General features: G+C 35.7%; 1 protein-coding gene and 2 long non-coding RNA genes across 3 annotated transcripts; 1 reads left to right on the top strand and 2 right to left on the bottom strand.

The window, feature by feature from the left end:
- The first annotated feature begins 20447 nt into the window (after positions 1-20447).
- Positions 20448-22478, top strand: LOC149537096 (xyloglucan-specific galacturonosyltransferase 1-like). The gene has a single exon (XM_089804929.1). It carries the CDS (start codon positions 20725-20727, stop codon positions 22351-22353), a length of 1629 nt encoding a protein of 542 aa, XP_089661055.1. The 5' UTR covers positions 20448-20724; the 3' UTR covers positions 22354-22478.
- A 21414-nt stretch (positions 22479-43892) lies between these two features.
- LOC149537097 (uncharacterized) lies at positions 43893-44449 on the bottom strand. The gene is made up of 3 exons (XR_016356692.1): positions 44359-44449; positions 44193-44258; positions 43893-44106 (listed from the first exon to the last, which is right to left on the bottom strand). It is a non-coding gene; the product is annotated as an uncharacterized LOC149537097 (long non-coding RNA).
- A 220-nt stretch (positions 44450-44669) lies between these two features.
- LOC149537098 (uncharacterized) lies at positions 44670-45016 on the bottom strand. The gene is made up of 2 exons (XR_016357688.1): positions 44858-45016; positions 44670-44762 (listed from the first exon to the last, which is right to left on the bottom strand). It is a non-coding gene; the product is annotated as an uncharacterized LOC149537098 (long non-coding RNA).
- Positions 45017-72089: the final 27073 nt, after the last annotated feature.

Consider the following 72089-nt stretch of genomic DNA (forward strand, 5'->3'; position numbering starts at 1 on the left):
AATAGTGCCAAAAACTTCACAACTTCACATATTATTAATAAATCTGAAAGTGAACATTTTTATAAAAATTTCAGCAACATAACAGCCTACAAAATGAAATTTCTAGATCTGTATAACATTTACACAACAACTCCCAAACGGAGGACAAAAACAATGCTTATCGGGCTCCCGAAAATAACACAAAATAGCTTGGAATCACCAAAAAATACTAATAATATATCACAAAAGTTTAACCATGACCCAATACATATATTTAGCTCTATTTTAACATCTAAAACTTTGAAATATAGCAGAAACCCAAACTGATATGAAATACTCAATCCGAAACACCAAACTCTTACAAAAAACACACCCGAAAATCCACAAATTTGCACTGTTCAGCACAAGGACAAACTCTGCATGATCTTGCACATGCAATGGATTTCAAATCCTATCCTTAGCCTTCCTAGAAACCTACAAACTCCTGTCCTTGGGTCTCCTTCTCGACAGGTTTGGTAGCCTCTGAAGAACAACAAAGCAATGAGCAAAAATCAAGTTCTGGAATGAGCCCAAAATGCCTCCAAGCCCCTTAAAAGAGGGCATAACCCTAACTAAAGTCCAAGAGGGGTTAATAAAATATAATTTAATAATAATTTTTATTTATTAGTCCATTGGTTTCCAAAGATTAGCCCCTTTTTCTGAAACTTCACCTTTTTGGAGCCTGCCTGCCTTAGCAAAGTTTATTATTTTTAATTATTTGAAAAGGGGACATGAAAAGTCCTCCCCTCCCAAATATTGCTTGTCCTCAAGAAATGAAGGTTGGAATTCTCAAGAATATGTGCTCCTTCCCAAGTTGCATCCTCTAGTGGTAATCCTTTCCATTTGACCAAATGCTCTATGACGCTCCTGTTTCTCAATCTTTACTCTCTTGTATCCAAAATCTCTTCTAGTATCAAAACTAATTTTTCTTCATCATCAAGAGGTGTTAATTCTGTAGATACTATGGTTTGCTGGCCTAGAACCTTCTTTAGGAAAGATACATGGAAAATATTATGTATTTTTCTGTTTGGTGGGAGCTCCAACTCATAAGCTACCTCTCCTACCTTCTTGATGATCTTATAAGGCCCATAGAACCTTGGCTTGAGTTTCTCCCCACTCCTCTTCAAGGTGCTTTGCTTATATGGCTACAACCTAACAAATACCAAATCTCCCACCTCAAAAGATCTTTCAATCCTTTTCCTATCAGCATATAACTTTGGTTGGTTTTGTGCATGTTGTAGATTATCCTTGAGGGACCTTATTATGTCTTGGCTTTGCTTGACGAAATCACTTGCTGTAGGTACTCTGCTATCAAAAAGTATTAGATCAACAAAGGAAAGGGCATCATAACCATAAAGGGCACAAAAAGGAGGCATACCAATAGACATGTGATGAGATGTATTGTAACAATACTCCCCTAGGTGTAACCATTTCACCCAAGCATGCTGTTGATTTGAAACATAGTTCCTCAAACATCCCTCTATCCATTTATTAACTATCTCTGTTTGTCCATCTGTTTAAGGGTGATATCTAGTACTGGGAGTGAGTTCAGTTCCTACCAAATGAAAGAGCTCCTTCCAAAAAGAGCTGAGGAATCTACTGTCCCAGTCACTAACAATATTTCTAGGCAAGCCATGTAATCTAAAAATTTCCTTGAAGAACAATTCGACCACTTGTGATGCCTTGAAATCAGATGTGATAGGAAAGAAATGTGCATACTTAGTTTATCTACCACCACATATATGCAATCCTTACCTTGAACCTTGAGCAACCCAGTGATGAAGTCCATGGAAATACTTTCCCATTTTCGTTCAAGAATAGGAAGTGGCTGCAACAACCCTACAGAAAATTTTTTCTCACTCTTGCTTTGTTGGCATACCATACATTCCTTAATGTGTTTAAGGACATCCTCCTTCATACCCTTCCATGAAAACTGCTCTCGAATTTGCCTGTATGTCTTGAAGTATCCCTGATGACCAGCCAACGGTGTGTCATGAAAGGTCCTCAATATCCTTTCCTTAGTTTTTGATCCTGGCACTAAGAAGATCCTGTTCTTGTAATAAATCAATTCATCAACAACCTTGTACCTGTTATCATCCACTAACTTATCCAAAATCTTGGTGGCAAAGGAATCTTTAGCATACTCTAAAATTATGGAGACTTTCCAATCAGTAGAGATAGATGTTAAGGAACACAAAGTGGGCTTTCTTGAGAGAACATCAACAACCACATTATTCTTTCCTTTCATGTATTCAATATCAAAATCATAACCTTGCAATTTACTTACCCATTTTTGTTGATGATCATTCAAATTCCTTTGGTTCAAGAAGAACCTGAGGCTATTATGGTCTGTCTTTACAATGAATCTCCCACATACCAAATATTGTCTAAAATTATGAAGTGCATGCATGATTGCCAACATTTCTTTATCATAGATGGAGTAACCTTTCTCTGATTGATTTAATTTTCTACTCTCAAATGCTATTGGATGTCCCCTTTGAGTTAGGACAGCCCCTATACCTTCTCTAGAAGCATCACATTCAACAGCAAAAGGTAAAGAGAAATATGGAATTGCAAGCACAGGGCATGAACTCATTACCTCCTTAAGCTTATCAAATGTTTTTTGTGCCTCTTCTATCCAAAAAAAAGCTCCTTTCTTTGTCAAATCAGTCAAGGGGGCAGCAAGCTGAGAAAAGCCCTTGGCAAATCTCCTATAGTAGCTACACAACCCGAAGAAACCTCTCAACTATGTAAGATTAGTGGGTGGAGGCCAATCCAAAATTGCCTGGATTTTTTGTTGATCAACCTGTACTCCTTTAGAACTTATAATATGTCCCAAATATAGGATCTCTGTCAAACCAAACTCACATTTATATAGCTTAGAATAGAAGGATTTTTGCTCCAAGATTTTCAAAATAGTGTCTATGTGCTTTAGATGCTCTTCCCATGTTTTACTGTAAATCAAGATATCATCAAAAAATACCAAAACAAATTTTTGAAGATGCTGGCTAAATACCTTATTCATACAAGATTGGAATGTTGCAAGTGCATTAGTGAGGCCAAATGGCATAACAAGAAATTCAAAGTGCCCATAGTGACATTTGAAAGCAATCTTTTCAACATCATCACTCCTCATTCGGATTTGATGGTACCCTGATCTTAAGTCAATTTTTGAGAAGTATACAGCACCATGTAACTCATCGATGAGTTCATCTATGCGTGGTATGGGATACCTATTTTTTATGATCTTCTTGTTTAGAGCCCTGTAGTCTATACACATTCTCATTGTACCATCCTTTTTCTTGACAAGTACCACAGATGATGCAAATGGACTAGAGCTAGGCCTTATGAATCCCATGTCCAGGAGTTCTTTAATAGTTTTTTCAATTTCTTCCTTATAACCTCTTGGATGGCAGTATGGGGTTGTTATAACTGGTTTGGCACCCTATTCTAACTCTATAACATGCTCAAAACCTCTATCTGGTGGTAATCTTGGAGGCAAGTCATTAAAAACTATACTATGCTTATCAAGAATATTTTAAATTTCAAAATGGAAATTACCTTGATTCTTTGGAGAGCTTGTTGGATGGATTATGACTCCTGCTACCCATGCTACTTGTCCTCTTCGAAAAGTCCTCTCCATCCTCTTTGCAGAGACCATCTTAGGTGCTCCATTCAATAAGCCTCTCAATATGACTTCTTTCCCATTGGAATGAAATTTAAACTCCATAGTTTGATGGTTCATGTAATAGCCTCCAATAGAGTGCAACCATTGAACACCCAATACAAGATCTGTCTCCCCAATACCAACCACATAAAAGTCATCACATAACTCATAATCTCCTAAGGTCATCTTGAGTTGTTTCACCACCCGTGTGCAAGGCATAGTGAATCCATCAGCTACAGTAACATTGAATCCCTCAAAATCTTCTGCTTTAATCCCTCTTTTCATGACAAATCCCTCATCAATAAAATTGTGAGTTGCCCCACTATCAAGAAGAACTGTCAACCTTTGCCCTACTAGTACCCCTTGAATTCGAAAGGGATGGTATCTTGGGACTCCTGATAATGCTGCTAAAGTGCCATCCTTGCTGATTTCTTTTTCTTTCTCTTCTTCTACCCCCTCCTTAGTGTCATGAAATTCCTCATGCTCATCTGAATAAGATTCTGAAGCAACTTCAATATAGTGCACTTGACCTTTCCCCAAACGTCTATGTCTTGGAACCCATGGTTCTCTACAAGTAAAACAAAGCTTTTTCCTTCGTAATTCACTCCTAGTCTCTTCATCTACCTTCTTTTTTTCCACATTTATCACATCTTTTGGTGGTAGTGTTGGGAAAGTATTTTTCTAAAAATTTACCTTATGTTGCCAAAGATATGGGGGTTTTTGATTAGTGACTGGTTTCATAGGCACGCAAGTTTCAAATTGCAAGCTTCTTTTGATAGCTTCCTGTAAGGTTGAGGGTGAGAAAGCCTTAACCAAACCCTTAACAGAATCTTCTAAACCATCAAGAAAAAGATAAACAATCCTCTTTTCACTCATATCAGGTACCATAATAGCCACTTTTTGAAACTCTTCTATATACTCATTAACTGATTTGGTTTGCTTCAACTTTGACAATTCTTTAAAGTACTCTTCATCATCCTTGAGGTCAAATCTATCTATCACTCTTTGACTGAAATCATCAAATGTAGTTACCTAATCATGACCTTGAGTAGTCATTCCATGATACCACCAATCATAGGCTGCATCTTCCAAGTGTAGACTTGCAAATTGAACAACATCACTCTCCTTCATGGGGTTAAGTGTGAAGAAAGTATGTAATTTTTGTAGCCATGCTCTAGCTGAAATTTTATTTGTTCCATCAAAAGTAGGTGCTGTAAACTTGCTTATTTTATTTTTGAGCTCTCTTCCACTTATGTCATGCTCTCTCTTGTTCTCTTTCTTGGGCATCAAAGTGTTCATCATATCCACATATTCTCTAAAAGGAACCAAACTGCGAAAGTCATCATCTAAGCCATTGTAAGTAGCTCTTAATGCAGTCAAGTTACCTGTAACCTCTTCCATGAGATTAAGGGCTGGATTCGGTACTGGTGGCTCATCTGTAGGCAAGAAAATAGTTTGGGTTGATTTAGATCCAGTGTGGATTTCAAATTTTTTGGCTCCTCTAATGTGCTCCCTTTCTCATTAATAGATGTAACTCCTTGCAATTTTTCTGTCAATATTCGCAAAGCCTCTCTAGTTTTTGCCAAACTATCCACTGTTTTCTTCTGAGTATTTTGGATGTCTTGGAAGAATTTCTTTTCCATCTCATATGGATCAGCCATAATTTTCCCTTCCTTGGATTTTGTACTTTTACTTTCAACTGGAGGTTTGATCAAAATTTCTTTATTCTTTTCTCGCTGCAAATATCTTTTTTCTCTTTCACTTAGTTGCATGCAAACTTCTACAAACCCTCAGGCTGGCAAGATCATAGCTCTGATACCACTGAAATGTCCCCTTTTTTTGAATTTATATAATATTTCAACCCTCTAATCAGATTTTCAAAATCAAACAACCAATATTACAAAGATCCACCAATTTCTCAATAAACCCCAAATTGAGTATGTCCGAAAACTGCCAAAAACTTCACAACTTCACATAATATTAATAAATCTGAAAGTGGACATTTTTATAGAAATTTAAGCAGCATAACAGCCTACAAAATGAAATTTCCAAATCTATATAACATTTACACAACAGCTCCCAAACGGAGGACAAAAATAATGCTTATTGGCCTCCCGAAAATAACACAAAATAGCTCAAAATCACCACAAAACACTAATAATCTGTCACAGAAGTTTAACCATGACCCAATAAATATATTCAGCTATATTTTAACATCTAAAACTCTGAAATATAGCAGCAACCCAAACTGATATGAAATACTCAATCGGAAACACCAAACTCTTACAAAAAACACACCCGAAAACTCACAAGTCTGCACTATTCAGCACAAGGGCAAATCTGCATGAGCTTGCACATGGAATGGATTTAAACTCCCATCCTTAGCCTTCTTGAAAACCTACAAACTCCCACCCTTGGGTCTCCTTCTCCACAGGGTTGACAGCCTCTGAAGAACAACAAAGCAATGAGCAAAAATCAAGTTCTAGAATGAGCCCAAAATGCCTCCAAACCCCTTAAAAGAGGGCGCAACCCTAACTAACGTCCAAGAGGGGTTAATAAAATATAATTTAATAATAATTTTTATTTATTAATCCATTGGTTTCCAAAGATTAGCCCCTTTTGCCGAAACTTCACCTTTTTGGAGCCTACCTTCCTTAGCAAAGTTTATTATTTTTAATTATTTGAAAAGGGGACATGACACTCATGAGGTACAAACAATAGAGAAATTTGTTATAGGGATATAGGAAATAGAAGATATATTAGGAGTTCATCTATCTAATTCTATCAAAGCTTTGAGGAAACTTTCAAATTTTTTCTTCTACCTTCCATTCCACTATGGATGCTTTAGGTCCTAGATTTACCATGCCCACTTTTGAGCTATTTTGTGATCGATTGACTAGAGAGAAGTCCAAGCATTCACACAATAGTATACTATCATAGGTTCAAAGACATAGATATTGGTTACTTAGACATTTATAGGGAAGCTAAAGTAGAAATTGAAGCCAAAGATAAATTCAATAGGCATTGAGAGTTCCTCCAAGCCTACTCCTAAATCAGATGCTCAGAAATCCACTTTGAAGGGTAAATATTATAAGTCTAGTGAGTCTTCCTCTAATACTAAAAAGTTTACAAGTGATCCTTGTAGTTTCTGTGGCAAGGACGAACATCTAATTTCTAGGTGTTAGAAATGTCTTGAGGGCTTAGAGGAGGCCATGCAATATTATAGTATTGCTTATTCTAAGCCACCACCTCCACCTTGAGGGAAATGACATGCTCTTTCTACACGAGAATTATCTTCTATAATTACTTGGATTCTTGATCGAGGTGCTTCTCACCATATGACACACTCACCTATTTTGGTTACCTCACTTTCTTAGAGTGTTACTAGAAAAATTGTAGTTGGTGAACCCACACAACTTTCATTTTCAAGTTCAAGAACTATCTCTTTAGAGGCTGGTTCACTACATGATGTTCTCTTGGTTCTGGCCATTTCTACAAACCTTATGTCTATCTTTTAGATTTTTCATTCTAGCTTTGGTAAGATATTTTAGTTCTCACCACATGATGTGGTTATTTGAGACCTCCATGATCCTAACTTGGTTGTTGCTATTGGGAGTGTTGATCTATAGTCTCACTTATATTAGTTTGATGGCTTTGATTCTACATGTGTTTCTCATATTGCTCATGCAAACATAGTGAGAGATCTTTGGCATGAGCATTTTGGATATTTTAATTATAGATATCTAAAATAAATGACTACACATGAGCTAGTGATTGGGATACCTTAGATCTCTTGTATTGACAATGTTTTTCAAGGTTGTGCACTTGGAAAACATCAGAAAGATCCATTTCCAACAAGTAGCTCCATACATGCTAAGGCACCATTAGAGTTGATACACAATGATCTTATGCCATTCCCCACTCCATCTTTTTTAGGTGCTCAATATGTGCTTACCTTCATAGATGACTTCTCTAAACACACATGGGTCTACTTTTTGAAGTAAAGTTTGATGTCTTTGATTCATTTTGAAACTTTAAGATAGTTGTGAAGAAGCAATTTGGTCTTTCTGTCAGGTGTACATGCAATAAGAATGGCAAGGAATATGTGAATTAGTCTTTCAAAGATTTTTTTCACTAAGCATGGTTTACAATGTTAGTTCACAGTTCCCATACCCCTCAACAGAATGGTTGGGTTGTAGAGAGAAAGAATAAGACATTATGGGAGATGACCAATTGTATGTTATAGTCTTCTATGAGTTCTTCATTTTGGGTTGAGGTTATGAATTGTGCCAACTATATTTAGAATCTGATGCCTCACAAGGCATTGTTACAATTGACTTAAGAGGAGGCTTGGACTCATGTCAAGCTCGATGCTTCTACATTTTTCATTTTTGGTAGTGAGGCTTGGGCATTTATTCTAGATGCTTAGTGAAAAGCCATGGAGAGGAAGATCTAGCCACTCATCTTTTTTGGCTACTATGAGGATGCGAAGGCATACAAGTTGTTTGATCCTAATTCCAGAGATGTCTTGTTTTGGTGAGACATCCAATTTGATGAGCTTTATCCTCATATGGATCCTCCATTACTAGATTCTCCCTCACTAACCAGTACTTCATCTACTCCTCCATAGTATTATACATCCTTTAAGGAAAATATTTATATTGATCCTCCTCACCACCTCCACTAATTGTTCAGTGAGTTCCCAAGTGGACTCATGACATTGTTGATGTAGTAGGACCTATGATAGGTGATCCTTTAGATTCTTGTTGCACTCATGCTCAACTTCTAGTACTAGACTATTGAATCATGTCATTTTAGATGATCCACAGAGTTTTTCATAGGCAACAGGAGATTTAGAGTGGGATAGGGCTATGGATGAGGAGTTTCTTCTTTGATGAAGAACCACACATGAGATCTTTGTCCTCTTCTAAAATGAAGAAAGTTGGTTCGATGTCTATGAGTGTACCATACCAAATATATTGTAGATGGTTCTATTGACAAGTATAAGGAACGTCTTGTTGCAAAGGGCTTTTCATGGGTTGAAGGAATTGATTACTATGAGACCTTTGCTTCCATTTCCAAGATGAACTCTATTCTCCTTATACTCTCTCTTGCAGCTTCATAGGGATGGAGACTTTTTCAAATGGATGTAAAGAGTGCCTTTTTGCATGAAGACCTACATGAGGAGATCTATATGGAGCAACCTCATTTTTTTTGCATGACTCTTCTTTGGTATATAGGCTTCAGAGGTCTTTATATGGTCTTAAACAAGCTCCTCAGGGTTGGTATGAGAAGATGGATTCCCTCTTGCTTGCTTTATAGTTCACTAGGTGTCATTCCAATCCTATAATATACATTCAACATCATGGGGTTGACTTATTGATACTTTACTCTATGTAGATGATCTCATCATTATACGTAGCTCATCTTGCATGATATAGAGTGTTCAGTGAGCTTTGAGAGAGCAATTTGAGATGACAAACCTTGGACTTTTGCACTATTTTTTGGGCCTACAAGTTGTTCAGTCTTCAAATGAGATAGCCATACTCTAGTAGAAGTATGCTCTTGATATGCTTTAGAGATTCAACATGATTGATTGCAAGCTTGCTCCCACACCTTTTTAGTCAGGTGTAGTTTTATCTACCACTTTCACTACTCCTATAGTGGATTCCACTTTATACAAAAAACTTGTTGGTAGTTTGTTGTACCTGACACACATACGCACATCCTGATATTTCCTATGTGGTTGAACTTGTCTCTAGATTCTCACATGATCCACATGAGTGTTATTGAAAATATTCCATACATATCTTGAGACACATTCATGGTGCTACATGTTATGGAATTTACTACATATCAAGGGATCCTCTCATTATTGGTTATACAGACTCGATCGGGCTAGTGATATTGATGATCACAAGTCTACTTCTAGATTTTTTTTCTCTTGGTTTTGGTCCTATCACATGGTCTCGCAAGAAGTAGCATGCTCATGCATTATCATCTATAGAGGCAGAGTATAGGGTAGTTGTGCTAGCTAGTCATGAGGCTTTATGGCTTTGATAGTTGATGAAAGAGTTTGGATTTCCTCCCAATAGTCTCACCTTTCTTTGGTGTGACAATCAGAGTGCTATACACATTTCTCACAACCTAGTTGAGCATCAGAGGACCAAGCGCATTGATCTTCACATGTATTTCATCATGGATCTAATTCAGGATGGCTCTCTGAGCTTGGAGTACATTCCCATTGCTGAGTAGGTTGTCGAAATATTCACTAAACTTTTTGCGTCCCCGTGGTATCTTCAACTGCATTCTATGCTTGGGGTGAAGGAAGTTGTCCTTAGGGGGTTTCAGTGATGAGTCCTTCCTTCTTTCTTTTCTTGCTATCTCTTTTTGGAGTAAGGTTTTTGCCATGTGGTTTTCCCCATTTCTTTGTTTCATAGAGATTTGGTTGTGACTGGGTACCTCATCAGGCCTTTTTGCCAGGACCCAATTTTTCTTTTAACATTGTAGTTTCCTTTCTTTTTCATGCATTGTTTGTAGCTACATTTTTGCTCATCGTAAGGTGGGGTGTTAGAGTAAAGTGTTAATTTAATTTAATTTATTAAATTACCTTTGCTCCCTTCCTAAGATTTCCCTTAATGCACTTGCATTTCTATTTAATAATTAAATGTCTTTTGCCTCTTAGGCTTTCCATTTTAGGTTTTAAAATCTCCTTCTATAAGGATTGATCAATTGTAAATTTCATTCATTCTTTTAGTTTGATAATAAAATTTTCCATACTCTCAAAGCAAAAACCTTGCCTCTTCTTTGTCTTTTCTTCTCTGTGACAGGTTCTTGCATGCAGGTGTTCTTCAAGTTTTGTGGATTTGTATTTGCTCAAATCCTTCAAAAAACCTTAACTTGAACCAAAAATTTATCATTAACCCTAACCCTGACCCTAACCCTAACCCAAGCCCAACCTTAATGCTAAATAAGATCATAACCCATACTCACCCAATCCTAACTCTAAGCATAACATAAAGAAAAAATCTTATCCTAATCCTAACCCCAAATTTTCAGCTATAAAAAAATCTAACCCTATAAAATAAACCTTCAATCCAACTATTATTGTAACAATAAACTCTAAACCTAATCAAAATATTTAAACAACTTATTTCCAAATCTAACCCTATAAAGTAAACCTTCAACCCAACTATTATTGTAACAATAAACTCTAAACCTAATCAAAATATTTAAACAACTTATTTCCTAATTAAATATTACAAATAATAAACTAAAATTACATTATTTTTATATAATAATTTAATTTGAAATATAAATTCAATTTATTTATCTATTTCATTATATATTTATATACTTGTGCATATAAGTAACTTTTGTAGAAATAGAAAAACTTTGTTAAATAAATTTACTTAGATCTCTAAACAAAATATACCTAACATTTGCAATTTATCTCATAATTAGTAATAAACATAATAAGTAACTATTTTTCTAACACAAGACCTCCTAATTAAGAGGCTCACAATTTATCGTTGTGTTGTAGTCTCTTGCCTAAGGTACACAAAATGCTATAAAATTAGATGTTAAAAAACATTAAGTTCTTAAATAACTTTAAAATTTATCATGAACTTTTATTTAACCAAGCTTCAACATATATCAATAAATGAATAAATTCATATAGTCTCGCAACCAATTTTTTTAAAAAATATTTGTAAATATATTTTAATATAAACTTTTATAATGATTAGAATATGCCTATAATTGAGAGAAAGTTGTAGAAGAAAGCAGGATATCATTTTATTAGATTGAGGAAAAGACTGAAAAAATTGGTATTAGTTATAAAAGGTCTAGTCCGTTATTTTGATTTTTGTGTGGACTAATCAAAAGAAAAAGATATAAACGGTGGTCATGCTTTCTATCATCTTGCATCCTACATTAACCATTTTAAACCATAGATGAAATTTTGAAGTTTGAGAATTTCAATATAGACACCATTTGACATAATTAGATAATAAAGAGCAATAAAAAAATATAAGTAAAAAAACATAATTAGATATGTATCTTCCTTTTTTCTTTGTATATCTATGAGTACTTGCAGTAGACATAATAGTCTTGTGATAAATTTTGGATTTGTTAACTAGTGATTAAAAATAATTATTTAATCTATTTAGGGGGAATTCTCTATAGGGGGGCAAGTTAGCTTCATTTTTGTGAAAGCAAAGCTCCTAAGATAGGTGGCATCTCTCCAAGAGGTTTGAATGGTAGAGGGGCATAGGCCCATAGGTGCAGTCAAGAATCGACATCGATGAAAAATTAGTTAGTTGGTGCATTTGTGCTTATCCCTCTCCCAAAAGACTAGTTAGAAAAGAAGAAATCTTGCTAGGGTTTGTCTCTTGATTGAAGGAATTGTTTCTGCAAGATCGAACAAAGATCAACCACATCCAAACAAAGTGTTAGTGTCCCTAGGGGTAAGGAGTGGAGAACTCTTAGGATTGAAAGCTACATAAGGAGAATTGTGCATATAATTAAATCTTGTAGAAATAATTCATTTTTTGTTAAATAAATTTACTTAGATTTATAAACAAAATATACCTAACATTTGCAATTTATGTCATAATTAGTAATAAACATAATAAGTAAATATTGTTCTAACTCAAGACCTACGATTAAGAGGCTCACAATTTATTGTTGTGTTATAGGCTCTTGCCTAAGGTACACAAAATATTATAAAATTAAACATAAAAACAATTAAGTTCTTAAATAATTTTAGAATTTATCATGAACTTTGGTTTAACCAAACTTGAACATGTATCAATAAATGAAAAAATTCATACAGTCTCCCATCCAATTTTAAAGACAAATATTTGCAAATATATTTAAATATAAACATTTATAATAATTAGAATATGCCTATAACTGAGTAGAGAAAGTTGGCAGGTATTATAGAAGAAAGCGGGAGTTCATTTTATTAGATTGAGGAAATTGTCGAAAAAGCTGATAGTAGTTACAAAAGGTTTGGTCCATTATTTTTGATGAATAGACCTTTTTCATTAATTAAAATATTAAAGATACATATTCACAAAAAGGGGCTGGAGGATACTGGATCACCTTGTGAGTTCAAATGGCCCAAGGCCGAAAATAACCATTCATTAAAAAACATATATAAGCAAAAACAAGAAACTTCAAGTTGCAAGAGTAGTACCAGCCGAAGGATGGTCTTTATCATCAAAACTCTAGAAATCTTTGGGGTTAGTGGTTGGCTTGGGAGGAGCCCAACCATCAACAACAATTGTGTCTTTATTAGCCTCTTTTTCTTCTTTAGCCCTAGGAGGAGAAATGGCAAGATCCAGCCAAGGGAAATGCTACTTGTGGTCATGGTGAGAAGACGACCAACCTGCATCAGCGACAGTAGGGGGATCCACTGGGGACCAGCCCAAGCCCAACCTTCGAGGAGGCAAGGTTGAGCGTTGACAAAAATGAAATCCACCACTGGAAGAGTGGTGACAAGGCTGCAACTTGGGGGTCTACGAGCGGTAAGCAGAATTGCTCTGACCTCACCAGTGACCATGAGAAGGAGTGCGATCATCGAAAAAAGTATCCAGAGGTACTCGAGCAACTATACAACGAGCATTTCCCCAGTGAGAAAGTAGCTCCTACAAGTGAGCCACTTCTAGCATGACCTTATAAGTTTATACTTGAAACTACAACATGGCATTATTACATGTATATGTGCTTTAGAGTACATTGCAACATGAATATCAAGAAAGCTGTTAGAGAATAAAACATCATTATGATCTTTCTAGACTGTAAACAATATCTCCATTTTGAAAGCATGCCAAATCTGGGCATATCTAAAAGGGAGTTTGGAAGCATCACCCAGACAACCATATACCAACTGAAGGCTTTTAGATGAAAACATATGAAAAAATCATAAATCCAGAGCTAGTAATTCTGAACTCTTTTGTAGAACCAAAAAATATGTAGAAAGCTTTCAGGTTGGTCACAAAAAGGGCATCTAGGATCTGGGACTCCCAAATGTGAAAGTCAAGGGCCCAAAGGCAAACCTTGAAAGAGGAGACACTAGGCAAAGTGAGCAATCTTTGTCTTTGTGATGGTATGCCAGCTAGTGGCAAATTTAGGACTCCAAGTCTTATCCGAAGAATATAAATGCCAGCGCTGGTTGAGAGTGTCAACCATCAAAAGATGGGGGACTAGCCACGTATACCCTAGCCTAGGCTTATAATTGGTCATTGGAGTGGTAGGGTACCACTTCCAATCTTTTCACCATGGGCGTGATGAGTGAATTCCAAGCTTGTGCAACAAATTGAGAGGAACCACAAAAATTAGAAGATCAATTATCTGTCAATCTAGATGGATACGCTTATACTGGACCTGCAAAATCTCCCATGAGTGAAGGTTCATAGTAACTCTAGAGAATAAATCTCTAGGAGTTCTAATACCCTTGCGAAATGATCACAAAGCACTGGCTCCTTGAATCTTGGCAAAAGACACATTGTGTGTGGCAAACAAGGTTGACCACTAAAGGTTTGGTTTATTCATTGAGAGCCCATCTTTGAATCCATTACCAACCTAGTGAAGCCAAGGTTTGAGAGCTTCCTAGGATTTCCAAATACTCTTAGCAACAAAAGTGGCCTAAATTTGAATAGGTTTAGAGGTCACAAGAAGGGTTTGAAGACCAATCTCCTTCCAAGTTGGATGGTTAACTGGAAAGCCTGAAGAAATGTAGTGATGTAGCAAATTTTTTGAGGATTCATCCCTTGAGAGAGCCCATATGACCCACTTGGCATAGAGGGCTATCCCTTGCTTGCAAGTGGAGACTAATCCAAGGCCACCAAAATCTTTGGGCAAGCAACAAAAGTCTTAGGTAACTATGTGAAAGTCATGATGTACAACATCATAGGCCCAAAGAAAGTCCCTAAGAAGATGTTCAAGCTTAAGGTATGAGGCTTTAGAGGGATCTTAACAAAAATAATAGTACACATGAGTAGTAGCAAGAACTTTGGAGTAGATTTGAAATTTTCCCGCAAGAGAGAGGGACTTAGTAATCCAATAGTCCAACTTCTTCTCAATTCGAGCAAGCACAACATTCCATAGCTCCACAAGAGATTCTTGAAAAGAAAATAGAATGCCCAAAAATCTAAAGATTTCACCATGTTGGACTCATTTCCATCCATACTATTGCAACTAGTGAGGCCCAGGAAGAAAAGACTAGCAGTAGCAGAGGGTTTTGTGCCATTGGATACTAGATCCTAAAGCAAGGAAAAAAGTATCCAAACATTGCAAAGCATTGGAAATATTCTCCTCATCCTCATTCAAAGTGAGGAAAGAATCATCTACAAAATAACCATTGACCAGCTAAGTGATCGACTCTAGTAAAGAAATATCATGCACCAATCCTCAGGAAATGGCATTGGCTAGCAGGTAGCCAAAGCTCTCGGCTACCAAAACATAGAGAGAAGGTGCAAGAGGACAACCTTGTTGGATAGATCTAAAGAGCCCAAAGGCTTTAGACTGATGACCATTAATGGTGATGCAAGTAAAGGCATCCCTAAAAAGCATCTGCACTGACTGAAAAAATACTAGGCCGAAGCCTAGAGCTTAAAGCATAGCTAAAATAAAGGGCCATTCAATTTGGTCATATGCTTTGGTGAAATCAATCTTAAAGAATAGGGCCTATTTTTTGGAATGTTTGGCCCACTCCATCTATTCCTAGACAACAATAATGTTGTCCAAGATATAACAAGACTTAATAAAACCAGTTTGTTTAGGTTGAACAATTTGAGGGAGTAAATGCCAAATTTTAAGAGAGAGAGCCTTGACAATGATTTTGTAGGAGACATTCAACAAAGTAATGGGCTGCCAATTACAAATTCCTTTAGGATTGCCAGCTTTAGGTATGAATTTAATATTCCTTTTGTTAATAATATTGCCCAATGACTTTGTGATATATGCTTCATGATAAAAATGAAGCAAATAGGGGCCAATGTCATCCCAAAGTACTTTGTAGAACTCACAGGGGAAGCCATCACATCTAGGGGCTTTTTCATTAGCCATGGAAATGATAGCTTCCTTTAGATTTGTAAGTGTTAGCTTTTTCTCACAAAAGGCATACTGCTTTGGGGCAAGCCTATTAGGAGTAACATAAAGGCAAGCTTGTAGTGCTTGATCATGCATAATAGAGGGTCCTTGAGTTAAGAAAACCTACTGATAATGACACACAAAAGCCTAGAGAATATTTAGTAGGTCAGTGAAAACCTTTTGATCTTCTTGAATGCGTTTAATACTCACTAAAGAATGTTGAGCCCTCAAATCATTAAAAAATTCCTTGGAAGCCTGATCATTGACCTCCAACTAGTGGAGATGGGCCTTGATTTGAGCTCCCCTAGCAACATAATTATCTTCAACCTATTTTTGGTTTCTAAGGTGGCAAGCCAAACTTGGAGATCCATATCAAACGAATTCATGGCAAGAGCCTCAGAGGTCATACACAAATTGAGAGTAGTGACATCATAAGATCTCTTGTGGTACATAGCTAGCTGTCTACCATAAATGCAAAGAAACCTCGCAATATGAAGGATAGTGTCATTCCACCAATTTATCCATCCAACATGTGTGTAGGGCCGAGGTTCAAGATTCCAGACACATAATTTGAGCAACAGTTGGCGAATGAGCCACCAGCAAAGAGGTGTTGAGGTGAAATTCAATTTTACTTAAGCGAGGCTGAGCTGTCCGCCAAGTGATATAAAAGAGAATGGGGGAGTGGTCTAACAACGTCACATTAGGAAGGGGAGTGACAGGCAAGGCATGATTTTGAGAAAAGGAAAAAAAGGATTGCACAGAAATCATAGCCCTGTCAAGTCCCTTTAAAACTCTGTCTGACCCAACACAAAAATTGGACCAAGTGGGCCAAATCCCATATGGGTGGCAACGAGTAACATTAGGATCATAAAGGCCTAATTTGTTCCACATGTAAAGTCAGGCCTCCTGTTCGCCAGCCTCCCGCTTAAATGGCAGAAGGCCTTCTTTGTTAGAGGCCAACTCAACCATGTTGAAGTCCCCATAAAAAAACCCATGTCGCAGGTGGAAAATGATCCACCAACCAACACCACAGATGTGAACACTTAACAACATCATTGGGAGCATAAATGTTGACAATACCAAAGAATGATTTTGAAAAGACAACAGGATCCATCTCACTCTGTGAAAAGGATCAAAACCATGAGAAACAACATATGAAATTAAACAAGGGGAAAGAAGAGTAACAACAACCCCTCTACGAGCTTCATGCTGAGAAGCAAAAATGACATTATCCAGCCAAATAACACAAGCTGAGGAGAGAAGAAATCTAGCAACTTTAAATTCTTGAAGACAAAGAATATCAAGATCAAACTGATGCTTGGTATCACAAACAAAATATTTTCTAGGGAGGTCTATTAGCCCCCACACATTCCATGAAAGGCAATTCATGGTAAACCAACTTGCATATCATCCTCATCCCTTAGAGAGGAAAAATTGTTATGTCAAAAAGAGGGAGACTCAAAAGAGGGGTCATCAATAGCTATGACCCTCCGAAGTTTCTCCCCATTATCAAAAAACTCCTCACATCCATCTAGGTTGCAAGGTCGACGTAACTTTTTATAGGCAATCATCGACGCCATTTGTGGCATGCAAGTCCAAAGAGGATGTAGATCTGGGGTAAGAACCTTCGCTCTCCCTTGGCCCCTAGGGTTTCAAATAAGAGGCAGAGGGAGTAATGGAATAGAAGATTCAATTGGTATCTGGCTTGAGCTAGGTTTACCATGATCCATAGGAAAATAACATTCCTTAGCTGCTACCAAACCCTTCCCTTTTTTCACCATCATATTCCATTCATCTTTTTTGGCGGCAGAAGCAGACTTTGTTTTTGGAGCTGAGGGATGATTACATTCCAACATGGGAAAACCCCTAATCTTATGCTCAACTGACTAGCATCGATAGTAGGTATTCAGAAGGTTGAGGTATAACACCTTCTAAGTAAAGGTGGTACCACCTATCTGGATATCCACCGAATCTTTGAGGTCCCTATATAGGTCGACCTCAGCACAAACCCTACGCTAGGGACGAGCATTGAAAAACTTGTCTAGTTCAAGGCACACAAATTTGTCAACGGTTTGCGCAATAGTGGGTAAAAAAGACTAGTAAGGAATGGAAAGCCCATGAAACTCCACCTAGATAGGCACCTTAAGCTTTCAATCATTAGAAACAAAAAATTCATGTGACTAGCATTGAAAAACCAAGAGGAATGACCTAACAGTTCAAGGCCCTCGCACAAAAACATGTTTAGCTTGGCTTGCATTGCCAAAGAAATAAAGAAAAAAGCCTTTGGTAAGGTTTTGAATGCCTTCAAGGAAAACACCCTAAGGTGTCCAAACCTTAGAAACTCATTCTTGCAGCATGCTTTCAAAAGGAGTACGACCCACAAAATACCCAATAAGGGTTTGTTGCTCTAACCATGTTCATGCACTATCAAATTCCTTAACATTCAAAATAATATCAGGAGAGGAATTACCTCATGAAACACCTTGGGAACAAACTTGTGCGAACATTTGGTCAGCAGAGCCATTATCTCTAGTAGCAATAGCAACTCCAATACCACCATCAATTGTTGGGTCAGAGAAGGCCGAACTCATTATAAATGAAACCTTATTCCCACAGTAAATGCACTATGACAAGTAGTGGAAACCAACAAGGATTTAGACAGAGATCATACAAACCCTAGCATAGCTCATCAATTTTTCATCATTATTTTGAAACTTTGGTCCATTATTTTGATTTTTGTGTGGACTAATAAAAAGAAAAAGATATAAATGGTGGTGATGCTTTCTATCATCTTGCAACCTACATTAACCATTTTAAATCATAGATGTAATTTTGAAGTTTGAGAATTTCAATATAGATACCCTTCGACGTAATTTTATAATGAAGAACAATAAAGAATTATAAGTAATATATATATATATATATATATATATATAGACACACACACACACACACACACACTTTTTGATCATAGTAATTAAACAAACAAATATGTCATATTGCATTTTTTTTTAATAAATAAATTATAACATTTATATTATAATTATATTAATTTCCTTATTTATTTTTTACTACTATAAATAATAGTTAATGTCAAATATTATATTGTTAATTTTTATTTTTTAAATTTTAATACCTAATATATGTCAAATATATATAATTACAGTTAAAAAGACCAACAAATAAATTTACATAAAAAGAAAAATTAGAAATTCTATTATTTCTAATTGAAAGTTAAACTATATATTCAACCTAGTTTAACTTAACACCAAGTTTAAATATAATTATAATTTATGTATACTCTTATCTTATATTTCTAATTAGCACTAAGTCTAAACATTATTTACTTTAAATTTTGAAAAATTATACACTATTTCAATTACAACAAAAAGTATTTGTTGTATTTGTGGTAAGCCATTGTATTCACTCTTTTCTATAATTCAATTAATTTGCACCAAAATATTTCTAAGGTTTTGTAATTTATTTGTGAATGTCATATATTTTAAAAGTTAATTTTCACAATGTGATTGTTGTTTTGATTTTGTGTTATAGGACCTTTCTTTTTGGAAGCTAGTTGCATGATTCATTTTGGACAAAATTTTAAGAATATGTTGATAGTAAATAATTAATTTTTTTAAAGAAAATTATTTATTTATTCTTGACAAATTCAATATACCTTTTTTTTGGGAAGCTAGTTGCATGATTCATTTTCTTGTTGCATGATTCATTTTCTTGGACAAAATTTTAGGAATATGTCAATAGTAAATAATTAATTTTTTAATGAAAATTATTTATTTATTTTAAACAAATACAATAATATCATTTTACATTTAATAACTCATTTAATCTCTTTATTATTTGATTAAGAGACAAGCTCCACTTTCATTGTAAAATTGTTGTATGCTATGATAATCACTAGGTGAGACTTTTTAAAATTAAACTATTATCTTAATGTACCTATCACACATCAACATGCAACTACCATTGATTCAATGGGCCCGTTTGGTTGATGGAATAGGAATAGAAAAATTGGAATATGATTTTTATTTTTTTGTTTGGTTCGTCACTTGGAATACGGAATAGGAATACATATTCCCATTTTGCCTCTAAAATGTGCTTATACCCATTCCCAAAAAATCGCTGTTATTAAAATAGCCATTCCTATTCCCAATATTACATGCTTATTCTCCGTTGGCCTAATTGGCTTAGTGGTGGAGAACTTGTACTCTTGAAAGAGAGGTCACAAGTTCAAATTCCACTTGGGGGTAGGGTATGTACGCCTCGTTTGTCAAAACTATGGCATAGTGTCCTGGACTATAAAACCCACTTACTCTTTTTTTTTTATTCTGCCAAGGAGTGCTCTTACCCTAACTCTCTCTCTCCTCGATTCCCAAAATTTGTCGCTCAAAGTTCCATTTCTGATCATCCGTGGCGCATGAAATTTTCATTTATGATCATCCGTTAAAGTAACTTGCGCGAACTCCACAACAATAGACAAAAACGGAATACTCAGATTTTATCTGTGTACGTGTGCGGCAATAAAACCATTGGTCATTAAAAATCCCGGGTCCCTCGATCACGACGTCTTAACGGGGGCAGTTGCAGTTCGGTTCTATATAACTCCGGGGAAGCCGTTGGAATTTCAAGTTGAAAACCAGTTGGCCTCTCTTTAAACTTAGTAAACTCGATCCTGTGAATTTGAAATATTTTTCGAATATCCACAGAGCATGCTTGGTGCGGTTCGAACTCGGGACCAGAAGAGAAACAGTGCAGTAGTTTTTTGGGATTGCGGTTTGGTGATGATCTAAGGTGGCGGTATTATTTTTCCTCCAATTTTAAAAGTGGGAAAAGAGTTTGAATGGAATGATTCGGGGATAGGAGCACAATTTCACGCTGTAAAATTGTTTTTGTCAATTTCATACCGGGCAAACAATATTTTCATGGAATTACAGACTGGGGGAAGAAAATGGAGGTATTTGATGGGCAGATCTGGGGAAGCTCGGAGATTTTTTGGGGAAGAAAAAAGAGTATTTGTGAAGATTATGGGAAAGATAATGCACCGTCTACTGTTATATCCTCCACTGTTGTTTATGCTGCTTCTTGTATTCATTCTGGCCTTTTCCACTGTTTTGCCTGTTTCTGTCCTGAAAGTCTGCATTTCATGGCGTCTTTATACCACCGCTTCATTTTCTCAAGAAAATCAGAGTTTTAGTCCCCCAAAGCAGTTCAAATCTGATGGAGTTTCCAGAATGGCAGCGAACCAGAGTTGTAATCTAAAATGTGATATAAATTCTGATATTGCCATGGATGTAGTGAAAATGCAAGTGCACGAAATCAGGTCCTCGGCAATGCCCATGTCGATTGCTAGGCGGAGTTCTTGCAGAGGAAGGCACATTTATGTCTATGATCTGCCATTGAAATTCAATTTAGGGCTCTTGAACCAGTGCGAGACTCTGATTCCATGGCTGAATCTTTGTTCTTATTTCAGCAATCAGGGCATGGGGAAACCCATCGAATCCTTTTTCCCCAATTGGTATCAGACACATCAGTATGCTCTGGAAATCATTTTCCATTCGAGGATCTTGAACCACCCCTGCCTGGTTTCAAATCCAGGGGACGCAAATCTGTTCTACATTCCCTACTATGGCGCCCTGGATGTGATGAGATGGCATTTCAGGGAAAATGTCTCCGCAAATACGAGGGATCAATTGGGTCTGGAGCTTCTTTCATGGCTCGAGGACCAACAATGGTGGACGAGGAAACAGGGGAGAGACCATGTTTTAGTTTTGGGGAAAATCTCATGGGATTTCAGAAGATTAAAGGAAGAAAGCCCATGGGGCAGCAAACTCTTGGAGCTGCCGCCATTGGAGGCACCCACGAAGCTCCTGATCGAGCGGCAGCCATGGCAGATGAACGAAATCGCCGTTCCGCACCCAACATTTTTTCACCCAAAATCTGATCAAGACATTCGGCAATGGCAGAACCTGATCACGAAATCTGCCAGGCCTAATCTCATAAGCTTTGCTGGTGCACCAAGGCCCAATATGCCCGAAAGCATTCGTTCGATTCTCATCAATCAATGTTTACAAAGATCTGATCTTTGCAAATTGGTCGATTGCAATTCGGGGGTTTGCATTCGGCCTGAAGCCACGGTGAATCTGTTCATGGCCTCTGAATTCTGCCTTCAGCCGGGCGGCGACAGTCCTACTCGCAAATCAGTATTCGATTCTCTTGTTGCCGGTTGCATCCCCGTTTTGTTCGATCCCTTCACTGCTTATTATCAATATCCATGGCATTTGCCTGCAAATGCAAGTTCGTATTCGGTTTTTATAACCAGCGAGAGGGTTAGAGAAGGAAAAGTCGACATTGTAGAGGTTTTGCAGAAAATCTCGGAGGAAGAGAGGAAGGAGATGAGGAACAACATTATTTTTAACATAATGCCGGGGCTTGTTTATGGGGACCCAAATTCAAAATTTGATGAATTCCACGACGCTTTCGCCATTTCTGTAAATAATCTCTTGTGGAAGATCGGAGATAGATCTGTTTTGCTCCGGGATGGAAATACGTGAGGATCGTAATGTTTGCCGCTTCTTTCTTTCGTTTGCCAACTTACAATGGACACTCCATGGAAAAGTGTAACAAAGTAATTTTAACGTCCTCCAATGACTTGTAAATAATGTAATGTTTTCAAAGATTATTCAAATAAAAATATGATTTAACTCACTTTATTGTTTTTAAATTTTCTTTATAAATGTAAAAGTTATTGTGTAGCGTTATTAAATATTTTTTACCGTTATTGAGTTCAAGACAATTTTATATATTGAGAATAAAATAAAATAATTATCACTCTGTAGGTTTTTTTTGTAGCGCTATTAATTAGTTTTAGATGATAATTTATTAATATATGGAAAATTAAATAAATAAATAAAATTTATTTAGTTTATTAAAAGAATTTAATTTTAATTTTAATTTAATTTATGCATATTAAATTATAGCTATCATTTATTTTATTTGACTATCTAAAATTCAAAATGAAAAAGTAATCAAAAATGTTTAAAAAAAAAAAAAAGATTGTTTGTCATTAATAATGAATAAACTAATAAACTAAGTTCAAGTATACTAGTTAGACATAGTTGGATTGGTCAAGGTCAATCTTAACAATTGTAGTTTTCATTAATCTATCACAATCATAATATATTAAACTTTAAACTTCCAAGAGTTTTGAGATATGGCTATCAAGATTTAGAATAAATGGAACACTTAAGCACTCATTTATATAGTGTAATACCAAACAAACTCAACTCAGACTACAAAAATAATCAATCAATTTTGGAAAGCTCTTTAGTTGTGTTCATCCAGGGTTGTCACGAATGTCAAATAAAATGATATTGCACTAATTAAAAAGAACTAAAAGAAAGAGTAATAGCAATACTAATAATAATAAAGCTCAAACAAACTCAAGGAATATGCAAGAACATTTCTATAATTTAATATTATCAAACAAACTCAACCAATATTTTTATAGTTTAATATGATCAAACAAAATCATAGAATATTTCTGTACAAACTCAACCAATATTACTATAGTTTAATATAATCAAACAAAATCAGGGAATATTTCTATAGTTTAATATGTTCGAACAAATTCAACTTCAACTATATCATAAAGATCTCAATACCAAGCTAAAAATCAACAAATCAAAAGAAATCTCAACCATTCAATTTTGGAAAACTCTTTACGAATTAATCATTTGATTATCAAAATATAAGAAAATTTAAAAAAATTAATATCAAATAAACTCAACTTCAAATATATCATAAAGATCTTAATATCAAACAAACAAAACAACCAATCAATTGTAAGAAGCTCTTAACTAACTAACTCAATAATCATCAATTTTTAACAAATATCAAATGTCTATACATTGTATAGATCTAAAGTACAAATTAAACTAAGCAACTAAGCTTACTCATTGTAAAGCACAATTTAACTATACTAATTATTCTAGTCTAAATCATTAGACACCGCCTTTTAAAAAATCATTGCATTTTACTTTCAATAGTCTCTTTCAAACTTAAAAATGTTATCCTTAAAGTCCTAAAGTTAATATGCTATTATGTTTGACTTCGAATAATCTTTTGATCTAAAACTATTATCTTTATTTACCGAATGTTATACTATCTATTAAACTTACGTGAGCGTTCGATAATTTGTTTTGGTGTTGAAGTGAGCCGTTGGAATTCTAAAAGCGGAAAGCCGCGTTCTTAGCTATTAATTGTGCAAAATAACGTTTGCCGATCTTCCTGTTAATTGTCGTAAAAATTAACTCTACTCAGAACAAAATCGTCCAATAATATCACACTTGTTTTATAAAGATTGAACGGTTTTTGAGAACGTGCATAAGATTTCATTGTAATCGTTTTCACCGGTCCGCGATTCCTGGGCAATTATAATTATTATTATTGTTTATACTTGCCGCCAATGAATTGCAGACTGTTAAATATTTTCTGTTTATCCTGTTAACGCGTATACCACACACTTGTATTTATTTTTCCTCGAGACATTTTCTGTATTGAAATTTTAATCTGGTTCTCCACTTTGCACTCAAATCTCTCAAATTTATTGAATTACTAAATAACGAACGAACGAACGAACGATGATGGCATTCAATATGAAAGTGATCTTGCAAGTGTGAATCTGCTATCACTAGTCACTCTAGTTTTCATTTCATTACTCTATTTTTGTGTAGAAATTAGTTTTGGATGTTAATGGGTTTACATGTGATCTAGTGATTCTTGACGTAATATGCAATTCAAATTAATTAAATTAGATAAAAGATAAGACGGGGTTCTAGGAGAGGTTTGGGTTCTATTTTTGTGGAGGCTAATAGTTTTATTTGGAAAATTTTCTTTAAAAAATGGTTGTTTCCAATCACAAAATATACAAAAAAAAATAATGAACTTCTGTAAAACATTTGAATTTAATATAAGATAATAAAAGAAAATTGAAAATTTTAATGTATTGGTCCTTTGTTTTAAATCAAATCTTTTAAATAATACTAGATTTATAAATATAACTTTCTTGAATATAATTTATTATTTTATAAAAATAATGGTAGAATATGATATTGTAACAATTTTGCTATCAATTATTAATATGATTAATAATATTTATCAAAATTATATTTAATTAAAATAAATATTTTATCTTTCAAACTACATTAATAATATACTCTAAAAATTCAAAAATATGAATTTCAACTTTAAAAAAAAAAAAAAAACAATCAAGTGTTGTCATTAGGGAAATTAATTCACAAATCACAAATAAGGCATGCAATAACACATTGCCTAAGGTGAGTATAATAAGGATTAATTACATCATAATATAAATATTTATATAATTTCAATTATAATATAAATAAAACTATGCAAACAATTGTGTTAGATAACTGAGGGAGGAGGGTGAATTAGTAATCCTCGGGCCCTTTTAAACAATTCGCTAACTCTGTTAATTATTGTTAGTTGAATAGCTATTATTTTTGACCTCGAAATAGCAGAAGTATTTATAGGTAGCTTGGACAGCTGTTCGTCCTTATCTATGTATAGCAGCATTAGTTATGGGTAGTTTGGACAGCTATTTGTCCACTTGCCAAGAATTAGTAAATGGTTATTGCAAGGATAATTATTTACTAATTTTAGTGATTCCCTTTTGGACACCTTGGCTGTCGAGTTGTCTTAATCTCAGCCATTGGTTTGATTTAATCTCAGTCATTGGTTTACCAACATGAGTAGTATAAAAAGGGGTCATTGGGTCATTTGGAGAATAAGTTTTGGAGAAGCATTTTGCAGTGATAGCAAATTGTCTTGCAGTGTTAGCATGGGGATAGCAGTGGGGAATATCAGCGGGAGAAATTAGGAGGTTGTCAGAGTTCTACCAGTGAGAGGCAAGGAATTTTGTATCTCTTGATTTGCTAAAGTTTAATAGAATTCCTCATCTGTAGAACTAGTTTTCCCTTAGGGGTTTTTTCAAGGACAATTTGTTTGAAAATATTGTGTTCATTGTGTTGTTCATTTCTTTCTGTATTTTATAAGTGAAGTTGCAATTGTGTTATTTTTCAATATTAGCTGGGAATTTGTTTTCAGTAGTTCAATAATCATTTACGATAGGAGATTAATAATCAGTGACTGCAATAGTTGATTTTTCACATGGTATCAGAGCATTGTTAAGGGTAGAAGAGTTTTGCCCTAGGAAATAAATTTTGATCTCTTTAGATTTATTATTGCTTTAAACCCTTGAGATGGCTTCAGCTGGTTTGAGAGATCAGGATAGATTGGATGGTGCCTCAAATTTTGGTGTCTGGAAGGCTAGAATTTCTTTATTGTTGAAAGAGAATGGTATCAAGGATTATGCTACCAGTGTTGTACCTGTACCAACAGATGCAACACAACTTGCAACATATAGGAAGGATGATGCCAAGGCGAGGAGGATAATCCTTGATGGTGTCAAGGATCATATTGTTCCACATATCTCGGAGCCAGATACAACGAAGAAGATGTGGGATGCCATTCTGAATCTATACCAGAATGCTACCACCAACAGGAAGTTGATTCTCAGAGAGAAGCTAAAGAATACCTGGATGAATCAGGGAGAAGACATCACAAGTTACCTCACCAGGCTCAGACTTGTCAAGGATGAGTTAGCAGCTATTGAAGATAGCCCTAGTGATGACGAACTAGTGAGAATAGCCCTAAATGGGTTTACTAAACAATGGAGTGTCTTTGTTCAAGTTGTCAGTGGATGAGATACTTTACCGAGTTGGGATGGACTATGGACTAATTTCACTCAGGAGGAGTTTAGACTAAGTCTTGTCAATGGGGCCAACAAGAGTCAGAAAAATGAGGTGGAACAAGAGAACGTTGCCCTAGCAGGTAAAGGGAAAGCAAAGAAGGGATTTAGCAAAGGATCAAATTCACAAAGTGAGAAGAAGAAGGACCTTTCTAAGGTCAAATGCTTTGGATGTCACGAGTTTGGCCACTATGTCAGTGATTTCCCAGAGAGGAAGAAGGGTAAGAAGTAGGTGGCAGCTTCAGCAAGTGCAAAAGAACTCTCCAGTAGAATGGAAGATGAGTTTGCACTCATAGCTTGTATGGTTAGCTCAACCTCACAGTGTGTTTGGTATATAGATAGTGGGGCGTCATTTCATATGACAGGAGTTAGAGAGTACTTCTCCAGTTACAAGGAGGAGGACACCAACATCCAGATTTCTATGAGAAACTTGTCCAAACTCAACCCTGTTGGGAAAGGGACTGTTCAGTTTCAGAGGAAGAATGGAAAGATAATTCCACTTCATGATGTGTTATATGTGTCAGGCTTAGGTATGAATTTGATTTCTGTATTTGTTCTTTAGGATAGGGGGTATAATGTACTCTTTAGAGGGACAAATGTGTTGATTAAGCACAAGGATTGGAAATCACCCATAACTATTGGAGTTAGGAGTGGTCGCTTTTATAGATTGCAGTTTGATACTCCTAAGGAACTTATGAGCAACAGTTATCCTAGAGATCTTGGAGAGCTATGGCATAGGAGGATGGGCCATATTCATCATGGAGCACTTAGATTGCTTCATGAGACTGTGACAGGTGTTCCAGAGGTGAGCACAGAGCATGACGATGTATGTAAGGGATGTGTGTTGGGAAAGTTTGCGAAAGCATCTTTTCCAAGGAGTGACACTAGATCTAAGGGTGTTCTTGATCTAGTACATTCAGATGTTTGTGGACCGATGTCGACGAAATCTCTCAGAGGATATGAGTACTATGTTACTTTTATTGATGATTTCTCTAGAAAGACCTGGATATACTTCTTGAAGACTAAGGATTAGGTTTTCAGTCGATTCCAAGAGTTCAAGGCTCTTGTGGAGAACTCGACAGGAAAGAAGATAAAGGTTCTTCGATCTGACAATTGAGGCGAGTACAAAGGAAATGTCTTCCAGGAGCTCTGCACTAGAGAAGGAATCAAGAGAGAATGGACTGTTCCTTACAATCCACAGAAAAATGGAGTTGCTAAGAGGAAGAACCATTCTATATCGGAGGCAGCAAGAGCTATGCTACATGACCAGGACATGCCCCATTACTTATGGGCAGAGGTGTGTAATACAACAGTCTACATCTAAAATAGAGTTCCACACAAGGTGCTGGGGAAGATGACACCAGAGGAGGCTTTCACAGGGAAGAAGCTAGATGTTAGTCACTTTAGGATATTCGGGAGTTTGGCATATTGCCATATTCCTAGAGATACATGTACAAAGTTAGATCAGATTGCAGAGAAGGGGTACTTTGTTGGGTACAGTGAGACCTCAAAGGCATACAGGATTTTCATTTCGGGGACTAAAAGAATTATTGTCAGATGGGATGTCAAGCTCATGGAGGACAAGGCATTCAGGAGATCCAAAGATTTGCCAGCAGATGATCAGAGTGAGCAGCCAACAGAAGCTCCAAGACCAAGTCAAGAGCAACAAAGCTCAAGTACAGTTACCAGTACGAGTGTAGACTCAGTTAGTGAAGATTCACAGAGTATGGAGCAACAGGTGCAACAGGAAATGCATCTAGAAGACTTAAAGGTTGACATTTCATCCTCTACAATTGGCAGCAGGACCCATGTGGTTCCAGATACACAAAGAGATACTCAGGAGTTTGTGGGAGCTCCTAGGAAGAGTACTAGATAGTGAAGACAACTAGCCAAGTTCAATGACTATGTGGCATTAGTTAGTCAGTTGGTAGATAGTGAGCCTTCTAGCTATCAGGAAGCTGCAGAACATTAGGTATGGCGAGATGCTATGGTTGAGGAATATTCTTCAATAATGCAGAATGATGTGTGGGAGGTAGTACCTAGACCAACAGATAGAGCTGTAGTTGGATCACGCTGGATCTATAAGATAAAGCACGGTGCAGATGGTAGCATCAAGAAATACAAGGCAAGGTTTCTGGCAAAGGGTTTCTCTCAGAAGGAGGGAATAGACTATGAGGAGACATTTGCCCCTGTTGCCAGGTATACTTCTATATGAGCTATAATCTCACTTGCAGCACAGATGGGATGGCAAATCCATCAAATGGATGTCAAGACAACATTCCTTAACGGTGAGTTGAAGGAGGAGGTATACATAGAATAACCAGAAGGCTTTGTAGCACACAACAAAGAGACCCACGTGTGCAGATTGAAGAAAGCATTGTACGGACTCAAGCAGGCTCCTAGAGCATGGTATGAGCACATTGATACATACTTGCAGAAAATGGGCTTTGTGAAGAGTGAAGCAGATACTAACCTCTACTACTTGATGGTTGGGGGTGAGATTCTCATTCTTGTTCTTTATGTAGATGACCTATTTCTTACAGGTTCACTAGGGCTCATAGTGGATTGCAAGAGGAACCTTGCAGAAGAGTTCGAGATGAAGGATTTAGGACTTATGCACTACTTTCTAGGCATGGAAGTGTGGCAGATAGATGGGGAGATTTTCCTTGGTCAAGCGAAATATTGCATTGAAATCTTGAAGAAATTTAGGATGGAGGATTGCAAAGCCATGTCTACACCCATGATCATGAATTGGAGGAAGGTAGATACAACTAAGGAGAAGGATGTAGATCCCACTTTATATAGACAGTTGATTGGTTCGCTTATGTATTTGGTCAACACTAGACCAGATATAGCATTTGCAGTAAACTCTCTTAGTTAGTTCATGGTTGAACCAAAGAGAATGCATTGGATAGTGGCTAAGCATGTGCTATGGTACTTGCATGGTACAGTCGAGTATGGGATCAGATATGTTTGAGGTGAAGGTATCAAGTTGATAGGCTATACTGACGTAGATTGGGCAGGAAGTACAATAGACAAAAGGAGCACTTCAGGGTGTTGTTTCAGCTTGGGATCAGGAGTTGTATCTTGGTTTAGCAGGAAGCAGAAGTCTATGGCTCTAAGTTCAGTAGAAGCATAATACATAGCAGCTAGCATGGCGACATGCAAAGCTATATGGCTTCAGAAGTTGTTAGTAGCCTTGTTTGGTCAGAAGGTTGAGACTACTGTGATACATTATGACAATCAGAGTTGCATCAAGTTGTCTGAGAATTCAGTGTTTCATGATAGGTCTAAACATATAGACATCAGATATCACTTCATCGGAGATTGTGTACAAAGGGGAGTTGTTTAGCTATAGTACATACCTACAGATGAGCAGGTAGCAGACATTCTGACTAAGGCATTGGGGGAGGCAAAATTTATCTTCTTTAGAGATAAGTTAGGTGTCATGCAGAACAGCTTCCTTGCTAAGAGGGAGTGTTAATTATTGTTAGTTGGATAGCTGTTATTTCTGACCCAGAAATAGCAGAAGTATTTATGGGTAGCTTGGACAGTTGTTTGTCCTTATCTATGTATAGCAACATTAGTTATGGGTAGTTTGGACAGCTATTTGTCCACTTGCCAAGAATTAGTAAATGGTTATTGCAAGGATAATTATTTACTAATTTTAGTGATTCCCTTTTGGACACCTTGCAACCAATTCTATTATTGGCTGTCAAGTTGTCTTAATCTCAGCCGTTGGTTTGATTTAATCTCGGTCGTTGGTTTACCAATAGGAGTAGTATAAAAAGGGGTCATTGGGTCATTTGGAGAATAAGTTTTGGAGAAGCATTTTGAAGTGATAGAAAATTGTCTTGCAATGTTAGCAAGGGTGCAGTGTTAGCATGGGGATAGCAGTGGGGAATATCAGCGGGAGAAATTAGGAGGTTGTCAGAGTTCTACTAGTGAGAGGCAAGGAATTTTGTATCTCTTGATTTGCTGAAGTTTAATATAATTCCTCATCTGTAGAACTGGTTTTCCCTTAGGGATTTTTCTAGGGGTCAATTTGTCCAAAAATATTGTGTTCATTGTGTTATTCATTTCTTTTCGTATTTTATAAGTGAAGTTGCAGTTGTGTTATTTTTCGATATTAGCCGGGAATTTGTTTTCAGCAGTTTAATAATCATTTACGACAAGAGATTAATAATCAGCGACTGCAATAGTTTATTTTTCACAAACTCAACTCAACTTGGTAAACACAATAACCTTATTCAACTTTATAGTATCATTTCATTAACCAAATTATAAAAATAATGACAATTTTAATATGTAAAAGAAAATAACAAGTAAAACATTCATGTACATATTAACACCATATGCAATTTTTAACGTATGAACTTGATTAGGGTAAAAGCCACCTAGGACTAGTCACCCAATAATATTTCACTCTTCTTATGTGAGCTCGATTAAGAGCCAACCCCATCAAAGGTTACAAGCACACTTGTTAGGTGTGATCTTGTTACAGAATTTTCACCAAAGATCATTTGAAATTTGTTACCCTTGAATGAGTGGCCTCTTTAAAGGACTTATAAACACTCAATGGAATGTCACCTTAGAAAAGGATTTGCAAATAAAGATTGTTAAGTTCACTCGGTTAAGGGATTTTCTACTACAATGATTAGCGAGTAACAATGAAATGATCTGATAAATATGCATCTTACTTTTCGTATTCACATCTCCACTCCTCTCATACATTTCTCACTCACTCTCCATCAAATCAACTCTTCACTCCACTTCAACTTCACACTTCAGATATGCTCAATGTGATCTCCTTAAACAACTTTGCACCGACTTGATTGGAAAATTGACCACTAATGTTTTCCTTATTGTCTATTCCTTCTATAGACAATTTTATTTTGCTTCATCCCATTCCTTATGGCTTATCATCTTCCAACTTAGATACATTGAATCTAGACATGTTTTAACATTGAACTTTGCACTTGTCCTTGGATCACAAAACATGCTTGAAATCTTCAACATTAGATCTTGACTTAATAATTTTAGTCATTGATCTTTCTAAATGACTTCATCCTTATCTTAGAATCTTCTAGAATAGTCTAGATCTTTGCTTGATGTTGTCCTTTATTCAATGTTCCATAAATTGTTCTACTTTATTGAGCTCTTTTCTTCCTTCATTGAATACATCCATCACTCAGTTAATACTATGCTTGGTTAAAACTAAACTTGATTGGTTAACCCTTATGCTCGATCAATACTATTCTGACTTAACCCTTATCTGTCTCTTCATTTACCAACCATTATCTCTAACTTGGTGTAACTTACTGATTCTTTATCTTTTCACTTTACATCTTCAATTCTTCCTTTACCAACCAAACTAACTTACTTGTACTTCATCTCAACACTTCATGGAACCATGTAAAGTAATCAAGCCTGTAGTGCCTGCCCCTAGGTCGCATTTCAATTATTCTTGCCAAACTCTTTTAGGCCAGTTTTATACTTGATATTTAGTAGCATTACTTTCAGATTTTTAGATAATATTTCAGACTTAGTTGATTATATGATGAGATTACTTGGTACCCTATATTTCATGCATGTATGATGATTATTCAACGTTTTCAGTTATTGATGATGATTAGTTAGATGGTTTATTATCACATGTGCTTTCTTATGGATACTTACCCCATACTGCATGTGTATGGTGTGTGTGTTTGTTTTCTTTATGTATGGTGTTTCTGATGTGGTTAAGGAAGGGAGTCGTAGTCACCTACTAGTCGAGATCTATACGATGCACCACTTCCTGCCATTGTCTATTTAGCTTAGAATATTGTGTTTCTACATGTGTGGATTTTATGCAGGTTGCAGGTACCAAGTATCGACTTCCCTGAATTGCTAGGATGAGCGTACCCTATCGCATTATCTCAATGGTAAGAGAGGGGATATAAACTCTTAAGTCCAAATCCTAAACCCTTTAGCCATTTGTCCTAATTGATAATTAGGACAAGTATTTGAGTTAAGTGCCCTCCGAATGCATCAAATGATGTAATTTTGTGGTTATAACCCTTTGTTGATTTAGTATGTGTTTTGCTATGTTGGGTTTTCGTATGTTGTCTTTATGAGTCTTTGGTGTATTTTTCTATTAATTAAGTTTAATTAAAAGATTAATTAATGATTTAATTTAATAGAAGATTATTATGATATTTTAATATTTAATTATATTTAATTAATTGAGAAATTAATTAAATAAAGAATTGAATTTGGAGATTAAAGTTCAAGGATAAATTTAGAACATGATAATATTTATTTACTTTACTAATAATATATTTAGAGTTCATTTTTAAACGAATGCTAAATAGTATTGTTATTTAAGTTAATTAAATATTTTATCAATTAAGTTTCTAAAATAAATTAAAAGTTGAAAGATATTAAATTATTAAAGTTTCTAGATCACATGATGCAAGCATGAGTTGAAAATAAAAGAAATTAATTAAAAGATAAAATAAGTGGAAATAATAATGTTATTTTAATTTCATAAAGTGTGCATGGGTTCAAAAGTAATAAAGATTAAAATAGAACTCAAGAGGAAAACTAAATTAAGTTATTTAATAATTCATTTAATGTGCATTAAAAGATAAAGCAAAGATTAATACAAGTTAATTTTAGAGTTAACTCAGTTGAGCAAGGAGTCCTCTCAGGTGAATGCACAATAAATGCCCCGATTTGAGGAGAAAACTCCTTATCACAACTTGGGGGGTTCATTTTTGAGGAGTGCGAATTTGGGAAAGAATTTTGGAGATAGGAATTTTGGGAGACATCTTTTGGCAGCAAATTTCAAAAGGAGAATTTTAGGAAAGTTAGAGGAAAGTTATTGAGAGGAGCGAATTCTCTCACAGTTTTTTGGAGTTTTCAAATTAGCATCAGGATCAAGTAGGGTCTTGTGATCACTGATTAATTACACATTTTTTGCTACTTCTTGTCTTCTTCGTGCTAGATTCTCTGTGATGAAAGTTTAAACATTTCAATATTGGAATTTATTAGATGCTTGTCAATTAACTTCTGTATAAATAGGATATATTCGAGAAGGGGTTGAATTTTAAAATGAAAATTCTAGATTAAAAGAAAATTTGGATGGTTAGTAGTTTTCCTTCTATAGAACAATGTGAAGATCAAATTCAAATATATATATATATATATATATATATATATATATATATATATATACTTATGAAAAAAGAAAAGAAAAGAAAAAGTATTTAATTAATTTTATGTAATTATAAAATTTATAACATAATAAATTTTATAAAATAAATAAAGTATATCTTTAAGAAATTTCTTAATAAATAATATCATGTAATAAGATTCTTATTAAAATAAATAAATTTTTAAAAAAGTGAATAGGGGAGGGGTGGCTTAACCACCCTCTACCCCTTTACCATACATAAGTATAGTAGGCGGCTGCTGTACGTAGTTGTACCTGTTGACGCAGGACGATTGCGACAGCAGTCTTGCCCTACGTACTATGCAGGCAACCGTTATTAACCGCTTGTTATATGTTTAAAATAAATTTTAAATGTGATGTTTAATATGAATGCAAATCAATTTTTATGACAAGTTTTAAATTTGTTAATAATTTTTAATAATATTAATTTTTAAATTTTTATTATTATTTTAATTAAGAATATTTATTAAAAAGGTTTGAATAATATAATTAATTATTATTTAATAATAATTTTAATAAGATTTTTAATAATCTTTAATTATTATTTGAATAATAGATATTAATAAAGTTATTATTATTATTTATTAATTTAAATAATAATTTATTTATATGTATTGTTGATCTTTAATTAACAAAGTTGTTAGTAATGTTATTAATTATTAATAATTAATAATCGTTGAGTTGGTACTTAGTTAATTTAATTAAAAATTAGTTGAATTAAAATTGATTAATGATGTATATAGTTAAATGAAAATTGTAAATTTATTTTAATATATATTTTTAAAACTACTTATTTATTTTGATAAGTAACTTGTCTTTTAGAGCATTTTAGAAAATTGATTTAAAATCGAACTAGGGTAATAGTTTGATTCTAATCAAACATAGGAATAGGAAAGAGATATATTGTAAATCATAAGTACCTAAATTATACACTGGAAACAAGAATAGAAACCCTTACATTTGAATTAACAATATATTATCAAGAATAAACCAAATTGTGAGACCATTATGTTTTCTTTATATTATCTATGTTTGGGGTTTTGGGTTGTCCTAGTGTTGACTAGTCTAGGACGTTTACCAGAGGCTTGGGAGTTATGTGAATGTGATACTATGATGATTTGTTCTCGATCTTTCTAAACCCAACCATGGTGATGTGTTGATATGCTCTATGATGGATGTGTTTACTGGTTGTTATTGCTTTCTAGCTTCTTGAGAGGACTGAGGTGTTTTAAGTGATTTGTTCTTGATGATGTCATGTTGTGACATGTTTGACTTGACCATTTTGGAGTCTTCGATCAGTATTGTGATTTATTTTGGGATACTTCCTGGTTGCTCGTTGAGAACCATTGGATATTGTGACTTATCAATGATGCCTTCAGTTGCTGAAAGAGAACTATTGTGATTATTATGATTATCAATTGATGCTTTCCAGTTTCTCGTGGAGAACTGATGTGATTATTGTGGCCTATCTTTTAGATGCTTTCTAGTCGCTTGTATAGGATTGAGGTATTTCATGAGCCTAGGGTAGGTTATCTATGTGTAGTGTCAGGAAGTGGCTTGCAATGAGGGACGAGAGACCCGAAGTGGCTCTGGGGATGACTCATTGTAAGTTGTTTGTTTTAATACGTGAAAACATCTCACCTAAATACTGACTTAAATGAACCTAATAAGATAACTATATGTTCTCTCCCATGCCTTGAGTGCTAGTACAGACTAGGGTGGGGTAGAGAGAACTCTTGGTTGCGACCTTGCATTCCATAGTATGCCTCGTCAATATGAGAGGATACTAGTGGCCGTAGGATTACTGGGGACCCAAGATTCCTGAGGGATTTCTCGGGTAACTTTCAATGTGATTCATGTGATGACACTTTTCCACTTGCATAGTAGGTTTCCTACGTGTCTTTATGTGCCTCTGGGTCTAGATGTCTATCTATGTTGGAACCTTTGAGTTAGTATACTTTTAGAATTTTCCAAACTTAGAGAGTACTTGTGTTTTGTGTTTTGATATCCTGTTTGGGATTTGAGACTATCTCCTTAGCGTGGTGGGAGTGGACCATTTAGGTTCCACGTGGTTGGGTGGTAGTGCTTTTTACTCTCACCATTGAGATCCATCTGTGGTCACCATGGCTGGAGCATTCTTGTTGGCATTTACCTTCATTCTATTTCTAGATTATTATGATGGATGTTTTATCATTATGGATGTATGGATGTGGGTAAGTGCACCAAGTTGTGGTGCCAAAAGGGGGGTATAAGTGGACACCTTTTTCCTGAAATCAGCAAATTCTAGACTTCAACAAGAATTTGAAGATAGTTACGCTCAAAATTTTAAGATATGACAAAAACAAAAGTCGTAGTCCTTTGAATCTAGCTTCTAAACTACTAATTTTTTTTCAAAATGGTTTAGTTTTAGGTCCTCAAAAAAGGGGGCCACAAAAAGTGGTACTATTTATTCCAAATAAACATAACATAGTACAAAGTGTGGCCCCCATAAAATTTTAACTTTTTTTTTTGAAATTCTTTAATCGCTCCGGTCAAAAGTTACCTAACACTATGTAGTTTATCCCAGATTTTTCGAGTAATTTTATAATGTGTATTTTTTTTTAATGAATTTTTTAATTAGACCCATCCCAAAAACATGAAATATCTATGTGCTCCCCCTAGAAATGATTGAAAACTAATCTAAAATCAAAACTTCTTTTTTTCAAAGTGTGTAGAATGGAGTCTAGTTTCTAAAAAACTAAGTTGTTACAAAATTCGATGAATGAGCTAAAATCTATAGCCCAATTAGTACATGGTGGTTTTTGACAAAAAAAGAACATACATTCAAAAGAAATTATAGATGAAAGACTTAAAATAGTTCAAATTAAAAATAAATTATATGGTTAGATAGCTAACACAAAGACCTATAATGTTATGTAACCTGATCTTATCAATACCCAACCATGAGGAATCTTGAAGGGGAGCACACAAGAAAAATCAATCATTTTTTGTATGTTTGCTAGAAAACACGTCTCAGACCTGTTTATAAACTCCAAACCTTTGGGTTGGATCTCCAAGGCAAAACCAAGCCTTAGGCTTGGTTTTAATGCAAATCTTTGAATAGCGCGTGTGCCCTATAGCGCGCACACGCTATTAAAATGCTTTTGAATTCGAAGTAGTGTGCACGCGCTATAGTGCGCACGCACTATTGAGACCTAAATTACAAACCAAAACCAAGAGAGAGCTAGGGGGGGTGGGGCGAGGGAATGGCTATTTGTGTGTGTGAGAGAGATAGAGAGAAAGTAGGGGATGGGAGAGGGGAGAGAGGAAGTGAGAAAGAGTAGGGGTGGCAAAGAGAGTATAGGATGGGAGATAGAGGAAATGTGAGAGAGTAGGGGTGGCAAAGAGAATACAGGATGCAAGAGAGAGGAAGTGTGAGAGAGAGTACGGGATGGGGGAGAGAGATTGAAAGTAGGGGATGGTAGAGAGAGGAAGTGTGAGAGAGAGTACAAGTTGGGAGAGAGAGATTGAGAGTAGGGGATGGGGGAGAGAGAGAGTAGGTGGTGGGAGACGGAGTGGGAGAGGAAGAGCGAGAGAGAGGAGGATGGGAGTGCATGTGTGTGAAAGAGAGAGAGTAGGGAATGGGAGAGGGGGAAGATAGAGTAGGGGATGGAAGAGAGAGTAGGCGATGGGAGAGGGAGTGGGAGAGGGAGAGAGAGAGGGGGGATGGAAATGTGTGTAAGAGAGAAAGAGAGAGAGTGTGAAAATGTGAGAGAGGGTAGGGGGTAGCAGAGAGAGAGTAGAGAGGGAGAGAGTGAGAGTGAGAGAGAGAGTGAGAGTAGGCAGTGGGAGAGGGAGAGCGAGTGAGAGAAAAAGTAGAGGATGGGAGAGGAGAGAGGGGGGATGTGTGTGTGTGAAAGAGAGAGAGAGTAGGGAATGAGAGACGGGAGAGAGAGATAGAGAGAGTAGGGGATGGGATAGAAAGAGAGTAGGAAATGGCAGAGGGAGTGGGAGAGGGAGAGAGAGGGTGGATGGAAGAGAAAGAGATTAGGCAATGGCAGAGGGAGTGGGAGAGGGAGAGAGAGGGGGGATGGAAGTGTGTGTAAGAGAGAAAGTAGGGGATGGGAGAGAGTGTGAGAGTGTGAGAGAGAGTAGGGGTGGTAGAGAGAGAGAGTGAGAGTAGGGGATGGGAGAGAGAGGGAGAGAGTGAGAGAGAGAGAGATAGTAGGCGATGGGAGAGGGAGTGAGAGGGAGAGAGAGAGAGGGGGAATGGAAGTGTGTAAGAGAGATAGAGTTGGGGATGGGAGAGAGTAGGCAATGGGAGAGGGAGTGTGAGAGAGAGAGAGGTGGGGGGGGGGAATGGGAATGTGTATAAGAGAGATAGAGTAGGGGATGGGAGAGAGTGTGAGAGTTTGAGAGAGAGTAGGGGGTGGTAGAGAGAGCTTGTACAGGATGGGGGTGAGAGAGAGAGAGAGTAGGGGATGGGAGAGAGTGTGAGAGAGAGTAGGGGATGGAAGAGAGAGAGTGAGAGTAGGGGATGGGAGAGAGAAAGTAAAGAGGGAAAGAGAGTACTTGAGAGAGAGAGATAGTAGGTGGTGCAAGAGGGAGTGGGAGAGGGAGAGAGAGGGGGCATGGGAGTGTGTGTGACAAATCTAGAGAGTAGGGGATGGGAGAGGAGAGAGAGAGAGGGGGGATGGGAGTGTGTGTCTATGAAAGAGAGAGAGTAGGGGATGGGAGAGGGGAGAGAGAGAATAGGGGATGGGGGAGAGAAAGTAGGCAGTGGGAGAGGGAGTGGGAGAGGGAGAGGGAGAGAGGGGGAATGGGAATGTGTGTAAGAGAGACAGAGTAGGGGATGGGAGAGAGTGTGAGAGTTTGAGAGAGATTAGGTGGTGGCGGAGAGAGGTCGTACGGGATGGGAGAGAGAGAGAGTGAGATTAGGGGATGGGAGTGTGAGAGAGAGTAGGGGATGGGAGAGAGAGAGAGAGTGAGAGTAAGGGATGGGATGGGAGAGAGAGAGAGAGAGTAGAGAGGGAGAGATAGAACTTGAGAGAGAGAGAGATCTAGTAGGCAGTAGGAGAGGGAGAGGGAGAGAGAGTAGAGAGGGAGAGAGAGAACTTGAGAGAGAGAGATCTAGTAGGCAGTAGGAGAGGGAGAGGGAGAGAGATAGGGGGGATGGGAGTGTGCGTGACAGATGTAGAGAGTAGGGGATGGGAGAGAAGAGAGTGGGGGGATAAGAGTGTGTGTGTCTGTGAAAGAGAGAGAGTAGGGGATGGGAGAGAGTGCGAGAGTGTGAGAGAGAGTAGGGGGTGGTAGAGAGAGAGTACGGGATGGGAGAGACAGAGTGAAAGGATGGGAGAGAGTGTGAGAGAGAGTAGGGGATGGGAGAGAGTGTGAGAGAGAGTTGGGAATGGGAGAGAGAGAGTAAGAGTAGGGGATGGGAGAGAGAGAGTAGAGAGGGAGAGAGAGATAGTAGGTGACCTGGGAGAGGGAGTGGGAGAGGAGGAGAGAGAGGGATGAGAGTGCGTGTGAGAGATCTAGAGAGTAAGGGATGGGAGATGGGAGAGAGAAAGGGGGGTGGGAGTGTGTATCTGCAAAAGAGAGAGTTTAGGGGATGGGAGAAGGGAGAGAGAGAGAGTAGCAGATGGGAGAGAGGGGCGAAAATGGGAGTGTGTGTAAGAGAGAGTAGGGCATGGGAGAGAGTGTGAGAGAGAGTAGGAGGTGGCAGAGAGAGAGAATGGGATGGGAGAGAGAGAGAGAGAGAGAGAGAGAGAGAGAGTAGGGGATGGGAGAGAGTGTGAGAGAGAGAGTAGGGGATGGGAGAGAGTGTGAGAGAGAGAGTAGGGGATGGGAGAGAGTGTGAGAGAGAGAGTAGGGGATGGGAGAGAGTGTGAGAGAGTAGGGAGAGGGAGATAGAGAGAGGGGGATGGGAGTGCGTGTGACAAATCTAGAGAGTAGGGGATGGGAGAGAAGAGAGAGGGGGGATGGGAGTGTGTGTGTGTGTGTGTGTGAAAGAGAGAGAGTAGGGGATAGGAGAGAGTGTGAGAGTGTGAGAGAGAGTAGGGGGTGGCAAAGAGAGAGTACGAGATGGGAGAGACAAAGTGAAAGGATGGGAAAGAGTGTGAGAGAGAGTAGGAGGTGGCAGAGAGAGAGAGTAGGGGATGAGAGAGACAGAGTGAAAGGATGAGAGAGAGTGTCAGAGAGAGTAGGGGATGGGAGAGAGTGTGAGAGAGAGTTGGGGATTGGAGAGAGAGAGAGAGAGAGAGAGAGAGAGAGAGAGAGTAAGAGTAGGGGATGGGAGAGAGAGAGAGAGTAGAGAGGGAGAGAGAGAACTTGAGAGAGAGATAGTAGGTGGTGGGAGAGGGAGTGGGAGAGGAGGAGAGAGAGGGATGGGAGTGTGTGTGAGCGATCTAGAGAGTAAGGGATGGGAGAGGGGAGAGAGAGAGGGGGATGGGAGTGTGTATCTGCAAAAGAGAGAGTTTAGGGGATGGGAGAGGGGAGAGAGAGAGTAGCCCAAGAGAGAGAGAGAGAGAGTAGTGGATGGGAGAGAGGGGCGGATGGGAGTGTGTGTAATAGAGAGTAGGGGATGGGAGAGAGTGTGAGAGAGAGTAGGAGGTGGCAGCGAGAGAGAATGGGATGGGGGAGAGAGAGAGAGTGAGAGTAGGGGATGGGAGAGAGTGTGAGAGAGAGAGAGTAGGGGATGGGAGAGAGTGTGAGAGAGTAGGGAGAGGGAGATAGAGAGAGGGGGATAGGAGTGCGTGTGACAAATCTAGAGAGTAGGGGATGAGAGAGAAGAGAGGGGGGGATGGGAGTGTGTGTGTGTGTGTGTGTGTGTGTGTGTGTGTATGTCTATGAAAGAGAGAGAGTAGGGGATGGGAGAGAGTGTGAGAGTGTGAGAGAGAGTAGGGGGTGGCAAAGAGAGAGTACGAGATGGGAGAGACAGAGTGAAAGGATGGGAAAGAGTGTGAGAGAGAGTAGGAGGTGGCAGAGAGAGAGAGTACGAGATGAGAGAGACAGAGTGAAAGGATGAGAGAGAGTGTGAGAGAGAGTTGGGGATGGGAGAGAGTGTGAGAGAGAGTTGGGGATTGGAGAGAGAGAGTAAGAGTAGGGGATGGGAGAGAGAGAGTAGAGAGGGAGAGAGAGAACTTGAGAGAGAGAGAGAGATAGTAGGTGGTGGGAGAGGGGAGAGAGAGAGAGAGAGTAGCGGATGGGAGAGAGGGGCGGATGGGAGTGTGTGTAAGAGAGAGTAGGGGATGGGAGAGAGTGTGAGAGAGAGTAGGAGGTGGCAGAGAGAGAGAATGTGATGGGAGAGAGTGTGTGAGAGAGTAGGGGATGGGAGAGAGAGAGAGTAGAGAGTAGGGGATGGGAGAGGAGAGAGAGGGGGATGGGAGTGTGTATCTGTAAAAGAGAGATTTTAGGGGATGGGAGAGAGAGAGTAGCAGATGTGAGAGTGAGAGAGAGAGTAGGGGGATGGGGGAGAGAGAGAGAGAGAGAGTAAGAAGTGGGAGAGGGAGTATGGGAGTGTGTGTGAGAGATCTAAAGAGTAGGGGATGGGAGAGGAGAGAGGGTGAGAGAGATAGAGAGAGTAGGCTGTGGGAGAGGGAGAGAGTAAAGGATGGGAGAGGGGAGAGAGAGAGAATGTAGGGGATGGGAGAGGGGAGAGAGAGTAGGAAGGGAGAGAGAGTGCAGGAGATTTTCTAATAGTGCAGGAGCTTATCATTTGCATGTTGAATATGACAATGAACACATCTCTTAGCCAACTGATTTGGTGACTTTCTTAGCTATTCCTCCTATTGAGAAGGAACTTGTTGATAATAAAATTAATGAAAGTTTGTCAATGGATGCCCCTTTTCTAGAATTTGATTCTTTTATATTTGAAGCTTCTAATATCATTCCAACCATTGATGTTAATCCAAGAAACTTGATAGATCAACACAAGCAAGAAGGGATTGATGGAGAGAAGATAAAAGATATTCCTCACCCTAACAGACAGATAGAATATGAGGCTTTATCATTTGATTATACACCACATCAAGAAGAAAGGTTGCTACTAGAAGCATTGGAGGATCATGAAGACATTCAAAAGAAATATGAAGAAGGTTTATACATTTTTATGCCATCCCATAATAGGATTAATGGAATTATTCCAAGTGGAATACGGATGAAGTGCTTAGTACTTATTTGGTGTTGGAGATATTTATCTTTGAAGAAGAACTTGGAAGTGTATTCATTGTAGATGAAATTTTAGTGAGCCTATATTTAGACTACAAAGATAACACTCTAAACATGTCTTTCCCCAACCATTCTCTTGTCAAAGGCATAACTAATTTTTTTGAGATGGTGGATCTTGGTGTTGGCAATACGAACTAGCTCATTCCAAATGATGCCAAAATGTTGCAACCATAAGTTTATAATGCAAAATGGCTCTTTGGGCTTGGTATATTTTTGAAGAAACTTAAGCAATGTGTTGTTATTGAGTCTTTTCTTATGATTGCCAATAATGATATATCTTGCATATAAAGTTACAGCTCCCTCAAAGGATATTCAATGAATAACATTCATGGTATGCCTTTAATCGGAAGGCATAGAAGGCAAGCTATCATCTATCCATAGACATGAGGTAGATGAGAGAATTTACAAATAAGAAAATACAAACTAAGAACTCAAAGATTCTAAATTAAATATTCACAATCAGCAAATCAAGGGGAAAGATCAAAATGATTTATTTTAGATTGTGTGATACGCGAAACTCAAAGTTTTCCTTATATGCAAAAACACAATTTACTCTATGAAGTTTATCAGAGATAACCAAACTGGTAGAAAGAACAACACATCTCAAATGAATATATTTAAATACAAAGATTTGAAATATATGCATCTCCTCTCTGATAAAAGATAACAATTCACAAACTATCGTTCTTATTCACGAAGAAAGCCCAATCTAAAAATGAAAAAAATGTTTATAATTTTCCCTCTACCATTATTACAAAACTAAAAAAAGAATCCCTCTTCCTCTTTTTTTGTATCTACTGAAGATTTGTGGGTTTGGAAACCTTAGAAACATATTGGTTGAAGTTGTTTAAGGTGTGTAGAGGTGGAGGAAACAATTGGTGAAGGTAAATCCAAGTTTGGAGTCTTTGGTGGCATTGTGTGCATTTGGAAACACCATTTTGGAAAATATTAGAGATCCTTCACGCTGCCCCTGTTTCCAACAATGTAAGAATAATAAAAACTATTTATTAAACTTTTATTTTTACCTTAATCTAGTTACTATAGAATAATAACAATGCATTCCAATCAACTGGTGATTATGTTACAATCATTAATGTATGAAAACACAGAAAACTATCAGTGATTATGTTACATTTATGATATTTAAAATGACTTTTTTTGCAAATAATTCATCTTTTCTCTACTATCTCTGACATTTTTTAATTGATGATAAATAATGGTGGTTATGTATTGAAGCTTACCAAATGGAGAGCGTCTCAAGCTACTGATTTCTTTCATGGAGTTCCTAATAAATCTCAAGGTTCGCATTTAGGTGACCAATTGCCTGGAGGTCCACGAATATTGCCTGATAAAGTTTATTGCCAAGAGGTCCTAATCGATCTTGACTGATAAAGTTTATTGCTAATCAATATTGTATCAAAAATTTAAACTAATTAGGTATTGAATTAAACTTGATAAACAAATGATAGAGAAGGAAAACTTTAAGCATGAACAAGATCATAAATCATATGACGATGACATATTGCAAATGATTAACTTATGCTTAAACAGTGATAAATTTTATTATTACTCAATATTCTATCAAAGTTTCGAACATATTAGGTATTGAATTTAATGTCATACATAAACATATCTAATTTAATGTCATACATGCACATATCTAATTTAATGTCATACATGAACATATCTTATTTAATGTCATACATGAACAAACATATAATATAAAATGATAACCAATAATGTCATGTACATTAACAAACACATAATATATTATGATAACCAATAATGTCGCATATGAACAAACATATCATATATTAACCAATAATGTCATACATCAAATATAAAATGTCATATACATCAAATGTGTATCGAATATGTCCACTGATTCCTATATATATATGTCTAGATCAACTATATCTTTTCCTTCCCACAAGGGGAAGGAAACAAATCTCTCGACGTCTTCTGTCGTCGTGTCGAGGGAGATGGTGGAGATGATAGGGTCCTCCTGACACGCTCGCTCATCCTCTTGTTGAGGCTCTTCTCCAACTCGAGCTGATAGAAAAAAAGTAGATATGAATCAGTATTTATTATACATTGAAATCAAATATATGTACACACAAAATCAATTATTTTCTTACCCCCATCAAATAGTCACTCTGTACGTCCACCTCGAAGGCTCGTGGACGATCAGGCGTGACGAGACCCTACAATAATTCAATAAATATAATCACTTATAAATAACATTAGAAATTTTGAGACTAACTATTATAAACAACAACTAAAACGGAGAAAATTCTTTCATACCTCAGTCAATGGCTGTGAGCTAGCCATAGCTGCGGCCACTCCATGATCAACAGACTGTCGGAGATGAGGAGGTGTGTTCGACGTCATGAGCTGCATGTCATACAATACACGTTACATGTAACATGAAACATGAAACAAATATAATCAAATGAATTAAATTAACATGAAACAACTGTACCTGTACGAAGCTCGTACGATGTCTATGCTCTGAGTCCATACTAAAGGTTGAGGGTCCTGTGGAGAATTGATGCACATGCATAATTTTTTTTGTCAATCCTTAATATGATAACTTAATAAATATATGTATTAATTTAAATGATTAAATTGATACATACCTTTGGACTCGTGGAGGGGACAAAAAATGGGGCCGGAGCATCGCTGCTAGGCTCGGCAACACTCTGACCCTGAATTTTGAACAATGTCAATAGATACTAATTAATTAATCATTCACTATACATATGAAATGTGATCAAATTAGTAAATTATAATTGTAATTTACCTGTGTGTCAATGCCAAATGTTTCGTTCAAGAACTGATCAGTGACGAGCCCATCATCTGCAGCATCTCCAGCATGAGTGCCAAATGTGCATAGGGATCCGCATGAAGTGCACATGTGACCACGACACACAGAAGGCTCCCCCTCAACTAATGGGCCCATGGAATGGATGAGGGTTTGCATCAAAGCATTAATGGTCCCTAGAGTGCTGGCCTCTACATGTTCCTTCACAACTGAAGGAATAGTCACATGCTCACGCTGTGGCTTGACCACAGGTGCCCTAACTACATTAGGGTCACGACGTGCTCCCAGCCTCTCGAATGATGACCCCCCACCTCTACCCTGGGAGTCTAATAGATCAAAATAATTGGGGATCTCCCCAAGGAAAAACTCACAATACAATTTCTTCAAAAAATACATTGGGACCTCGTGATTGTTGCAAGGAGGGGCATCAAAAACCATCCACCATCTATCCCAAAAATGATTTCTCATAGCATCATGTATACACCAATGGATGGGGAACCGTTTAGTACCCTCTCTAACAGTATTTTGCTCATCGGGTTTTCTAAATAATGCACATATTGAACCTTTTGGTATTTCTTTTTTTTTAACATCTTCATATGACAATTTATTTGCATAAAATCTTTTTTGTTCTTCCCTCTTAACCCGCCAAACATCTAACTGACTAGTAACTGAGGCTATCTGGGTCTTAATGGATTTGAGGGATGATGCCAATTGAGCCCTCATTGGATTGGTTTTTCCAGCTTGTTTCAACCGACCAATGAGTCCTTCTAATTCAATTTTGCCTATCTCAATTTCATTTAATATATTTTCTTGTGTGCCTGGTGGAGGTCTTGGAATTGGTTCGGGTTGTGGAATTTGTTGTTCTTCAGGAGGGTTTTGTGGATTTTGGTTTTGAGGGTTTTGTGGATTTGTTGGTTGATTATGGACATTTCTTGATAAAGAATCAATTGAAATTCAAATGAATAAACAAATCTAAATAAAAATTGTAAAAACCCTATAAAAAAATATGAAAAACATATAAAATAATGCAAAGTCAAGTTTAGATTACATACGGCGTCGGTGTCAGCATGCTGGTGATCTTGGATTTTGTCGGTGAGGAGGCATATTGGCAAGGGATGTTGAAAATGAATTGTTTTCCAACTTGCATGCGCGCTGCCCTTATAAACAGTAAAAATCACTGTTAATATGATGGGTCGTGGGTGTGCAGCCCATCATTTATAAAAAAAATTTGCTTTTTAATAGCGTGTACGCGATATTGTGCATACGCGCTATAGTGCGTACACACAATAGCGCGTGCGCGCTATTGAAAAATGAAAAAAAAAAGGCTTGTCACCTTTTTGGCACCACAACTCGGTGCATATGCCCATGTATCATGTATGGTGAATGATTTCATTTATTTTATTGTACTTTTTATCATGGATTTGAGGATGATGTATCTTTATTTCTACATATGTATATTCTTTTAAGCCTTTCATAACCTGTGACATGTACAATGGATGATTGAGCATTCTGAATTAATTTTCCAAATGGCATTCAGAACAAATGTATATTATATGGACATTGGACTTTCTAATTATTCTTTCATGTGGATGTGGTAGTTGTTAGAATTAGTTTTAGATTAAATTTAAATGTGACTCAACGTCTTGAGATCCTTAAGGAATGTAACCTGTTATGTATGTTTGTTGATGATTACATGTTATTGCTTCCGCTACTATGTGTTTGATGTGTATGTTATACTTTCTTACTTTAAAGAAAAAATTTTTTTTTAGCAAACTTAGTAAAACTTTAGGTTAATTCTTTTGGATCCCTTGGCGGGGCGTTACAAAGCCAAAATTAATATGTCATAGATCAATTCATTAGTTGCACAATTAGCTTCACATACTTAACATCTATTCTTCTTTCTTTGTCTTCCACTTATCTATTCAATACCACATCCTTTAGATGATTACACCTTACATGAGTTAGTACTATAGACCAACTCGACATCAATGTGAACATAACAACTGATCTAACTCTTCTACATACACTTTGTAGCTTAGTTCTAACCTTGTTTCTCATCAACATCACTTATATCTAACAATATCACTTTTTTTTCATCAGAATTAGTTGTGTCCAAAAATCTCCCCCTTTGTCATTGATGAAAACACATTGTGAAATATACCATCCAATACAAAACTTCATCATCTCCTCAACAATACATTAAATTCATCATTAAGTCTCCTTTGATTATGCTTCCTTCTTCTTTGCTCATCTTTTCTTCTCTACTCAACATCAAGTTCATATTATGCTCTTTTCTTCTATAACTTATATCTTCTTTGACAATAATATACTTCGTTCATCATATTCTCCCTAAGGGTATCCATCATCTTACTTCATTGTATTCTCCCCCCTTTGTTCTTTCTCATCTCGCCCTAACTCAATCTCTCCTTAACACCAAGCTCTCCCTCTTTGACAACAATACCAAAGGTAAAAATAAGCTTTAGTTAGAAACTTATGTTCCATGTAGTTATACCATGCATGTATCAATCGCATATGTTCCATTACATCATATTTATATATTTAGGACTACCTAAAGAGTGAATTCCTGTATCAACTCATAGATGGATATTTTGATAATGTGTAAATTGATGCAATCCCACATCTTCCTTTAGTGCATATTAGATAGGGGAAGGAATCCTATTTTACCCCTTATATATTCAAAGATATCCTTATTTAATGGCTTAGTAAATATAGCTACTATTTTCTCCTTTGACTTCACATACTTTGGTCTTACTTGTTTCTCCTGAAATTTCTCTCTCAAATAGTGATACTTGATAGACATATGTTTTATTTTTCATAAATCACCATATTCTTTGAAATGTTTATAGAACTTGTGTTGTCACAAAATATTGTTACAAAATTAGTCACTTCCTCTTACATTCCTTCTAGTAATTATTTGATCCACACAATATTAGAACAATCGATTGTAGTAGCTACATATTCTACCTCGACATTGGATTGTGAAATACAACTTTGTTTGTTGCTTATCCAAGTCACAAGTCTTTATCCTAAAAATAAAACTCCACCACTTGTACTATTTATGTCATCTACATTGCCTACCCAATTGGCATTACTAACTCTCATCTCAAAATCTCCATCTTTCTTATACCATAAACCATAGTCCTCTATCCCTTTCAAATATCTTAAGGTTATCTTCAAAATAATCATATGTGTTTCCTTAAGATTAGAATAAAATATTGCAATAATACCTAAAACTTGAGTAATATCTAGTCTTTTATGAACAACATAGTGTAGCTTACCAATCCTAGATCTGTAAAGTGTTTCATTTATCTTAGTAGTATCATCCTCCTTTGATAGTTTCCACCCTGTGATCATCGGTGTTCCAACTAGTCTTGAATCTTCCATACTAAATGTTTTCAATATCTCCTTGATATACTTGGATTGATGGTGCAGGAGCACCTAGGCTAACTCCTAGTCCTAGTTTCACATTTTGATTTTTTGCTTCTACTAACCTTATCCAATTTAGTTGATTGTGTTTGGACCTGAAATGGTCATGTGTGTTTTCTCCTAGGTGGATTTGATTAGGCTAAATCCATTCTAGTTATTTTTTAGTCGTTTTGTTTACCTTGTGTTTTGGTTGTTATGAAGATTAGGGGTATGGGTCTTACACCCTAGAAGTCTAAGGAAGGTATTTTTTTGAAATAGTTGTGGCCTCTATGATGTTTTTACATCCTTTTACATAGGTTGGAGGTCATACATTGTCATTTGGCACAAAGATGGAAAAAATTTCAAAAAGATGTAAATTGTTGGCAAAGTTGTCAATTGGGTGAAATTAATCAAAATCATGTGAGTTGATGCTTTGAGGGCTAAATCATGCCTAGACATCATAAATAGACCATACTAAACCTAATTGGAAGTTTCCAAAGGTTGGATGTCAAAATTGCTAAGAATTGCAAAAGTTGTTAGCAACTTTGAAAAGTTGCTTGACAAGATTTTGACAAAATATTCCATGTCTGGGTGAATAAGGTTGATAGTTAGGATAAATAATTGAAACCTCTAGAGGAACCTATAAAATCATGGAGACCCATTCCAAGGGTTGGAGTTTGTAAGGACTGAATTTTGAAACTAAAAACTAATATAATATTATTCTAGAATTGATAGTTTAGGGGTTTTTAATTACACGAGCACTTTAATGAATCAGTGGACTTCTATTTTCATTTTATCTTTGTAGTTCATGCTCTTACAATACTTTTTTTTAATATTTCAAGTTGGTAGGAATACTTTTATTCACATTTTGAAAATCATTTGCAATTAGACAATCTGTTGTTCTATTTTGAATTTTTTTGAAAAATGGTTCCCTCATAAATCCTTACCATGGAATCATCATGGTCCTAAAGGAAATAGAAGTGGATTCTTTGTATAGTGTACATACAAAAGGAGAGGCTTGGACAAACTGGTTTGCCATATTTCAACTGATGCCCTAGGAAAACTTTCATTGCATGGCTAGACAATCACAGTGCTTGCAAGAGGATTTTGATGGATTGAATGTATCAAAATGTTCAATATGAGAGTTGTAGGAGGAGGTATGTATGAAGTAAATATATGTAGAAGGATAAGTTTCTAAGACAAGTTTTTTTATGAAATTAATTAGACCCTAGTGGATGTTAATTGGAAATGCTTGAAACCCTTAGTTTTAGGCATAAAAAATAGCAAAGGGGTGTACGGATGGGTTGAAGCTATGAAACCCACAAAATATTGAAGTGTTACCAAAAGGTATCCATATCTGAGGTTATTTTACAACTTTGTTAAGGGAAATTTGGAGTTGTAGCCAAAAATATAACTTTGCAGGTCTAATTCTTCTATGTCTAATTAGAACAATTTTGTCAAAGGAATCGATAAGGAGATCTATGAAATTTGAAACTAGAAGGATAGGGGTAGTCTAAAAACCATCAAGTTGCATCCCTCACTCCATATTGAAGGTAAAATGACCAAGTTTGATGAAACTGTGAGTTTAAAGGACAAGGGAAGATGTCTCTAGGAAGGAAGCAAGTTGTAAAAACCTTGGTGTAGCTAGGTAGGGAAGTGAAGAGGATAATGTAGGAATCCTCTTGAGGTTAGGGTGACTAAGGAGAACCCTAATAGAATAGGAGAGAAAGCTAGGCAAGTCTTTAGTGAAGAAAAGGGCTAGTAAGCAATCTAGTTTACATTAGATTGGTATCAAAGCCACCAAAGATATGGGGCTAGTGGCATGTCTTTATTTATTGAAGAGTCAATAGGGTAGATTGACATGGTGACCAATGAATAACTTTCAAAGGAGATAAAGGAGAAAAAAGAAAGGAATAGGCTCCTAGAGGAAGAATTAGAGGAGATGAAGATAAAATTGGAGGAAGTTGTTGAGGTAGCCAAGGAGAAAGATCAAGAAGGAGAAACTGGTGATAAAGGTAAGGGAAAGGTTGATGAGGAAACCATCATTCCTAAACCAAACCCTCCATTGAATGAGGATCCATTCCTAAAATCCATCAAGGCATTGGGCAGAAAGGCCCTAGAAGGATTCCCTTTGTTTAGTGGGAATATGAGCCTTAAAATTGTGATGGAAAAACACTTTGAGTGTGAGGGGGTCACTGAAGCACAAAAGGTCAAGGTAGAAAAATCTAGGCTAAGAGGATTAGTACGAACTTGGTGGAAGTATCTCCAAGAAGAGAGGGAGAATATGGGAAAGAATTCAATTGCAAATTGGAAAGCCATGGTGACAAAGGTAAAAGAAAAATACCTACCAAAAGACTATGAAATTCAAATACACAAGGAAAAGAAAAGCTTAAAGAAAAAAGATATGGATGTGGCAACATATACTAAGGAATTTTAGAAGTTATGTTTGAGATCAAGGACTCAAGAAGAAGAACCTATTAAGGTGGCTAGGTAGCTAGGTGGATTTCGGTGGAACATACAAGAGGAAATCAACCTATGGACACCTACAATAGTCCATGTATGTTTCCAATTGGCACTAAAAAAAGAAGAACTCTAGAACCAACTTTAGAGGCAGAGGTAGAGGTAGAGATGGTAGAAATAAAAGAGGTTATGGTGGTAGAGGTTTAGAATCAAGAAGCCAAGGGGAAACTAAGTGGACTGAACAACAAGAAGGGAATTCCAGTAGAGGAAGTTTCAGTAGTGGAAGAAGATCTAACATTGGTGGAAGAGGAAGAAGTAGTAACCAGGTAGAGGATCCTACGTTTCAACTATGAAATGCTACAATTGCAACTAGTTGGGATACCTTGCATATAGTTGCACTGAGAAAAGTTCTACTTTCTAAGGGAGTGCAAAAAGAGGCAATTATGTGAAAGAAGAGTCTAGTAACAACAATAAACCATCTAAAGTACCCTTAGAATCAGAAGAAGGGGAAACTTTAATGATAAGGAGGACATTTATTAAGAAGCCCATAATGGAAGAACCAAACGAAAGAAGAGAACTATTTATGGTGAAGTGAAAGATGATAGGAAAAGTTGGTAAGGTCATTATAGACTTAGGTTCTATAGATAACATCATATAAGAGGAGGTAGCTAGCAAACTGAATATTAAAATAATTCCACATAGCAATCCCTATAACATTACATCGCTCAACAAGGGGCAACATGTTCTTGTAAGTGAAAAAGCATGGGTTGAATTCTCAATAGGAAGGTATAAGGAGAAGGTATTATGTGACATTCTACCTATGGATGCATGTCACCTTCTACTAGGAAGGCCATGGAAATTTGATAGACAAGAAATACATGATGAAGCCAAACGTGTATATTCCCTCAAGAAAGATGGTGTGATATTCAAGATATAATCCTTAATAGAAGAAGGAGAGGTGAAATCTCCAAGTCCTAATGTCATCATGGTGGGTGAAAAGGATTTCTAGAAGACCTTGGAGGAAGGAGGAGGAGTAGGGTTTGCACTAGTGTTGAAACCTAAACAAGAAGTTGCTGACAAGGAAGGAAACAAAACAAAGTTACCTAAGGAAGTGCAAGCAATTCTTGAAGAGTACAAGGACATTGTTAGTAATGGACAACCTACTACCCTACCTCCTAACAGACCTATTAGCCATCAAATTGACTTTATTCTAGTAGCCACCCTTCCTAACAAAGCTTCCTATAAAATGACCCCTCAACAAAATGAGGAAATTGCCAAGAAAATCGAAGAACTCTTAGACCAAGGCCTAATTAGGAAAAGTATAAGCCCAAGGCTGTGATGTGCCTACTATTTTAGCACCTAAAAGGGGGGGAGCTTGGATATGTTGTACTTGTTCAAGAGCCATTAATAGGATCACCATTAGGTATACATTCCCAATACCTAGAATTGAAGACCTAAAGGACTGTTTAGAGGAAGAAAGGTACTTTACCAAGATATATCTCTAGAGTGGCTATCACCAAATTAGGATAAGGGAAGGGGATGAATGGAAAACAAGATTCAAGACCACAAAAGGTATGTATGAATGGCTTGTAATGTCATTGGCTTATCAAATGCTCCATCTACTTTTATGAGGCCTATGAATGAGTTATTCAAGGATTACATTGGTAATTTTGTTGTTGTATATTTAGATGGCATATTGATTTTTAGTTAGCTAAAGAGAAGCATGTTAAACATTTTCAAATTATTTTCAAGAAATCACACGAAGAAAAGATAATGATAAATTTGGAGAAGTGTGACTTCATGAAGTAGGAGTTAGTATACCTTAGGTTTGTTTTGTCTCAAGGGAACCTCAAGATGTATCATAGTAAGGTGGATGTCATCCTCAATTGGCCTACTCCCAAAGTTACAATAGAGGTAAGAAGTTTTCATGGTTTGGCCTAGTATTATAAGAAGTTTATTATACATTTCAATTTTATTTGTGCTCCTATGTTAGACACCATCAAAGGTGGAATGAAGACAAGGTTTCATTAGACTCCTCAAGAAAACAATTCTTTCCTGCATGTAATTATATTAGAATAATTTATGAAGGATTAATTGGAGAAGTGAGTTAAAGTTTTATTAGTTTCTGATTCATGCCTCCCTTCTTAGTAACATAGCATACCACTCAAGATGAGGATAGCTACTAAACCCATTCTTGTGCTACCTAGTCTTGACAAACTCTTCACAATGGAGTGTGATGCTAGCAATGTGGCAATTGGGGTAGTCCTAAGCTAAGAAGGGAGGCTAGTGGCTTTTCATAGTGAGAAGCTAAATGATTCCAAGAGGAAGTACTCTTCATATGACTTAGAGTTGTATGCTCTAGTCCAAGCTTTGGGGAAGTGGAGGAATTACTTGCTTCCAAAAGAGTTTGTGGTAGGGTAAAAGCACATAAATGTGTCACCCTTTGGGATATCCTAGAGGCTTTCGACTGTAAGGGTTTTAGTCGTAACAATATCAACTGTACATGTGTGGCACTTTCTCATGCCTATGTGGGTGCCAGGGTTATGGTTGAAACCCTTATTGCCAAAAATGTTATGACTGAAGGCATACAAGACATTACAAATAGGCCAAAAATTGGTTTGCATTGTTGCGGATTCTAAATTTTGAAGACTAGATTAGGGTGTTTTGGCCATAAATGTTAGGTGGTTTCTTTTTGTTTTTTGTTTTGGTTTTGTCCAGTTGTTTTTAGTTATTACATTTTAGTATTAGTTAAATTAATTATATTTTAAGAATTTTAGTAATTAAATTAATTATATTTTAAGTATTTTAGTAATTAAATTAATTGTATTTTAAGCATTTCAGTAATTAAGTTAATTGTATTTTAACTGTTTAAGTAGTTAGTTATTTAGATTAGTTAATTTTTTTATATAGTTAGTGTTGGAAATATTCTTAAAGACTAGGTTACTAAGAGGGGAGGGGTAAATTAGTAACCTCTAAAACTTTAATTCAATTAATCCAATATGAAAATACTGATCTAATTGCATGCATGAGAAACTAAAAAATATGAAAGCATTCATAACACTTTGACATAAAGATTTGGTGACCCGAAAACCTTCCAAATAGAAAGTAAAATTGGGGTGGGGATGATACCCACAAGCTTTAGTACTATAGTATAAAGTTGGCCTATTAAGGCTTACATTGATCACTTCTGATGATTTTCCCTATTAGGAGCAATAATAACTGCTAGGTCCACCTTGTGAAAGGATTTACAAACATACAAGGAAGTATGCACTCGGTAAAGAGATTTGCATAAGACTGTTAGGTCTACCTTGTTAAAGGATTTGACTAATCAACTTGTTAGGATGAAGTAGTAGCTGATATGTAATCTACAACTTGGTTTGTTGAATGAGATTTCTCTAAGTGTACAAATCACCTTGCTTTGATAGATGAATCTTTGTTGCTCCTTATACTACTGTAGCCTTTGTAATTCACACTTCTGCTCTTCTATTATGATCACATTGATACCACACACATATTCACACATTGGATGTGATACAATACATTAGATATATACCAATCCAATTATAAAATTACAAATTTGGCCACAATACAAGTTTACATAAATATTACAAAGTCAACTCAAATGTAGACACTTGGGTTCTGAAGACTAACTCGGTGAGGTTCTAATACTCAACATCCACTGTCAATGCTCGATATTGTCATGCACTCAGTAGATGTAGAAGCTCAGTCCATACTGATCACTTCCAAGTAGTCTTGAACTCAGTTTGCACCGATGACTCAATAAATACTGTGAAACTCATCATATAAACTGAATCACATGTTTACCACTACATAGCTTGGTAAACACTATCAAATTGATCTTCGTATAAACTAAGTCACTTGGTTAACACTAAGTAGCTCAGTTAATACTAGACTCACATCACATTAACTATGAACTAGGTAAGAATTACACAACTTGGTTTGTAGTAGTAAACTTGGAATACACTAAGATGCTCAGTTTACACTGATGATCTTCACAATAACTATAACTACTCAACATACATTGGAATTTGTCCAAAGGACTCAGTAGCAACTATAGAACTTGATAACAATTGAAATGCTTGGTTAATGCTATTAACTATACAATAAGCTCAGTAGATACTTACAATCTAAATAAGTGTATGTCACTAATAACAAACTTGACTGATATGTCAATAGTTAGATTATATGTTAGATAGAGAACTATATAGTATTTTTAAAATTAAATATCTACTTAATCATAAATGTAGATTTTACATCAAACATAGAAAGCTCAAGTTGAGACCTAGGTAACTAAATTAATTACATTTGAGAAAACATTAACATAGTACAAACCTATATAGATAACTAACATGTAGTGAAACATTGGGTAGAACTAAACTATAATAACTTCTAGTTGTTCAAACTTGAAAACTTAAAATTTAACCAATTTCAAACTTAGAAAACTTGGAAAATATAATAACATGCATGTACATAAAACTTAAAAAACTTTTTCGGACCTCAAGATAGCTAAAAATTAGTTGCATTGTAGAAAACATTAACATGGTAAACCTATGTACTTTAACATGTAGTCAAAAATTAGGTAGAAGAAAGTTGACTTAATTTCAAATTAGTTATTTACCACACATACACATGCGCATATTTTTTCTTCACATGCATGAGCTATACATCAAGTTAATATATATTTAACATGTGTGTTAAATAAACTAATCTATATTTTTTAGTTACATTCAACTTAGTACATATATATACATACATTTTTTAAAATTAAATTTAACTTTTAGTTTTATATGTACTTACATATATCTTAACTCTGCATTTATAGACATAGATCTTATTTGCATGCCATTATGGCATTTGGTACTAGTGGTGCACCTACATCCTCAAGGGAGGCTAGTGTTCAGGGAGGAGGCTATAGTGCTGAGTCAAGTACAACACATAGACTGACGTCATCCTTTGAGGAGATACAACATTTATTTATAGATACAGTTGCTAGGTTATCTCATGCTATAGAGTTTCTCGATTCTACACTTTTGGCTTCTACCACTCTCCCTAATAGGGAGAAGATTGTTTTTATGAGAGATGAGTTATGGCATATGATTTAGATGATAGAGACATACAACTCATATGATGATATCAGCATTAATACTTTTTACTCTTCCCTTTCTCGTAGTGTCACTAGCACTGTGAAGTATACACAAATTGATAGATAGGTCTCCACTACTATGGTGAAGAGTATGTTTCCCTTTTTTACATATAGGTCTAGGGTTAGAGGTTATTTGTCTATGAAGTGTATAGATCAGCTTGTTGCACCGTTTATATATCCTCACTAGTTAGCTGTACATCACAAGTGGTCATAGAATGATGAGTTTCCTCTTCATTTCTACAATTTCATTTATATCATGATGTAGATTATATAGATTTTCCAGGTCATGCTGGACAGGGCCTCGACAGAATAGTAGAGAGATTTAGACTTGTGGACATCCTTGTGCCCATTAATAAATGGACAATGGTGGGTCCAAACCTTTTGGTCATGCTGAGAGCTCCGTAGATGGTTATTGCGAGTATGACTATTCCAGATGATACATTCAGGACTCAAATCTATTCTAGCATTACCATAGTTGCTACATAGTTATAGGAGATGTCTTTAGATCAATGTGGTAGATATATATCTCATGGTACCATTTTGACAACTGCATCCTCTAGCACAAGATTTGATGATGTGTATGGGATAGAAAATATACCATCTCCATTAGAGGTTTCTGCTATAGGAGATGTAGATGCATTGCATTGTATGGCATCCTATTTAGCATATGATCTTCTTGGTTCATATCAGGCATTATAAATAGTCATAGGGATTCCTCTTAGTGACATTGGTGGACACATCAACCATATTCTCTCACACACAGTAGGATGATAGGGTTCACAGAGACAAGAGGATATCCCTGCACCTTTTGTAGCACTTGCTCCTACATAGGGCCCTATAACACCCACCCCCCACCTATTGAGGATCTTGTACCACCTCCTACAACACCCCCCCATACTCAAGCCCACACAATATGACAATGTCTATTTAACACTATGCTTTCAGATAAGATGGTCAACCTAGACTAGGCTACTTTATCACTACACAGTTCAGATATTAGTCAGATTGGTAGAGCATTACATGATGCTATGGTAATATAAATTTATATGTTACTATGATTTACACTTACAAGCTTAACACACTTAGAGGCATACATATATTCAAGTGATTTAATATAACTTGTGTACATACATGGTGTTCTATAGGTCTTAGTGATAGTATGTTGTGTTTGGGAGATCTTCAAACCCCAACAAATCCTGCACAACATGAGTCACAGGTATGTTACATTTTTTAATATATATATGTACAACTGATATAATACATGCATGTACATAATTTTATTATAAAACATTTCTCTCATTTGACATAGGGTTTAGACCCAGATCATAGAGCCTTTTGGGATCATGGATGAGGAGGTGGATGTGGTTGATCTTTATTTAGATGTTTATTTCATTGATGTCGAGACATTATATATATATCTATATATATATATATATATATATATATATATATATATATATATATGTTATTTTAGATACTTTGATATGGAGAACTTGATGTTGTATATATGTTATTTGGATACATTTGATGTGGTATTTTAGAGACATTTGATGTGGTATTTTGGAGACATTTTATATGATATTTTGGATACATTTTACATGGGTACATTATTTCATAGATGTGTTATTTTGTAGATGTACATGTTGTTTTCATGTCTTATGTTCATGTTGAATGTATGGATGTTTTAATATCCATATTTTTATTTCATAGATCATGTGTTATTTTTTACATGTGTTACAACATTTAATCAATACATTTAATACATATTTAAGAACATAAAGAGTACTAGCAAAGAATGCATGTGTTACAACATTTAATCAATAAATTTAATACATATTTAAGAGCATAAAGCTGACTAGTAAAGAATGCATGTGTTACAACATTTAATCAATAAATTTAATACATATTTAAGAATGTAAAGAGTACTAGTAAAGAATAAATGTGTTACAACATTTAATCAATAAATTTAATACATATTTAAGAACATAAAGAGTACTAGTAAAGAATACATGTTTTACAACATTTAATCACTAAATTTAATACATATAAGAACTCAAAGAATACATACAAACATAAAAAATTTAATACATGATATAGAATCTAATAAGAGTGTATTTAATTAGTAAAGGGGTTGTCCTAATCGAATTTCTTAAGGGGTTGTCTTACGGGGAGGTCCTAAGGGGAAGTCCTAATGAGATGTCTTAAGGGGTTATCTTAAGGGGAAGTCTTATGGGGATTTCCTAAAGGGAAGTCCTAATAGGATGTCTTAAGGGGTTGTCTTAAGGGGAAGTCTTAAGGGGAGGTCGTAAGGGGAATTCTCAAGGGGAGGTTGTAAGGGGAACTCGTAGAATGGGATATCTTAAGGGGTTGTCTTAAGGGGGAGTCTTAAGGGGAAGTCTTAAGGGGAGGTCATAAGGGGAAGTCTTAAGGGGAGGTCGTAAGGGGAAGTCTTAAGGGGAGGTCGTAAGGGGAAGTCCTAATGGGATGTCTTAAGGGGTTGTCTTAAGGGAAAGTCTTAAGGGGAGGTCGTAAGGGGAAGTCTTAAGGGTAGGTCCAAAGGGGAAGTCCTAATGGGATGTCTTAAGGGGTTGTCTTAAGGGGAAGTCTTAAGGGGAGGTCCTAAGGGGAAGTCCTAATGGGATGTATGCATATATATACATCAAACCATGCACAAAATATAAATAACAATACATGTTAATATTTTGTACCATATATCAAAGATCAATGATCAAATGTATATAAATTTATAAAACATATATATCCAAAATGATGTGTATGTAGTAAATATGAAAGAATGAGAGCTGTATATAGAAAATAAGTACAAATAACTGAACTAGAGCTCCACAAACATTGTATTGTTAGGATCCTCTATATTTTTAACTATCTCTAGAATATTTTCATGTTCTTCAATAGATAGTTTCCACTTTTGGTTTCCACGATGTCCTCTTCTTGTTATTGCTTCAAATTGCAACTTTGTAGCTATAACATGGTTACTGTATTGTAAAACTTTCTCTCTAGGCATATATTTAATAAATTGAATACCACTGTTGGTTATCCTATTTTTTTGATAATATGTTCCTTCAAAAATAACTGATCTAATTGGATATGATTGTTCATCAACATCTACAGTTCCTTCTAGCAACTTGTGTTTTGCTTTTGTGCATCTTAGAAGATAATAGTCTACATTTTCTACATTATCTACTAAGGCTTGGACAAAAAAAATATCTCCTGCATATACATAAAAATATACATGTTTATAAAGTGAAAAATTTAATATATATAAGCTTATTTTAATGAACATACATGTGTTTCATATATGTGTATGTATATGCCACAAACTTGCCATAACTAAGTTAGAAACATGCTCATAATCAACTGAATACATAGGATCATGAATGACAATGTCAATGTTAGCATCTTCAAAAGGAGGCTTTCTAACTATTTTCTTCAAATCCCAATGTGAAACATATCCATTCACAATATTTTCACATACACTCATTGGATTTTCTTTCATGCAGTCATCACAAAAACATGATTTCTCTCGTACTTTAATCACTAGAGGTTTGTGGTGTCCTCTAGTTACCACTTGATGTAAACTTCTAATACTAGGATTTTTTTGGCAATTGTAAGGATTAGACGATCTATATCTATTACAAATATGGATAATTTAATTAATAACTTGAATTATAAGAATATACACATATGTATGGTATCAAATAAATAAATAAATATTTGTAGACACCTAAAATTGTCCAAAACCCGTTTCTAGCCAATTAAATAAATATTCATTATTTATTTAATTCCCCTACCTTAATTAAATAAATTTTACATATATTAAATTATGTTTTCCTTACCTTGATTTAAATAAACTAAGGTTTATTTAAATCCTAACCAATTCCCACTTGCATCTAACCCATCCTCTTTAATTAAGTATGTCATTTACTTAATTAATTCCCTCCTAATCCCCCTTGGAATTAAATATTGAATTTAATCATATTTGAGCACATGGCTCCTACTTTTAACCCTCATCTAGCCTCACTATCCTACCTAACCCATCATGCTAAACCTACCCACTTCCTAATCATGCTTGCTTTGCATAATCATCCTAGCTAATCTCCTCTTAATCCTAAGTGTATCCTCACGCATGTGTGAGAGATGTTCACACTTCCCTCATCCCTCATGTCTTCCATGTCTCTTGTACACTTGTCCTCTTGCATGAGATTCAAATTGTCTCACACATGTGTGAGAAGCCATCCTTCTCACACCTCTTGCACACTTGTCCTCTTGCATTAGAATCAAGGTGTCTCACACATGTGTGAGAAGCCATCCTTCTCACACCTCTTGCACACTTGTCCTCTTGCATGAGAATCAAGTTGTCTCACACATGTGTGAGAAGCCATGCTTCTCACACCCCATTGATCATGTCACCATCAGAGGTTTCTCACACATGTGTGAGCATATTGCCTCCTTTGAATGGTCAAAACCCTAATCCATGTGGAGTCTACTTGGCCTCCACCTCATTGACACCTCATCAATCCTGAGGGATCCTAGCCCTCCATCTTTCATTCAATCTTAGCCATTTGTTGCATCCATTTTCCTATAAACGGAGAGCCCTCTTCTCATTTTCACAAGTACTATCTACCTCATTGTTATGCTGCTGAATTTGTGAGCAACCACATCCACAACAATGTGAAATCATCAATCACTTGATGGTTTCATGAGGTTTGCATAGCGATATTTTGAATGCTTTTATGCTCTTTTTTGTTTCATGTTGCTTATTTACATGTCTTCTTTCATATTTTGAGGTTTTGCATAATAATGTAGGAATGTGCATTAGTTGCTTAGTGTTATTTCCTTAGTTACATTTTTATGCAACACAATATTATTTACCTTTCACTTCCCAAAAATAATGCTTATTGTATTCAGTATCTAGAGTAGCAAAATGATCTTTGCACCATTTAATAATTTTATTCGCACTCTCTATTCTATTACCCGAATGTGTAACATGCATGTATATATATATAATTTAGAATACATTAAATCTATGTGTGTGTGTGTGTCTACACACACACACATACATGTACATATATGTTATAAGTAGATCAAGAACACACTAAATGTATGTACATATGTACTTGCAAGTTCATGTTGTCGAAGTGCACACTTTATACATGCTCCTACTCCATCATGCTCTCCTTTTCCATGTCCACTTTCAAGGAAGCTCCACAAAAACCTAACATTGCTTCTAGCATGTTGCATAGCTAACCAATTAAATGCTTTTGCAGATTTAAATTGTCCTATGAGTTCATGAAATGAGATTAAAAATAATTATATAAATCAATTTTAAATACATATACAAATCAACATAAGTTTTAAATTTAAAGTTAAAAAAATGTACACATACATGTACACTAACCTGCACAACCATCAGACCATATCCATTGCTCTAAAACATTTATTCCATGATTTCTAAGATCTTCAGAGAACATTGCAAAACAATGAGTGACATAGCTCCTATCATGAACTCTATCATCACTAATATAGAAATGAACCTCCTTGATCATAATGCATTCATTTTCCTCCAAACTTTCTATCTCATCCACCTCAAATTGTGCATGTCTATAAGTTACTTGCACAAATATTGCAACTTGTTCAGAATGAAAATATTGCCCTTGAAGCTCTATTTGAGGTGAAAATGTATAGTTCTCTAAGAAATCTACAACTAAAAGAATACAATTAGGTGGAAATAAATTTTTGAATAATGAAATTGTTTAGCTCGCCATCATGCACCATGACAATGTTGGATATGTGGATATATCAATGGATGAAACTTGGTTATAAACTCATCATACTGCAATTCACTCTTCTTCAATACAATTTTTTTGGATTCAACTCCTATCTTTTTTTGGTATGTCTCATATTCATATCTCATCCATGAAACTAGTGTCGATTCATCAATATTCTCAATTTACAGTGGAAATTTAGATAAATCTCCACAATCTAGACATTGATTTATGATGCATTATAATTTGAACTAATCTAAATCTTCTAATTTATCACATAATATAGACTTCACAAATTGTGGCATACTGCTAGGGATGACCAAATCTGGATCAAGTAAGGCCATAATTTTTTTATATGATTGCAAGTGTAGACCAAATTCAACATGATTTCGGCAACAACAAGTTTCACGTATCTTATTTATGTATACAAAGGAAGGACACAGGCTCTCAAACATTCTCTGACATATTTTCACATTTGAAAATTCTTCCTTAAATGTTTGAAATAATTCACTTTGTGTTATATCTATAAAATGTTTTGGATGTTCAATTTTTGCCCCTGTCTCTTGATCTTTAATTTGTATAGTATCACATCTATATGAAGAAACACAAGATGATATGGTCCAAAATTCAATAACCTATCTTTTTACATCTTCATAAATTCTGTCTTTTCGAGGAACTCTGCAAATATTCACCCAATTATTCTCAATGTTTTTATCTAGCATATTTCTCCTCCTAATGTATCTTTGAATAGTTATTCTAGATATATGTAGTAAATTAGAAATTTCACATACTTGTTTTCTATGTGTCAACTTTCTACTAAATATAGTAGTGATCAACATTCTATGTGTAGTGCTCAAATTGCCTCCTTGAGTTGTGTTGTCAATATTGTTATAAGCAGTTTGCAAATTTTCAACTATTGTTTTATTAACATTATGCTCATGGTTTTTCTTGTTATCAACACCCAACAACTCCAAAATAGGCCTCATATCTTTTCTCCTAAATAACTTGACAAATAATTGTGCCTTTCCAAATATACTTTTGTTTTTTAAATATTCATCCCACATGTTTTTTAATAGTGTTCTCTTTTACCATTTGTGTAGATGGAATTTGACTAAAAAGTAGGTTATCATCCTAATCCATCAAATTTCCTACACCTAATAATATGTTTCTATTATTAGAACTACCAATTTGTTCATCTTCATGAATCTCATTCTCTTCATGAGTCTCATCTTCTTCATTAACTTCAGTAGGTTGGTTTTGATTATGTTTTGTATGACCTTTCATTTCATCATCTCTTATTCTATTATATTTCCTTATTCTATCCTTTTTATTACCCATTCAATGCTTTGACCTACAAGAAAATATTTTAATTTAGATTCCACTAGAAATATATTTCAATACTTCAATATAGAGTATATAAAAATAACTAGGTGAAAAAATATACCTTATTGATGATCCTTTGTAATTGCCATTAAACTCCACGAAATAATTGATAGACATGGCTTCAAAAATATTTAATTTTTGAAAATGCTCCTTTCAAATTTGTAATTTACTGTATAGTTATTATAAATTGAAATTAAAACCAAATTATTTTATATGAAACCACCAATGTAACTGCTGGTGGTTTTTTTGGGCTGACAAGGGTTATGGTCCAAACTATTATGGATGAAAAGGTTATGGCCATAACCCTTTCAGTCATAATTATCCACATGTCATCCTAAGTGGTAGCCACACAATCAAAAGATACAATTTCTCAAAAAATTTCACTTTTAATACTAAATTCTCCATACAAAATGAAGTTTTTCCAAAAACTAAAAATACTCTTTTGTAGATCTTGGTGTCAAGATTATGATCATATAAATTTTGTAGTATTTTGATTATTTAAAATATGTTATATTTATAAAATACTACAAGTAGCTCTTTTAAGATTCAAGAAGATGTTTGTTCAAAAAAAGAAAAAAAAATAGTAAATCATTTTCAAAAAATAAAAAATTTATGTCTATCTCTAGAGGAGAGAGTCATATTCAAGAATATGTAATTTAAAAAAAAAAAAATATGCAGATTTGATAGAAAAAGCTTGGTAGGAAAAAAAACTATCAATTTCTAATAAGTTCTATTTTGAACACTTATAACTTGAAAGGTATAAGTCCAAAATCAAAAATAAAATAAAATTGTCCACTAGGTATACATGTCAACTATAACATATTTCAAAATTAAACCAAAATATGATCATTTGCATATATTTTTTTGGTGGGAATGAAACTCTATATTTTCAATATTTTTATTTTATTTTAAAAATAGACTTTAAAAATTAAAAAAATGATGAAATTTTCACTTAATTAAAAAATAAAAAATTACTGGCGTAAACTTCACCCAATTTTACACATTTCATTAGTTCACATCATCTTCAAATTCTAAGCACAAATGCCCCTTTTCTGTCATTAATGTTGAATTGTTTAAGTTTTGATATCCTTTTCCTTTATAAAAGGTGAAACAAGTTTGTGCTTTTACCCAGTATATTCAGATAACCAAGCCCTTAGTTTCCTTGATTTCCAAGACAAGCTCAGCAACCAACACATGAAATGGGTGGAATACCTACAAGCCTAAACTTTTAACATCAAGCACAAGACAAGAGTGCAAAATAAGGTAGTTGATCCCCTAAGAAAGAGACTCTTAATGGTGCAAGAGGTTTAGTTGCGAAGCATTGACATTGATAGCTTCAATGATCTATATTTTGATGTTGAAGATTTTGCAAAAATGCACAAGGTATGTAAGGAGTATAAGAACAATTTCCATGGTGAATTTTTTTATTACACTTTGCAAAATGATTTGTTACTTAGGGGAAGTCAACTATGTGATCCTAGGGGATCAATGAGGTAGAATTTGACTCAAGAAAAGCACAATGGGAAACTTAGTGGTTGTTTTGGGGTTGATAAGACTCAAGAGTTAGTCACTAGGTTCTACTTTTGGCCTAAAATTAATAGAGATATCAGACAATATGTTGAATGTAGTGTGGAATGTCAAAAGGAAAAAGGAACATCTTCCAATACAACTCTTTATCAGTGCCTTCCAATTCCTAGTAGGCCATGGGAGTGTTGAAGTATGGATTTTCTAGTAGGGTTACCAAGGACTAAGAAAGTGTTTGTCAGTATTTATGTTGTAGTGGAAAAATTTAGAAAAATGGCACATTTTATCCCTTGTAAAATAGTTCATGATGCTTTCCATATTGCTCATTTGTTCTTCAAGGAGGTGGTAAGGATCCATGTCTTGTCTTTGAGCACTATTTTAGACAAGGACACAAAGTTCATGAGCCATTTTTGGAAAACCTTGTGACACAAGCTAGGCACAAATCTATCTTTTGGATCTTCCTATCATCCTTAGATAGATGGCCGAATAGAGGTAATAAATAAGAGTCTTGGCAACTTGCTAAGGTGTCTTACTAAGGAATGTGGATAGGGTTGGGATCAATGCATTGGGTAGGCTGAATATGTATATAATGATAAAGTCAATAGGTCAACTGGTAAAAGTTCATTTGAGATTGTCTCTGGGTTGCATCTTAGAGGGGTATATGAACTAAGGGACCTAAAAGATGGTGCAAAATGTAGTGGATATGCTGAGGAGTTTTCTTAGTCCAATAGGGAAGTCCATGAAACAGCAAGAAAGACCTTGACCAAAAATGCTAAGAAACTCAAGCATAAAGTGGATGCCAGTAAGAGAGATGTGTAATTCCAAGTTGGGGATCTTGTGATGGTTAGTCTAGAAAAAGAAAGGTTGCATAAGGGAGTTCCTCATAAGCTTCAGATGAGAAGGTTGGGACCTTGCCAAATACTAGCCAAGTTTGGTAGCAATGCCTATAAGGAGGAAATTCCTGAAGACATTGGGTTGACACTAGTTTTCAATGTTGCTAATCTGAATAGGTATAAAGGCTAGGCCTACTCTAGATGTTGATCAGATACTTAAGGAAGCCCTTCATGATGTAGAAGACCTAAACTTAAGTCATCCACCACCTAAGGTAGCTGAAAAGGTACTTGACTCAAGGGTTTACAAGAATACTAAGAATACAACTTATTGGGAGCATATTGTCCGGGGAGTGGCAAAGAATATGTAGAGGCTACTTGGATCAAGGAAGTGGACTTTAAGAAGTTGGGTGTAGACTCCAACTTTCTCAATCCAAGGATGGATTGAACTCTTTGTGTTTGGGGGACTATGGTGGAGGAGAAAATAGGCTAACTTCTAGACCTAGTTTCAAATTTTGGTTTTTGGCTTGTACTGATCTTAGCCAAGTCATTTGGTTGTGTTTGGACCTTATATGGTCATGTATGTTTTCACTTAGGTGGATTTGACTAGGCTCAATCCATTCTAGTTGTTTTTGAGTTATTTTGCTTACCTTTTGTGTTGGTTGTTAGAAAGATTAGGGCTATGGATCTTATACCCTATAAGTATGAGGAAGGTGTTCTTTTGAACTTATTGTGGCCTCTATGATTTTTTTACATCCCTTTGCATAGGTTGGAGGACATACATTATCATTTTGCACAAAGATTAGAAAGATGTAAGTTGTTGCAAAGTTGTCAATTAAGTGAAATTATTTGAATCATGTAAGTTGATTCTTTGAAGGATAAATCATGCCTAGATATCATAAATGGGTCATACTAAACCTATTTGGAAGTTTCCAAAGGCGGGATATCAAAATTTCTAAGAGTTGCAAAAGTTGTCAACAACTTTGAAAAGTTGCTTGACAAGATTTTGACAAAATGTTGCATTTTCAAGTGAATGAGGTTAATAGTTAGGATAACTATCTAAAACCTATCTAGGAACCTATAAAATCATGAAGGAAACCCATTCCAAGGGTTGGAGTTTTTAAGGAGTGAACTTTGAAACTAAACACCAATATAGTATTATTCCAGAATTGATAGTTCAGGGGTTCTTTTATTACACGATAACTTTAATGGATTAGTGGACTTCTATTTTCATTTGATCCTTTTAGTTCATTCTCTTCTAGTAATTTTTTTTTATATTTCACATTGGTAGGAGTACTTTTATTCATAGTAAATTTGCAATTAGATAGTCTGTTGTTCTGATTTGGCAATTTTTGGAAAAAATGGCTCCCCCATGAATCCTCATCGTGGCATCATCATGTTTTTGAGGGACATGGAAATTGAGTATTTTTATAGTTTATATACAAAATGAATGTCTTGGACAAATTGGTTTTCCATATTTCAAGTGATACCCTAAGCAAGCTTTCATTACATGGCTAGGTGATCATAGTGCTTGCAAGAGGATTTTGGCTAATAGAATGTATTAGATGGTTCAATACGAGATTTGTATGAGGAGGAATATATCAAGGAACTATATACAAAAGGAGAAGTTATCAAGACAAGATTTTTTATGCATTTCATTAGACCCTAGTGGATGTTGATTGTAAATGCTTTATACCCTTTTTTTTAGGCATAAAAATAGCAAAGGGGTGTATAGACAAGTTAAGGACCTCAAACCCACAAAATATTGAAGTGTTCCCAAAGGGTATCCATATTTGAGGTTAAATTACCACCTTGTTAAGGGAAATTTTGAGTTTTAGCCCAAAAATTAACTTTGGATGCCTAATTCTACTAGGTCTAATTAGGGTAGTTTTGTCAAGTTTGAAGGAATCAATAAGGAGACCTATGGAATTTGAGACCAGAAGGATAGGGGTAATATAAAAATAATAAATTTTCATCCCTCACTCCATGTTGAATGTGGAATGAGTAACTTTTATGAAATTATGAGTTTGAAGGATAAGTGAAGATGTCTCGGCTAGGAAGGAAGCAAGTTGTAAAAACCTTGGTGTAGCTAGGTAGGGAAGTGAAGAGGATAAGTTAAAAATGCTCTCAAGCTTAGGGTGACTAAGGAGAAACCTAATATACTAGGAGAGAAACCTATTTGATTCCTTAGTGAAGAAAAGGGCTTGTAAGAAATCCAACTTACATTAATTGAGTTATGTAAATGTCATCCTTCATTTGTTGAACTTTCAATCCAATAAAGAATTCAATTTCTCCAATCATAGACATCTCAAAGTCTTTCCCCATTTTCTAAAGAAATATTATACACATTAGTTCATGTCCAAATATAATGTCAACCACAAATATTTCTATAATCAAGATCTTATCTTTATATTTACTCTTAAAATATACATTACTATTTTCACTAGTCCTAATCCCAATTCTCATTATATAATAGTGTAAACTTTTATACCATGATTACGGTGTCTGCTTCAATCTATATAAAGTCTTGTATAATTTACCTATCATGTTCTTCTAATTTGGGTCAACAAAACCTTCAACTTGTTCAATGTAGATAGCTAGAATTCTATTTTGAAATAATAACTTGACATCCATTTGATAAATTTTGAATCTTATGAAAGAAGTATATGAAAGTAGTATCCTTACACCTTCTAGTCTAGCAAAAGGGGAAAATGTCTCACCATAATCAATACATTCTTCTATTGACCTTATAGTTAAATAATTTTTCAATTAGTGACTTAAAATTTAGTTAGTTGTTTACAGTTGCTACTAAGCTCTATATATAGATAGTAGTATCTACCAAGCGTAGTAGAGCCTATTGAGCTCCAAAAGCACATATTAGTTGCTACCAAGTTCATTAATGTAATTGATGAAGGTTTTAGTGTTAACCGAGCTCTAGTGTGCCTACCAAGTCTATCAATGACTACCAAGCTATAGTGTGTTAATAAAGAAGAATGAAGTTAGTGTTACCAAGCTTTAGTGTTAACCAAGTCTACTGAGTTCTTCAGTATTCACTGAGTCACCCAATGCTAACCGAGTTCATGCCACTCCAAAGTGATCAATGTGAATTGAGCAATGAATGCTAGAGTTTTTTGAGTTGATAGTGTTACCAAGTATCAAAATATCACCCAAGTGGACTTCAGAACCTGAGTTATAATAGTAAGTAGACTTAGTGAAGATTTTTTGAATTAGGTATTGTAACTAAATCTAGAAGGTAATTTATTAGATTGGTATATATGTGTATCATCTTAAAATGGAAGAACTTCCATGTTAAGAATGTATAGCCCCATGAGTAAGTGGTCTATGGTCATGTCAAGAACCTTGAATGGATCTTTGTATGGATCTAGTAAATTTTCCCCTGGTCTTCTTCTCGCTCTCTATTCCTAGCCTATGTTTGACAAACTACTCTATGAAATTGAGGACTTTGGCCTCTAGGTCAAGGATGACCTTCTAGGTAAAGGTCAACCTCAACCTTGACCTAGGTCAACGATGACCTTGACCTTGACCTAGGGAAAGGTTGACCTTGTTCCAAACCCCAACTCTTATTTTTAATTTCTAGGAGTTTTAGGATCTCGGGCTTTGGAACGTTTCTTTTCCCACTTTCGGGTTGACTGTTTCAAGTTTTAGAATGGTAGACTCTTAAATTACATTTAATCTAGCTCCATACCTAGGGGTTAATATTAAATGGTATTTAATACTCCTATGTCAACCTTCTCTAGGAGTTAGTGCCATGATCTCTATATAAGGAAGCCTTCTTCCCTCATTTTGGACTATCTACATTTTCATCTATCAACTCTCTACAATACAAAAGAGATCTACTTTTCTATGAGCTAGGAGCTACAATTTATGAAGTTTATCCGCCTACGTGGTGAAGTTCTATCAAACATTCAAGTGTTCAAGCATCCAATTCATCAAGGAGAACCATTGTTAGCAATTGAAGGATTCAATATCTATGGAGCCCTCTTGTTGAAGATTTCTCTATCCACATTCATCCAAGCCTTCTTCTATGCAAAGATACATTCAAGATTGGCTTTGAAGATCTAATGAAATTGATTTGAGACATCCTAGATACATTTCTACATACATTTGGAGCATCCATACTTGCGGATTCAAGGATTCAAATCCTCCATAAGGATTTCCACATAAGCAAGGTGAATAGTTCCATTTACTTTGTTTATGAATATATTGTTTCAACTATATTTCAAGGTTAATTCCAAATTGGGGTTTGACTGAGGCAAACCCCCCATCCAAACAAACAAGCCATTTTTCTTACAAATACATGTGTGGAACAATGAATTGGAGAGCATATTTGGATACCCTTTTCATCAAACTTGTGAGATCCATGAACAAAAAAAAAATCAGAGTAGTGCAAGTCAAGGTTGACTTTTCAGGGTATAATTTTGCCCTACCAATAGGGTCAAGGTCAACCTACCTTCAAAAACACAAAATATTTCTTTGTCTCAACATTTCCAGTCTAGAATAGGTTGTAGATTCTCCAAAAATTACATACAAACATCAACATTTTCTAGATTCAAGGTTAGTATTTGTGTTTTATCTATTTCAAAATTTAGGCACATACTCCCCCATAGTAGAAAGATCATATAACCACCCCCCCCTTTTTCCCTATTTTCCATCACTTGATCCATTTATACATTGAACACCCTCTTCTATTTAATCAATTTGGATCATTCCTTTTGGAAATTAGGGTTGTAAATAGGGTTTCCATTTTCTTTCTATTCAATATGTAATACATCTTATCATATCCAAAGCATCAAAGTGAATTAAGAAAGAAGCAGTATGAGTGCAAATTAAGAAGGCTAGGAAAATTATAAGGAAAAGTAGAGTCTTATCTATCACAGTTAGGTGATCATTATATTTCAAAGGAATCTCATTCAACAAACCAAGTCATAGATTAGATATCAGCCATTGATTCATCCTAATAACTGCATTAGCTAAAACCTCTAACAAGGTGGACTTAACAATGTTTTCTAAATCTCCTAATAGAGTGCATACTTCATTGTATGTTGTAAATCATTTCATAAGGTGGACCTAATAGTCCTCATTTCTCCTAATAGGGAAAATCTTCAAAAGTGATCAATTGTAAGCTTTAATAGGCTAACTTTATACTACAATAATAAAGATTGTGGGTATCATCCCCACCCTAGTTTTACTTTCTATTTGGAAGGTTTCTAGGTTACTAGATATTGTGTCAAGTGTTATGAATGTTTTATTACCTTCAGTTGTTCATGCATGCAATTAGATCAAATTATATTGTGAAGGTTTAATTGATAAATTAAAAGTACAAGTTTTATTGGTTCTTGATTTGCCCCCCAACACCCCCCACCCAAATGTAACTGTTCTCACAAAAAATTGCACCCTTGTCCAAAGTTTTTACATAAGGATAACCTTGTGAAACAAGGAAACAACCTCTGACCTATGAGACTTGAACTATGAGGTTGAGTCTCCAGAGAAGGCTAACTTCCTCTACTATTAGGATGCACTTAAACTATTCTTGAAGAGAAAAGGGAGAAGGAATACATTAAAGTAACTACCTAATCTATTCTAAAGAGGTGATACACCAAAATAGTTATTATGAAAGTCCAAAGATATATAGATTTAGACTTGCCTTAATCTATTAATTACACATAGATAAGAAAACCACATAAGTGACACAAGGAAAATATACTTCACTTTTTATCATTCACAGGCCAACATAGATACAAAAATGTAGATTATAGATGTCCACAGTACATTGAAGAGAGGCGGACAAAGCTTGCATAGTACATTGATAGCTAAAGGAGATAAGACATGATTTCATATAATTCAAAGCCAAATAGGGAATTTGAAGTAGCATGTCAAGGAAATACTAGAGAAACAAAGAAGATTTGACCCTAAGAAAGAGTACAACATTTTCTTTTATAGTACTAGCATAACTCAGATAACTTCCACCCTAAGATAGAATTCAACTACTTCAATCAGCTTTACAACAAAACTGGAAAATATTTGATCATAGCATAAATCTAGAGATGAGAAGATCACTTATCTAGCAAACAATCTCTGAGAGGATAAGAACAGTGGCCATTAACCATCTGACTAAGTAGATGGATTAACCGATAGTGATGGAGTTTTCTATTGTATTTATCAGGCCTAGGGAATGATGAAAGTGGTTGTGGGAGATCTAAAAGATTGAATCTATCATCAAAGAGTTGTTTCCCCTATTATCAACCTACCAAATTAGGTGGAAAGAAAAAGTCAACCGCATTCAACTGTCACTCTATACCTTTCCTGCTACTTGATTGGTTGGGAATTCCTCTTTGTCCAACTTGGCAAGTGGAATTCTTTATATGTTTTTTGTCAACACTAAATTCATGATCCTATGAGTGTCTTATGTGGTCAAAACCCTTTATATCACCTTTTATTCATAACCCTAACTTCTACAATCTTACGATCACCAATATTTCATAGCATCAAGCTCATCCTTCATTCTCTTTATAGTCCTTTGATAGCAACAAGATCATTTGATCTCACAAAAGAAAGGTGGCCCTTAACACCCCTGGCATAAGGTCATGGTATCACTATCTTTTTCTTGCAACATCACAACA

Source organism: Cupressus sempervirens, chromosome 10 (genome assembly GCF_028749045.1).
Source record: "Cupressus sempervirens isolate cs-2001-9-10 chromosome 10, ASM2874904v1, whole genome shotgun sequence".
Classification (NCBI taxonomy): Eukaryota; Viridiplantae; Streptophyta; class Pinopsida; order Cupressales; family Cupressaceae; genus Cupressus; species Cupressus sempervirens.

What these genes read in the sequence shown, in the direction of transcription:
- LOC149537096 (XM_089804929.1), top strand. Translation starts at nt 20,725, where the DNA reads ATGGAATTACAGACTGGGGGAAGAAAATGGAGGTATTTGATGGGCAGA.